The sequence below is a fragment of the Nicotiana tomentosiformis genome, chromosome 1 (assembly GCF_000390325.3).
Source record: "Nicotiana tomentosiformis chromosome 1, ASM39032v3, whole genome shotgun sequence".
NCBI lineage: Eukaryota > Viridiplantae > Streptophyta > Magnoliopsida > Solanales > Solanaceae > Nicotiana > Nicotiana tomentosiformis.
The window spans coordinates 59,345,539-59,417,627 of NC_090812.1; the positions used below are offsets into that span (position 1 = coordinate 59,345,539).

Here is a 72,089-nt window from a genome sequence, read left to right on the forward strand (position 1 = left end):
AGTTATGTACTCTCTATGTGTTGTGGAAACTTGACTATAAGTCATGCTAGAAATCATGTTTAGTCTATATGTTGATATTGTTGGGACTCACAAAGGTCGTGTACATGTGAATTATCTTCTTAAATTGTTGTTTTGTACTCATTCACAACTACTTGATTATTTTATCTCAGTCTCTATTGTTCATTATTGATGTATCATATCATTATTGTTTGGGCTGATTTTATGATTGTGGAGAGCCCGGGAGACTGGAGAGCTTTATGACTGAGTGAGGCCGAGGGCCTGATGGTGAGATATTATACTATAGCACGTGAGTTGACCATACATCACGTGAGTTATCCGTGCGGATCTTTATATTATACTATAGCACGTGAGTTGGCCGTGTGGATCCTTATATTGTACTATAGCACGTGAGTTGACCGCGCAGCAGGTGAGTTGGTCGTACGGATCCAGATATTTATATTATGGCACGTGAGTTGGTTGTGCGGATCCAGATATTTATATTATGGCACGTGAGTTGTCCATGCAGATTATAGCACTTAGGTTGTAGGAGCCCCTCCAGAGTCTGTACACTCCCAGTGAGCGCGGGTACCCATTGAGTGTGAGTGCTGAGGGCTGAAAGCCGAGTGGTTGAGCTGTTGTGATGAGTTGAGTGATTGTTGCCCTGAGAGGCTGTACTTGCTTTTCATTTATTGTTGCACTTAGTTGCTATCTGTCATTGTTGTGAAATTCTCTAAAAGATTTTATATCCGGATTACATGAACTTGAACTGTATAAAACTGATTTGACTTAAACTTATGGAATTGAAAGCATGTATACTCACTGCTGGAATTACTGAAATGAACTGTAACTGTGTAGCTCGTCACTATCTTCAGTTCCTTATTTATTATTGTTACTTGCTTAATTGGTTGTACTCATACTACACCCTGCACTTCGTGTGCAGATCTAGGTGTTCCCAGTTATAGCGGGTGTTGATTCTTTCGCACAGTTAATTTTTCGAAGATTCTGAGGTAGCTGCCGTATTTTGCAGACCTTGCCTCTCCTTCTCTATCTCCTTATTTGCTGTATTTGGTCTCAGACTGTTTTAGACCATATTTTCCAAACTCATATTCATATTAGATGCTCGTATACTTAGTGACACCAGGTTTTGGGGAGTGTTCGTATCAGTATTTTGTGGGATTTTATATTATATTTAAATATTATATTTCAAACTTAAAAGAAATTGTGGTTTATTGAGAGTATGGCTTGCCTAATAACGAGATAGGCGCCATCATAACAGGTTGGGATTTTGGTTTGTGACAGTTGTCAATAACAAATTGAAAATCAGTCGCTCTAGGTTTTGAATTTGTGATGGGAAAACCTAAGTATTTTCCAAACGTGTGACTTATATTGATATTAAGGACACTAGAAAGGTTGTTGCATATATTTTTTGGGCAGTGTTTGGAGACAATAATTTTTGATTTGACCCTATTAATGGATTGTCCTGACATTGAACAAAATAGATCAAGGCAATGTTTAATAGTCTTTATAAAAATATTATTAATCTTGGCCATTAAGGTAAGATGATCCGCAAAGAATAAATGCGATAGTAGGTAGTTATTTTTCCCTATGGTTATTGGATCCCAGCATCTCATATCTACTTTATGGTTGATGAGAGAAGACACCATCTTCGTACATAGAATAAAAAGGTATGGGCACATAAGATCCCCTTGCCTGTGTCACGACCCAAACCGATGGGCCGCGACGGGCACCTGGTACCTTACTCAACCAAGTACCAACATATCGTATCTTTTCGTATCATATTATCATAGATAACTGAGCCAGAAAGGCTGCCGTGAGATAGGTAGAATACAACATGTAATACCAACTTATACACATCTAAATCATACTGACCAAACAAGTAACTACGGAGCAAATAGAGTGCACCAACATCTTCCGCTGAACTGATCGCCTACTTTGAGGACTCTTGACCTATCTATCGAGACCTGCGGGCATGAAACGCAGTGTCCCGAGGCAAAAGGAACGTCGGTACAAATAATGTACCGAGTATGTAAGGAATGAAAATCAGTAAACAATAGACATGAGAGAAACATGGGGTAAAAGACTCGACATGTATGTCTGAATAACTCTGTGAATTATTTCATATTTATAATGTCATGCATATGCGTATAAATGTCATACCATGCATAGGTATATGCGTTCATAACATCATCAAGCCTCTAAGGGCATCCCATCATATCATCTCGGCCATTGTGGACAAATCATCAACATATACCAGCTGATCAGGTGGTGGTGCGTATATAACGCCATAACCTTTTTCCATATCCCATATACATATAATATACATGTATATAACACCATCTGGTTATGAGTCAATGTACATGTATAAATACATGAAATGCATAAGAAATACGTTAATAAGATTTTCTCGGAATGTCATAAAAATAATATGCATGTCGGATAAAATTTTATCGAATACGCATTTTTCTGAGACCCATGAACAGAAGATATAATAATAATTCACATGGGGAATCAAGAAAATAGACACCCCTAATATTTTTATGAATAGTCATTTATGGAAATTGTGCATTTGCTCGTTTCGTTCGTGTCGTATAGATCATGCCAAAAATAAAGAAGGGATAGCCTTAACATACTTGAGTTGATTCTCTTGAGAAAGATTATACCGTATTTCCTTAATATTGTAAAGTCTCATGTTAATTAAGGTGCTCTGAAATCTCGGATTTTTGAAGTGTTGAAGACGCTATGGAATATCATACTTTGAATTCCTCAAGAGCCTTGAAATCTCACGTTTTGAAGGAAATATTGAAGCAACCCACGTTGCTAAGATGATAAGGAATTATTTTGGTTGAATTCTTGGAGTCTCATCCGTAAGCTTTAGCATCCAAAAATGAAGCTTAGCACTTTAAAATGAATTCTTCGAAAATGTTAGTTGGTAGGCCCCACTAATTTTGATGACTTAGCCCCCTTAGTCTTCCAAATGTGCCATGTTGCTTCTTAATTCCCTTCCAAATATGCCATGTTGCTTCTTAATTCAAGAGCCATTCTTTTAGCTCTTATTGGCTGCCACGATAGGGGCTTCAACCTTATCCAATTTTTTTTTTAATTAATCTCCCACTAAAATTTATTAATTACCCAATTATTCATCTAATTAGGAATTATCTCAAATTACTCAAAATACTACTCACTTTCAATACACTTTGTACACCTTAATATTATGGTCATGTGGTACCTTGTATGGCACTAGTCCGTAAATATCGGGTATTTTAGCTCGGGCCGTATTTTATCCCAAAATATCAAACTTCAACGAAATTTATTTTTCTTCGATTTGCTTACCCTCTCACCTTCACGAATTCACTTATCACTTGTTTGAAATAGCATAATACTTATAATCTCAAAATAATCTCATTCCCGAATTTACGTCGATTAGCTTACGACGAAACATTAACGTACGAAAATGCGGAATGTAACATCTTATTTCCGAGCTTATATCAATTTACTTATGGCGTACTTTCACGTACAAAAATATGGGGTGTAACATCGTTCCCCCCCTTTGGATCATTCATCCTCGAATGTTGACTGATGCACTTATCATTTTCATGACTTATGTCTTCCGAATACTTTAGTACTGTCATTTCTATCTAGGCAATTATTCTGTGAATAATTCCAAAGGCCAGTGTATTCTCCCCTTTAGGCCTCTTTCTCATACCACAACTTATGGTCGGAATCCATCCTATCTCGTAACTGTTGCTACCTTCTATCATGCAGCATGTACGACTCTGACCTTGTAAGTGTGCCTATACGACTCTTCTCTCCTTTTTCCTCTGGCTTTTAGCCAATCTCTAGGCCTCACTTTGTAAACATATACAGAACTTGATAAGGTGTCCCTCTGGGCATCTATAGGTATACTGAATTTCTTCACTCGGTACTTTGTTGGACTTACGGATATTGCTATATCTTATTTCATAAACCCGGTTATCCATCTGTATGACTTTACTTCATCTAGGTAGATCATACTATACCATAACTCTTACTTCAATTTATTATTGCTGAGGTCTGCTACCGAACTCCAGGTTACTTTCGTTGCTTATCCCATATGTATAAATCTAAGTCCTTTAATGCTTCCTCATTACTGTTCATCTTAAGAATGACGGTCTAATCTCATCTCATACTTTGTGACTTTTGTCCATCCATTGTTGATTCACCTCAATATTGATCTACAATCTATCACTGATAACTTGAAACTTCTTACGTAATACATTGCCACTAGGGCTTACGTTGCATCGAGGAATATTTGAAGTGATTTTCTTGATCCACTTAGGGGCGATATTGTACTTCAATAATCGTATTTTATGGCATCCCAATGTGATTCACCTTACGTGGGTATTTTAATCTTGTACAATTCATGAAATCCTCTTCAAATCATAACTCAATCGAAGCCCAAATATCATCCTTTATCTACCACAATTATACCCTTATTCTACTACCAAGGCAGCATTCCATGTTTTCTAAATACTATTAGTCTTAGACTCCTTTGAGTTCATTAAGACTATACTGAACTTTCCATAACTTAGATAAACCATTAACTCTCTTGTTTTCATGGGCTTAATCCTGAGAACTTATCTATTCCCGTCACCTTCTCACTCGCCCTTTCTTATCCTTACTCCTGTCTTCCTAAAACCCTATCGCTTTACCCTTCTTTAGCTCGAGACTTACACATATCTATTTATACTACTCGCAACCTTCCTTTAACTTGCTTGCATCATAGATTTCCTTGTGTTATTCTGGAACATCAAGCGAGACATCATATCGTTTCTAACTCTTCTTTACTCTCTTAACTAGACTTCTCGATACCTAGAAACCATAGGTTGGAAGATATGTTGCTGAAAACACCGCTATCATCCCTGGATATTGAATCCCCACACTTCTAACCTTCTATCCGAAGTAAGGACTATTCATAACCTTCTGTATTTGAGTATCTCGTACGTTGTCCACCTTTACCTTACTTATCTTAAAGTCTCACATCATATCTTCTACCTCTTTCATAACCCCCCTTCCACATAGGTATAATTCACATCCACAACTTGAAGTACACAATTTGGTGGTAGCTTCATACTGACTTTTTTTTTAATGAGACTAGTACCCTTCTAACTGGCTTTCTTGTAAAGCCGTTGTAGAACATGGTTGTTGCACTATCTCTCTTGCACCTCTGATATTGCTATGTTCTCAATCATGATTTCTATAATTTTTTGGGTCCAATAATCAGACTCCTGATTTACTTCGTTGATGTAACTCTTTAGTTTCTTCTTCCTTCTGACCAGCCTTTATGTAGGCTTAAGATATCTTCCGATTTGTGGCTCTTGGTATCAGTTATTACTTTAGCCCTTCATGGACGCTATGGAATATCCATGATACAATCTTCTAACAATTCAATCCTTTATCTATGACCTGGGTTCAATTCTTTCTTTTAACTTATACCGGAATCTTCTACGGCTGTATGATTGTTAACATATATGCTGCATGGATAATACTCTGAACTCTTAAGTGTGTTCATAACGTAATTAACTCTGGATCATTGATTGTATAATTTCTTTTATTCCTTCTCAGCTTTCTTTAAACGTAAGCTATTTCATTTCCTGATCTTTCTGCCACTTGTTGCATGAACATTTGGCTTATCTTAGTGCCCACACATATTGGAATTCCATCCAACCCATATGATTTTGAATATCACCTTTTGATTTTTTTTCTTTTTCCCGTTCATTAGCCACAATAGGTGCCACTTTCTTATGGAGTGCGTACAATGTTATTGTAAGACTGTTGTTACAAGACCATTTCCTCTTTAGGTCACTGCGCATAGGTTGAAGCTTTCTTCCTTATTTCCTAAGCTAGTCTTTCATTGTAGTACTTAGGGAGGATCCTCTGACTCTTGTAAAGCTGTGAGCTTATTACATTGTATACTCGACGGACCTTTTGATGTTCTTCCTTGCCTATAATTATCCGTAGTTACTTACCTCTACGCCCTTGTGCTTGTAGGGTTGCTTCTGAACTGATATTTTGATGGTCTTCCCAGTGGCACTCTTTTTTATTCCCGTAATACTCATACGGTACCTTTAACTACCCCAACTCCTATCTGAATATTTCTCAAGTATTACAATGATATTACTGCGAGGCTGAATTCACTACATTGGGTTTTACTATGTTTATCTTGCACGATCTGCTGACTCGTCTGTAACCTCCTGTCTAGCCATAACTAGGCTCTTCCTGAATCAACTACCAACTACTCGTTGGCCCATTCTCATATCAATGTTCCGCGTAATCTTTCTTGGGTTATTTCCTTTGTCTTAACTTACGTCTCGCACTGGCTCCTTATTTATTAATAACATCCCGGGTAGGAACCCTTACTTCCTTTCCTTGACATTGTGTTTGCATAATGTTCTAGAATCATAGCATTTCTGTAGGCTTTGAATCAGTGCAATATCATCCCTTTTCTCATTTTTATCGCATTCTTTTACCATTCCATAGTTACTAGAACCGCTTAATTCTGACTTAATGTCATATCACTCCATATTCCCCCCTTTAGGGGAGTACTAAGATTTAGTGTTATGACGAGCTACTATAGATGTTTTATCTCTTCCTCTTTGGCGTCTTTTCAGATAATCGATGAACCTTAATCGCCTTGCGGTAACCCTTCTGTACCAAGGATAACAAAATTCCTTACTCACGAGGGAGACACCTAGTGTAACTGGTATATACAGTCCCTTAAGCTTGACTTTTCTCACATTGCTTGTGTTAGGGAGGCGTCTTCCTGAATGACCATTCTATGAATTTCTCATGAATCTTCTTCTGTTGTTCATTCTATTATCGCCAGAACACAATCTGAAATTCTCATGATATCGAACATTATCAAATCATTCAGTCCCTAATTCAATCATTCAGTCCCTAATTCATGTTTAGTTTATCTTGTTCACCAGCCCATACTGATTTCTATTACTCTGGGGTCTAACGGTTCCTTCTAGTAGTCGCGTTGGAGTCATAAACTTATTTCTCGAAATGAGGATACGACTTTATGGCCTATACTCTTTTGTCGTCTCAAGGCCTGTCACCTCTCATCTTTTCCTTCACTTGACAATAGACTCTGTAATACCATCATCTTTTTGATCTACCGTTGTCATCCATATATCACATCTTACTCATAATGCTTCATTAACTCTCTTCTTATTTTTCGCTAATATTTATGTCTATCGTTTTATTCTAAAACTCGAACAAGACATTCTTTTGCTTTTAGCTCCCCTTGCTGCATCTACCGGCTCATCGGGTTGCCTAACATTCTTTATCTACTAGGGGCGGGAACCACACTAAGCTAATATTTATCCCTTCAAGGCTTCCAGTGCCTATCTTTGTAATATTCAGATCTAGCTGTACTATTCTAGAGTGCACCATCTAGGTGTCTCACAAGGAGATCTATTAGCACATTTGCAATATCCTTCAAAAATGTCAACTAACACAAACAATCCATTCACCATTTTGGGTTACTCTAATCCTAGCCGGATCCTGATATTTTGTCTTTCTCTTAAACTACACTTGTTAGCCCCCATAGGACATAACTGAGATGGGTGTGGACAATTGTACATACATATATCACTGCTGAAGTTAACTCAAAATGCTTATATTTCTCTGCTTGAATTGTAAATACTGATAATCTTCAACTGGGCGTCTCGTACCCTTCTTCACCTTGCTTCTTTTTCTCATCATGAGCATCATGAAAAATTGAGTTCCTCTGACTTAACTCTTCCACATCTATGTCTCTTATCAATCGTCTTTCTAGATTTAGGCATCTTCGTATTATGAATAAGATAGGGTTTAGGAAATTGAGTTCTTACAACTGAGCTCTACCACACGATCTAGAGTAAGAAGAAAGAGTGACAGTCCTATATGCCCTGTAGCCTCCTGTTTATAAGTGTGGTGCACGACACACCCATAAATAAGACTCTACTACACACGGCTTGTAGACTCCCTAGGACATAACTGCTTTGATACCACTTTTGTCACGACCTAAACCGATGGGCTGCGACGGGCACCCGGTATCTTACTCAACCGAGTACCAACATAACATATCTCTTTGTATCATACTATCATAGATAACTGAGCCGGAGAGGCTACCGTGAGATAGGTAGAATACAACATGTAATACCAACTTATACACATCTAAATCATACTGACCAAACAAGTAACTCCTGAGCAAATGGAGTGCACCAACATCTTCCGTTGAGTTGATTGCCTACTTTTAGGACTCTCGACCTGTCTATTGAGACCTGCGGGCATGAAACGCAGCATCCCCGGGCAAAATAGACGCCAGCACAAATAATGTACCGAGTATGTAAGGAATGAAAATCAATAAACAATAGACATGAGAGAAACATGGAGTAAAAGACTCGACATGTATGTCTGAATAACTCTGTGAATCATTTCATATTTATAATGTCATGCATATGTGTATAAATGTCATACCAAGCATATGTATATGCTTCATAACATTATCAAGCCTCTAAGAGCATCCCATCATATCATCTCGGCCACTGTGGGAAAATCATCAACGTATACCAGCTGATCAGGTGGTGGTGCGTATATAACGCCATAACCTTTTCCCATATCCCATGTACATATAATATACGCGTATATAACGCCATCTGGTCATGGGTTAATGTACATGTATAAATACATGAAATGCATAAGAAATACGTTAATAAGATTTTCTCGGAATGTCATAAAAATAATATGCATGTCGGATAAAACTTTATCGAATATGTATTTTTCTGAGATCCATGAACAGAATATATAATAATAATTCACATGGGGAATCAAGAATATAGACACTCCTAATATTTCTATGAATAGTCATTTATGAAAATTGTGCATTTGCTCGTTTCGTTCGTGTCGTATAGATCATGCCAAAAATAAAGAAGGGATAGCCTTAACATACTTGAGTTGATTCTCTTGAGAAAGATTATACCGTATTTCCTTAATATTGTAAAGTCTCATGTTAATTAAGGTGCTCTGAAATCTCGAATTTTTGAAGTGTTGAAGATGCTATGGAATATCATACTTTGAATTCCTGAAAAGCCTTGAAATCTCACGTTTTGAAGGAAATATTGAAGCAACCCACGTTGCTAAGATGATAAGGAATTATTTTGGTTGAATTCTTGGAGTCTCATCCGTAAGCTTTAGCATCCAAAAATGAAGCTTAGCACTTTAAAATGAATTCTTCAAAAATGTTAGTTGGTAGGCCCCACTAACTTTGATGATTTAGCCCCCTTAGTCTTCCAAATGTGCCATGTTGCTTCTTAATTCAAGAGCCATTCTTTTAGCTCTTATTGGCTACCACGTTAGGGCTTCAACCTTATCCAAAGATTTTTTTAAATTAATATCCCACTAAAATTTATTAGTTACTCAATTATCCACCTAATTAGGAATTATCTCAAATTACTCATAATACTACTCACTTTTAATACACTTTGTACACCTTACTATTATGGTCATGTGGTATCTTGTATGGCACTAGTTCGTAAATGCCGGGTATTTTAGCTCGGACCGTATTTTATCCCAAAATATCAAAATTCGACGAAATTTATTTTCTTCGATTTGCTTACCCTCTCACCTTCACGAATTCACTTATCACTTGTTTGAAATAACATAATGCTTATAATCTCAAAATAACCTCATTCCCGAACTTACGTCGATTAGCTTACGACGAAACTTTAATATACGAAAATGCGGAATGTAACATCTCATTTCCGAACTTATATCAATTTACTTATGGCGTACTTCCACGTACAAAAATATGGGGTGTAACAGCCTGATACCTCTAGTAGGTGCAAAATAATCAGTTCTAGAGCCGTTAACTAGGATTGTAATTTTTGATGAGGAAATACAGTTCATAATGAGCTTCGTAATGTTTGGGGGGAAATTAAAGAAAGAGAGGGCTCTATAGATGAAGGACCATTCAAGACAATCAAAAGCCTTTTCTAGGTTGATTTTTAAGAACATATTGTGTGTTTTACCACGATACTTATTCATTTTGAGCATGAGTTCTTGAATAATGATAGCATTGTCACTAGCCTTCCTATTTTTTATGAAGCTTGATTGATAGGGGCTAATGAGGCTGTTTAGGAAGGGTTTTAATCGATCTGAGATGACCTTGGTAATGATTTTATAAATTGTGTTACAAAATCCTATAGGCCTAAAGTGTTTTAAGTTATTTGTATTGGGAAGTTTTGGAATAATACATAGAAGAGTGTCATTTATACCATCATAAATTTTTCCACTACTGAAGGCTTCTTTACAGAGATTAATCACAGAGTTGCTAATTATGTTCAAATAATTCTGGAAGAAAAAAGGGTGAAGTCCATCCGGACCTGGAGCTTTGTATGGCTTAAAGGAGAAGCAAACTTTAATAATCTCCCCGTTTGTGAGGGGATTATCTAGTGAGGATAGACCAGTCTTGTTATGACTTTTTGGATCATGTCTTATAGCATTCCAATCACTGGAGGTGTGTGTTGTTGTGAAAATGTTACTAAAATACTCTCTAGTATGGTTAAGGATGGACCCTGGATCATCGATCTAATTATTATTATCATTTTTAAAGAAAATAATTTTGTTTCTTCTTTTCCTATTAGTAGCCATAATATGGTAAAATTTCGTATTTGCATCTCCCTCATTGAGCCATTGAATTCTAGAGCGGAGTTTCCAGTAGTCTTCCTCAATTTTTAGGATGTTATTAAAATTAATTTTTAGGGCAGCTTCCAAATTTTGGAGAAAAGGGATGGAATGATAAGAAGTAGAAGTTTGAATACCTTTGAGCCTAGCCAAAATTCATTTTTTCTTCCTAAAGATATCACCAAAGGTTTTGTTTTTTCAGTTAGTGACATGGTCTTTAAAGGTCGATGAAGCCATTACATAGTGATTGTTAGACCAAGCGTTAGTAACTAATTCTTTGAATTGAGAGTGTTTGCACCAAAAAGGTTCAAGGCAGAAAGGTTTTGAAAAATTATGGTATTGTTTAAGTATGAGGTTTATGAGTACTGAATTATGGTCCAAATAATTTTTTGGGAGATGAGTTACAGTAGCATTTGGATAGATTTGGATCCATTGGTCATTTTCAAAGATTTTGTCAAGCCGTTCCATAATTAGACCGTTGTTACTAAATCTATTATTAGACCAAGTATATCTACTACCTTTATAACCAAGATCAAGTAGATTACAATAATTGAGAGAAGACCAAAGTTTAAAAATACGCATACGGTTCAATGGTCTCCCTCCTAATTTTTCATTTGTTTTAAAAACATTATTAAAGTCCCCTTCCACTAGCCATGACCCTTTATAGTTATCAGAAATATTTTAAATATTTTTTCACATTTCGTCTCTAGTAGTAGAATTAGTACTAGCATATATTGACGAAAATAACCAAATGAATTTAGTAGGACGTACCTCAATGGTTGCATGGATTTCATGATTTCTACGACAAAGTTGTGAACATTGACCTTAGCATGGTCTCATAGAACAACCATACCACCAGCTTGACCATCTGCTGGGACTTCAATCATATCGGAGAATTCAATTTCATTTAGAAGTGAAACATGGTATTGTATTCTGGTCTCAAGAAGTGTGATCACACAGGGGATATATTGCATCATTAACTCTCTAAAGTTCCTCCTAAAATCTTTATTATTTCCTCCCCTTATATTCCATATAATGATATTAATGGGACTAATCATATTAAAATCTTATGCATGTGCGTGACCATTTACCATCACATCCCTAGGGGTTATTGAGTTTCTCCTTAGAGAAGGAACTAGGATCATTGCCCTGTTGCCCACCATTGGATCCCGTGGAGGACTCCATTGAACATTTGAGAAAATTTTGAGGGCATGCAAGTATGTGCCTCTTCTCTTGTGTTTCCTTTAATAGGAACACTTCTACCTCGTCTAGGTTTGATAATTACACCATTGATTCTCCTACTAAGTCTATTTATTCGTTCATTTCGTCTTCCATTGGGTTGCCTACATTTGGAACTGTTGGAAGGTTGAGATTCATGTCCTCCATATGCATTTGCATGTTTGGGTTCTGTGCTTGTGGTTGTGGTTGGGGAGGTGGTGCTGGGTGTGGTGCCTCCCATTGCATTAGAATAGGATTGAGGGGAGTTAGGGCTTCCGGTGGAAAGAATGGAAGATCCAATCCTAGGTTTTGTGGAAGTATGGGAACTGGGTTGAAGTGGGGAGGGAGATTCCACTGTGTTCTCATTTCTTGCACTAGGTTTGGATTTAGTTGTGGAGCTAGTAGTTGTAGAATGTTGTTCACCCACACATGATTCCAGTAATTGCTCATTGTTAGGTGAAGACCCTCGGCCACAAGTTGTGCTAGGTATCATAGATTTTGAATGAGAATCACACTCTCTTGGCCATTGATCATAGCATTGAACACTATACCCCTCCACATTAGCCCTATTTCTATCCAAGACATTGGGTGGTGATCTTGTGGCAATGGAGGTTGGACGTATATTATCGGGGGATTTTGGAGTTGTTGTGGGAGTGGTGGAAGATTGTCCATGTTGGAGGGACGATGGTGACGGAGAATTTGGATGAGGCGGTATCTCCTCCGATTGTTTAGAGGAATTCTGGGCATTTTCAGTGGAGTTATCGTTAATTAAAATAGGAGGGATTTGGATGTAGGGAATGATTGCATGCAACTTGAGTGGCTTAGCGTAGGAGATATATTGCAAGATTTTGCATGCAATTGATTTGGCACGTGGTGTATGCCGTCTAACTTTTGGCTATTGAGGGGAGGTTTTGGAGACGTGTATTCTGTTATTGGAGGTGTATGCAATGGTAGTGGTGGGGTTTGTAGTATTAATCATGTCATTAATAGTAGGGGTATTAGGCAGAACTAAATCTCGGTTTGCTTTAGGGGGTGTATTAGTAGTACTATTAGTAGACATGACAATTGATTTAGTATTATCACTAGAGGGTTCCGCACTTGACGTGTCAAAAACTCCAATAATGTCATGCAACGTGTTCTTTTTTTTTATTAAGGAATTATTTTTATTAGTATTGTTTGGTGAAACCGTGGACTCATCATACAACTTAGAGAAGCGGTTTTCTAATTGGAAACCATTAGTTTTCCCATGTTTTGTGGTAATAGTGTCTTTGTTAACAAACTTTAGTTTCTGAGTATTGATATACTTACCCGTAGATGCATTAAATAACTTAACGTTTATACCTGCTTCCACTGGGGCATCTTTGTCCTCTATTGGTGTTTTCTTCTGCAATCTCCTTGGTCTTTGGAACGTCATTGTGTGCCAGCCACTATCAATTTGGAGCATGTGTGACTTTGGTTTTCATTGTGGCTTGAGGCAGCTTTGTCATTGATAGATTTTTCTGGCAGGGAATTTAATGAGCATGGACAATTAATATTTGTATGGCCTAGCATCCCACACATTTATGCAATGTATTTTTCCCCCCCTCATATTCTATGTATTGTTTATGATCCTCTATGTAGATGAATTTTGCAACCGGGTGATCCATTGGTAATTCAACACATAATCTGGCATAACGTCCCCTTAAGGTTGCTGATGTGCAAGCATCAATTTTTAACAACCTACCTATTGAGTTATCAATTTTTTGAAGGATAAAACCATCATAAAATTCAGTAGGAAGATTTGGTAATCGAAGCCATATTGCAGTAAACGATTGTTTGGCCTCCGATGCAACAAAATTTGGCTCCCGTCTTTGACATGATAGAAAATGTCCAAAGATGAACCATGGACCATTTTGAAGGACTGAATGCATACTGTCCTTGTTTTGTAGTTTTGCAATATAGTAATCAGCTCCTAGGTCGATTAATGGTAAATTTTCTTTCACTTTCCACAACTCCTGAGCCTTTTTTCTAAGGATCTGATGAAGTATTTGTTTGCCTTGGAGCTTAATAATTATAGAGTATTTCCAAGGCAGATACATGCGGACTCTGTCTTCTTGGGATAGGGGGATTCTTTTTTCTAAGGAAGTTAAAGGGTCCTTTGATGATTTGTTTAGGGTGGTAGATGGTAAGGTATTGGAGAAGGAATCAGTAGTGTCAATAGTAATATCCATATCTCCCTCTTCCCTAATTAATTTGTCCTTATACGAGATTGATGAGTTTCCTGGTAGTTGGTTTTCTTTCCCTTTATTGTGGATATCCGGTTGGTTTAGGAGGAATTATAGATATGTCCATCTCTATGGCAGTGTCATCAATTTCCATGAGGGTGGTGGCGGATGAAGTTAGATTAAGGATAGATAGAGTTTATTTTAATTGGTTAGAGAGAAGTTAGAGCTTCTCTTACTAAAATAATGAGCGCTTCTTCTTAAGGGATAGTCAAAATTATGCAACTTTATCTGTCTTGTTAATCCAAATATGGGAATACAAGTACCGCAACATCGTCTTTGTATACACATACACATACACATACACATACTCACACACTTTCTTTCTTCAATAATTCCACTATTGTGCCGGTTTTGTTATTCACCTGGCCTACATTGTGCTTAAACTGGTTGTTTGAGGCGGTGATACAAGTTACGATAGAGTGATGGTTTACAGAATCTTATGTAATTGTTCCTACTTCCCATATTTTTGTGAGCTATATTTGATTATGAAGTTAGTGTACCAGCTTTTGATTCCATGACATGCTAAACTTTTTGCATCTTGGCAATATGCAAATAACAGTGACGGATATCGGATAATTCCTACTGTTCCTTATAGTTATTTCATCAATTTTTTTTACTTTTTCCTACGAAGAAATGTTACGCTGGTCATATCTTCTGACTTATTGTAATGATCTAAATCGGTCATTTTGACTTTTAGAATCCTGTTCCCCTAACCAAGACTCCCCGAATGTGCTTTTACTAATTTATGACTTACGGAGATAGTTGGTTCGGGATTTGGAAGGGTGCAGGTTGAAATCGGAACACTTAGTTCTTTAAATTGTCTTTAAAATGCCAAGTTTGACTTCGGTCAACATTTTTAAAAAACGATCCCGGAATCGGGATTTGACGGTTCCAACAGGTTCGTATGATGATTTTGGACTTGGGCGTATGTTCGAATCGGGTTTTGGACAACCCGGGAGCGTTTCGACGCTTAATAGTGAAAATCAACTATTTAAAGGTTTAAGGTTATTTAAATTTGGTTTGGAGTAGGTTTTGGAGTAATTGAAATCCGTTTGGAATTCCGAGCCTGGGAATAGTTCCGTATAATGATTTAAGACTTGCACGCAAAATTCGGTATCATTGTGAGTAGTTTAAGTATGTTTCGGTGCGTTCGGAGTATGTTTGAAGAATTTGAAAATTCTAAGTTGAATTAATTTGGTTTGAGGTATGATTCTTAGTTGTGATATTATTTTACACGTTCCGAAGGTTCGAGCGAGTCCGTTTTATGATCTCAAACTTGTTGGTATGTTTGGGCGGGGCTCTGGGGGCCTCGAGTGTTAACCGGACGAGGCTCACACCAAGTTTGGACTTGGAAATGACTGCTGAAGCTCCCAGCTTCTGGTGTAACCGCACCTGCGCATGGGCAGCCGCAGGTGCAAAGAAGAGGAGGGGTCACTATGCACCGCAGATGCGAGAAAGGAACCATACCTGCAAAGGCGCAAGTGCGAAGGGGAGAAGCGCGGATGCGGAGGAAGGCGCAGGTGCGGCTTATCGACCGCAGAAGCGGTCTCGTAGAAGCATGCCACTGACCGCAGGTGCGAGCGAAGCCGGCTAAGGGGAAAGCTGCATCTGCGAGGGCATTTCCGCAGATGCGGAGCCGCAGGTGCGAAAGACTTGTTTGGCAGAACCCTTAAAGAACGGAAAAACCAACCATTTTTGCCCATTTCTCTCCATTCTTGGGCGATTTGGGAGCTTTTTGAGAGGGGATTTCAACTAGCAATTTGAAGGTAAGTTAATTCTACACACTTTGAGTTAAATACATAGATTATGGGTAGATTATAACCTGTAAATCTTGAAAATCAAGGGTTAGATGAAAAACCTAGATTTTTATAAAAATGAGATTTTAACCACGAAAATGGTTATGGAATTGGATGAAAATTATATATTTGAGTTCTTGAGATTATGGGTAATAATTTTCTCCAAAACTTTCTGAAATCCGGGCACGTGGACCCGGGAAGAATTTTAGGAATTTTACCATTTTGAGTTGGGTAATTAATTTTGATAGCATAATTTCGAATTACTGAACATGTATTAATTATTTTGTATAACATTTGGATAGTTTCGGATTTTTCGGCATCGAATTGAGAATTTAACGCGACGTGGTGATTGGGAAGTGGACTTTGAGACAAGGCAAGTCTCTTGTCTAACCTTGTAAGAGAAAATTTACCCCATAAGTGATTTAAATTAATGATTGTTGCTAACTATAGGGGCTATACGTACGCACGAGGTGACGAGGGTCAGTGCGTAGCTACTATTTATGCTAAGTTCGGGTAGTTTAGAACTCAAATCATGAAATTATTTGTGATAATTGCATTCTTTATTCAATTGAAATATTGAAATTATGTTGTAAATTGTTAGAGAAAATAGTAAAATACTTAAATTTCACATACTTGAATTTTTATTCGAAATATTTAATTGTTGTAGAAATTGTACATCCTCATGTGCTAATCCATATATATATATATATATATATATATATATATATATATATATATATATATATATATATATATATATGCTCATTCCGGAGGTACATAAGAAAATGTCTTCCTTTCTTGTGGAGCGGACCGAATGCTTCGGCAATATAGATGCATTTATGGATCGTGCCGCATGTCCCTCGGCAGTGTACACGACACTCTGGATCGGGCCGTATGACCTCGGTGAAAAATCGTGCCTAATAATAATAATTACACGATACCTTGATATTTTTATTGCAGGTTGCGAAGTTAATCGATAAATTAAAAATTTATGAAATTGAAAGAATTAATTAATTTTGCTTATTAAGGAATTTATTGTTGTCCATATAGATCATGTTTATTGAAATATTTCTATTGTAATATTATTGACCCTTAGTGAATGTCAAAGTCGACCTCTCGTCACTACTTCTTCGAGATTAGACTTGATACATACTGGGTACACGTTGTTTACGTACTCATGCTACGCTTGCGCACTTTTTGTGCAGGACCTGAGACAGGTGCTATGGGAGGACCTATCGGCACGCACCCACATTATTCAGAGGTTTAGTGGTGAGCTACCTTCTAAGTCGTTTCTTAGCAACTAGTGCCTCTTCTTGTATTTGTATTCTGTCTATTTTATTTCAGACAGTATTTATTGTGAGCACCTAAGTTTTGACTATATTTGAATTTTTACTACCTTCTAGTATGTAAATAATTTTAAAAGTTTAATATATATTTTTTTAGCTTTGTTATATTTTTTTTAATATAGGTTAAGAATTAAAAATAATTTAAAAGGTCAAATTATTACTATTAGTATTATTTTTATTTTTTATCTTTATTATAAAATAAAATAAATTAAAGAAAACCGAAAAAAATAAATATATATTTTTTAATTTTTGTATGGGAATAAAATAATAGGAAAATTAAAAGTATGGAATAAAAAATTAAAAGTAAAAATAGGTAAAAATTATTTTTTTAAAAAAGTAAAAGAAAGTGGAAAATTAACAAAATAAAAGTAAAAGAATGTGGAAATTTAAAAAAATAAAAAGTAAAAGAAAGATGAAATTAAAAAAATAAAAGTAAAGGTAACTGAATTTTGTTTTAAAAAAAGTAAAAGAAAGTGAAAAATTAAAAAAAGAAAAGTAAAATAAGTGAAAATTAAAAAAAGAAAAGTAAAATAAGTGAAAAATAAAAAAAAGTAAAGTAAAAAAGGTGAAAAATTTAAAAATAAAAGTAAAGGAAAGTGGGGAATTATTTTTTTAAAAAAAAGAAGAAAAATGGGAAGTGAGAATTCTTTTAAATTAAAAAATAATAAAATAATAAAACAATAAATCTGAAAAAATTCCGATTTTTTCCCCTATAAATAGAAGAGAAATGTGAGGAGAAAAGAGGAGAAGGAAGGAAAAAATAGAGGAGAGAATTGAGAGAAAACAAAATTTTTCTTCTGCGCTCAGTGAATTTCTACTCGTTTTATTATTTCTTTCGAAACATCAAGCAATTTATCACCTTGTTTAACACCCAAAAATGCCTCAAATTCAAGCCTGAAAATACCTTGTGAAGCTTTATTGATAGTCACCTCTCTCACGCCAAAAACCAACAGCCTCACGAGGTACAGTCGAGTTTCGGTCCGGGCTCGAATTTTAGAAGGTTCGTCGCTAGATTTTCTGCTCATCTGCCGATTTGACCTTGGTTTGGTATATTTGCTCGACTCAGAATTTTTTTTGCATTAATCAAGTTCTGAAGGAAATTTTTTGCTTAAAGGTTCATTGCTTATCCTCCCTTTGTTAATTATTTCATTCTTTTGTGTGATGTTCTTATAGAAGTTCATGTGATAATTTTTTGTGTTGTTTTATTTATACACATTATCATGTTGTAGTTTCTTTTTGCATGTTTCAAGTGATTTGTCAACAGATTATTTGAATAGGATTTCATCTTAATGGGATTTGCTATTTAGAATTAAGAATGAAGATCTTGTCATATTAATGGGCCATGCGTTGGAGTTCAAGAAAGTGAATCAGAAATGAGTTACCACATTTAATAGGAAAGAAAGAATTAGACATGGGTTGGATTGAGTATAAATCTGTCAGGCCCAATAATTTTGTCACTAGACTAATAATTAGCTTATTCTTCCATAATGGATAAATGTCTCCTAATTTCAAAGATAGAGTAATAAGTTATAAATATTTCTAAGTGTGGATGACTTTTCAATACTTTAAATAACTAATATATTTCCCGACTTCCAAATAATTTCCTATCCATAAACTCTTGGTCTTACAATAATTTCAAATTAGTTTAGGAAAATAATACAAGTGCGCGTTCACATGACTTGACCAATCAACTTCGAATAATAATAAATGTATTATTGATTATATACACGTACGCGTGACATGATTCTTGACGCCAAACAAAAATGAGTACACGTACGCGTGACTTATTTCAAGATAATTTTCATAAATCTAATCAAGCAACAAAAGCGGACATAGGTAAAACATGAGAACCAATAAAACACATGTTATCCAAAAATAATATAAGCCAAATGTAGTCAATAAAGCGACCGTGCTAGAACCACGGGACTCGAGGAATGCCTTACACATTCTCCCTGGTCAACAGAATTCCTTACCCGGACTTTATTTTCGCAGATCAATAATAATAGAGTCAAACCTTCCTTTGACTAGGGATTCAAATAAATGGTGACTTGGAACACCCAAAAAATCAATTCTAAGTGGCGACTCTGTAAATAAAATAATCCCTACTCAAATTTTTCACTTTAATTGGAAAAAAATCTTTAACCCACAACAATCCATAACACATATATCTTTTGTGGGGGGGGAGGGGGAGAAGGTGTGACAGCTCTGGCGACTCTGCTAGGGACAAGAACCCAGAACTTCTAGTTGAGGGTTCAGAATTCAAGCTTGTAATGTGATCTATACTTGGCATTCTTGATTGTTGATATTACTGTGTTTGTGTGCCTAATGTGCTAATTGTCGCTCATTTACCTCTTTGATATTATTTGAACTATATAAATTGCCTTCTTACGCCTCCCTTCTGAGTCTTCTGAATTTATGATGCATACGTGCGCGTGGTCCACTTTTCTGTTAGAGGTCATACCAAATAGAACGTGACTGGATCAACAATTAGGCCGAGTAGACTTTCGTGGTCCACGTACGTTGCCCCCACCTTGGTCTTACAGTAATCATCAAGTTGTTCATCACTTTCACAAAAGTGATTGGTCATGAAACAAACTACTATTGTGGCTACATTTATAATAATACAAATGTGGCTCCCACTTCTCTCCTGGCTCCCCAAAATCCCAACTATCTTTTTTTTTTCCTTCCTTTTTTCTTGTTAATAACTTATAATGGAAGAAGGGAATTGGAGCACCGATAAAGTTGTCTCCGTTTTACTTATAAATCATGGGTTTGAGTCGTGAAATTAACCACTGATATTTGTATCAGGATAAACTGCCTACATCAACTCCCTTAGGGTGCGGCCCTTCACCGAACCTTACGTGAATACGAGATGTTTTGTGTATTGATGCTACCTTTTTTTTTAAAAAAAAATTCTTGGTCTTACAATAATTTTAAATTAGTTTAGGAAAATAATACAAGTGCGCGTTCACATGACTTGACCAATCAACTTTGAATAATAATAAATGTGTTATTGATTGTATACACGTACGCGTGGCATGATTCTTGACGCCAAACAAAAATGAGTACACGTACGCGTGACTTATTTCAAGATAATTTTCATAAATTTAATCAAGCAATAAAAGCGGACATAGGTAAAATATGAGAATCAATAAAATATAGGTTATCCAAAAATAATATAAGCCAAATGTAGTCAATAAAGCGACCGTGCTAAAACTACGGGACTCGGAAAATGCGTTACACCTTCTCCCCGGTCAACAGAATTCCTTACCCGAACTTTATTTTTGCAGATCAATAATAATAGAGTCAAACCTTCCTTTGACTAGGGATTCAAATAAATAGTGACTTGGAATACCCAAAAAATTAATTCCAAGTGGCGATTCTGTAAATAAAATAATCCCTACTCAAATTTATCACTTTAATTGGAAAAAAATCTTTAACCCACAACAATCCATAACACATATATCTTTTGTGGGAGGAGGGGGAGGTGTGATAGCTCTGGCGACTCTGCTGGGGACAAGAACCCAGAACTTCTAGTTCAGGGTTCAGAATTCGAGCTTGTAATGTGATCTATACTTGGCATTCTCGATTATTGATATTACTGTGTTTGTGGGCCTATGCTAATTGTCGCTCATTTACCGCTTTGATATTATTTGAACTATATAAATTGCCTTCTTATGCCTCCCTTCCGAGTCTTCTGAATTTATGGTGCATACGTGCGCGTGGTCCACTTTTCTGTTAGAGGTCATACCAAATAGAATGTGACTGGATCAACAACTAGGCCGGGTAGACTTTCATGGTCCCCGTACGTTGCCCCCACCTCGGCTCGAACTGTCCGCTTGGGTAAACCACGTCTAAAACACTCCCCCCAGGTTTTTAAACTTAGAATAACATAGCCTCATGCCGGATCCCTAGTAGGAACGTTTGTTTGCATCATGGACATTTGACTTTGGTGACTCAATACACGAGTTGTGTCTGTCTAGGACAGGTGTACCCGATAATTACAAGACCATCGTGATGCATCTTATGTGCTACATGTATATTATGTTTGATTCGGTTTGTGCATGCTGACCCGTTTCTAAAACATAAAAATAAGAATTGAGAGAAAATCAGAAGGAAGAAAATAGGAGAGAGAAAATTTACCCGTTATTTTTTTAAAATTCTCGGTATTTGAAAATCCAAAAATCCTGTCAAAATTTTACCCCAAAATGATTATTACAAAATAAGATTGAATATTTTCCAAAAATAAAAGTGTGATCCCATTCCTGAAATATTGACCGAACTACGCGGGTCTGATTCTCACTGGATGTGAGATACGTAGGTAAACTTCATCGATTTCGGCCCCAATTTTCAAAAAACAAAAATCAAAAATATTTTCCCTTTCCTTGATTCCCTCTTTAGAATTCTTTCCTTAGAAAATAAAAAAAAATAATTAAATCCAAAAATATTTTCTTTTTTTTCCGAAGTTTTTCATTCGAAAAAAATCAATCAAAATCCAAAAAAAATATGTTTTTCCATTCTTTAGAAATCTTTCTCCTAGATATTCAAAATAATAATAATAATAATACAAATCAATATCCAAGAAATATTTTCTTGTTTCTTTAGAAGTCTTTCTTTCAAACATTTCAAAAAAAAATCTAAACAAAAAAAAGAGCCAAAAATATTTTCTTTCTTCTTTTAATGCCTTTCTTCTAAAAATTCAAAAAAAGAAAGAAAAGAAGAGTTAGCTTATTTACCCTATTCTGAATCTTTTCGAACTACGCAAGATCTTATTCATGTTCCCACATGATACGTAGGCAACCCACATCAGGTTCGATCGAATGGTTAAAAAAATAAGAAAAAAAAAGAAAAGAAAGAGAAAAAAAGAGTGTGTTGTTTTGAAATAAAAGCTAGTCAAAGATGGTCGGTTTGTTGGTTTGCAATGGCGAGTCACGAAAATAATCCAGGATCACTCTATCATCTTCTCAACCAAGAGAATAAGCACTGCTATTGTTGATCCAACTAAGGTCGTGAAAAGGCAAGTTGACAGTTTGGTGGTGAAAAATAGAGGCAAACATTGGTTAACTTTTACCAGGTTTGAGCGACAGGACATGCTTTGTGTGAGATGATCTGTGATGATAGGGAGATAAGAGAATTCTTTCAAGTCTTTTGGCAAATTTGTTGCTATGAAATTTCCCATGTCGTTAGTCCTGAAATCTGATAGCCAATATTGGGAATGGTTTGATCAAAAAGTCGAAATTTGAATGTTGATTCCAAAGCAATCAAAATTAGTGAATGCCATAGTAATGTTGATGTGCAAGTCCCAGGCTAAGATATCGCTTAGTAACTGAAAATCCACTCCTCTTTCAGCCGGGGAGGAGTCATGGTAGCTTATTTTGTCATCTTTTCTTCTTCTTTTATGTTATCGGACTCTGCTATCCTTTATTCAATAAAAAGCAGTTAGTCATTTTGTGTCCATTTTGTGCATAGTTCTTTTCACGCTAGTTCTAGCGACATGACATGTATGCAGAATTTTTGGCTAGATCTTAGAAAACTAATTTAGTCTTAAATTAGATAAGTGAGAAAGAGACACTTTTGAAGATGAATAAAGACATGAAACATTTGGAAAATAAGTATAAGCCAAGTATACGTGGAACCAAAGCAGTCATACCCATGGAAGTTAAGGATCTCTACCTATGAATTGTTGTGAAGATCGGGATTAAGGATGATCAGATGGGTTGAGGTATGTTTAGCACTAAAAGATAGAAAGTGTTTTTCAAAAGAAGGTACAATACATATAATTTGAAACGAATCAATCAGTCTCGAAATGCACACTTTCATATCAAGAAAGAAAAGTCACCCAAATTGACAAGGGTCATTCCTTACGAGGAAATTATTGCTATTATAACTTTACGCTGGACAAGACCCAAAAGACAACATGTTTATCAATGTCATGATTGTGAAGAGATAATATGTTTGGCGTTCTTGAGGCTAGAAGGCCCTTTTTTCTGCTACCCAAATACTTTATACCATTTGTTACCCCTTTTGAGCCTTGTTATAATCTTTGATCCCCCCCCCTTCTTGGAATCAAATCTAGAGTCAAAAGTCCAAAAACTCTCATTTCTTTCTAACCATATCCAAAAGCCTTCCAAACAAGACCTCATGATCAGTTTTGAGAATGCCAAGGGAAATCCACAATAATCAATGGTTGTCATATGGAGGACATGGTCATGGTTCTCACTCAAGGAATCAAGAAAAGAAAAGAAAAAAAAGAGAAAAAAATGAGAGAGTCTTACTAGTGAAAACCCTCACAGGCACTGTAAGACGACGAAAATTAGAGATAAATAAATGAGAGAGACTTGTTGGTAAAAATCTCTCGGGGAACCACTAATCGAAAGTAAGCCGTGAAACTGATGTATAGAATTAACACAAACAAGCCTGACTTTAAGGCCTGAAGGAATAACGAAATAAATGATTAGAACAGTTTGATAGATCAGGCCGTTGAGTCCAAAATGCATGTCATGATCATTATGGTTAGTTACCTCATTAAAAAAAAATAAAGCCTTTTCCTTCTTTATATATATATATATATATATATATAAAACTCTTCCTTCTTTCCTTCCCGATGAAGGCATCTCTTGTAAATATTATTTTTTCGCATTATTATATTCTTTGCTTTGAGTCACTCCTTGTCAAAACAAGTAAGAAAGGATTTCAAAATCTGCTACCAGCTTTTCAGTTTCACAAAGCAAATTCTGGCCAGAACATTTAAAATAACATTATCAGAGAAGTAACATGCACACAGTTGTTACATTCGACAAGTCTTGAGGATTCATGCAGTACAAAGGTTCCCCGAAAGATATTTTTGTCTGCCTACTTGTCAAAAAACAAGCAAAGAAAAGACCGCAAGATTGATTACATGTTCCCTGTAGCACTGAACAGAGACTATGAAGTGTGCACATCACGCAAAAGGCGCATACCCAGTTGCGATTCTCTCTGACAAACAAATTGCTCGAAAAGCAAGAAGTCATTCAAGATATCAAAAAATGCCACCTAAGCAAATATCTCTAGTTGGGATAAGGTTGATTGAGCCACAAACACAATCAGGGTTGGTACAGAGAGAAAAAGTCTCTTGAAAGAAACAACAGAGTCTACCAGCACTGTAGCCAATTACCAATACAGTCGGTCTTCCTGAAGTGAATGCGCACAAAGCCAAGCTGCCAAAGACATCAAGGCCTCAAACCGACCACCACTTTGAAAACTCATAATTTTTCTTTATTTGAAGCAGGAACAAAGCAGCGCATAATGGCGATTCTCAAAGGACGAACGTCATAAAAGGTAAGTTCCTCAAAATCTCCATTTTCTTTTATTTTTAGCATGAGTCACTACTATTCATACCTCCCATTTTTTGTAGATTAACTCAGGTAGAACCTTTTCGCCTAGGGGGATCGAGCTCATAGTTCCGGGTAGAAGTACTCTTCACTCAGGATGTTTTACGTAGCTTAACCTAGGTAGAACCTTTTCGCTTAGGGAGATCCAGCTCATAGTTCCGGGTAGAAGTACTCTTCGGTCAGGATGTTTTATGTAGCTTAACACAGGTAGGACCTTTTCGCCTAGGGGGATCCAGCTCATAGTTCCGGGTAGAAGTACTCTTCGCTCAGGTTGTTACGTAGCTTAACTCAGGTAGAACCTTTTCGCCTAGGGGGATCCAGCTCATAGTTCTGGGTAGAAGTACTCTTCGCTCAGGCTGTTTTTCGTAGCTTAACCCAGGTAGAATATTTCGCCTAGGGGGATCTAGCTCATAGTCCCGGGTAGAAGTACTCTTCGCTCAGGTTGTTTTACGTAGCTTAACCCAGGTAGAACCTTTTCGCCTAAGGGGATCCAGCTCATAGTTCCGGATAGAAGTACTCTTCGCTCAGGTTGTTTTATGTAGCTTAACCTAGGTAGAAACTTTTCGCCTAGGGGGATCCAGCTCATATTTCGGGTAGAAGTACTCTTCGCTCAGGTTGTTTTACGTAACTTAACCCGGGTAGAAACTTTTTGCCTAGGGGGATCCAGCTCATATTCTGGGTAGAAGTACTCTTCGCCCAAGCTCGCTTTTCGTAGTTTAACCTAGGTATAACCTTTTCGCCTAGGGGATTTATTTTTATTTCAGTAATATAGGGTACCAACCCCTGGTTACATTTCTTTTCTGTAATACAGGGTGACATCCCCTGGTTACATTTTCTTTCAGTAATATAGGACGCCATCCTATGACTATATTCTTTTCAGTAATATATGGTGCGAACCCCTGATTACATTCTTTTTCCGTAATACAGGGTACCAAACCCTAGTTATATTTCCTTATCAGTATCAGAGTACACCAATCCCTAGTCGATTTTCCAATATAGGGCCTCAACTCCCTAGTTTCTTTCATTTTAGACATAGGGTCTCCATTTCCTAGTCTCTGTATTTTTTTCGGGGTACACCATTCCCGACCTTTTATTGCTTTCAATAAAGAAGTAGTTTAGAATTTTGTTACAATAACTCACGAAATTTTCCTAGTGCAAATTGGGGCAGAAAAATTTCGTTCATTTATTTGTTTTGGTGTCTGAGTGGGTTTTACCTCGAGGCACAAGATTCGAGATGACCAAAAGAAGAAGTCTCACTTCAGAATAAAAGGAAAAAAAAGGTGAATCCAAAATGCAAAAGCAGTTGAAAAGATGTGGAATGCTCAAGACATGACTGAAGCCACGAGCATTGGATTCTCGTTTTGATTAGAAGAAGCTATAGAACAATGAACTAGCACCTACAGCTAGCGAGCATCAAGGTTTAGATTAGAGTCTGCATGAAGAACTAGTCAAGACTCAAGATCAAGTTTCAGAAGACTTATATATAGGAATCTTGTAACTCATAGCTGATAGGTTTGTTTAGTTTCTTTTTTTTTATAATAGCAGGATCGCGGACCGGAGCCTCGACGGAACCTCAATCGACTCCTCAACTCATCATTCCACCATTCTCCTTGAACTACATGTGACCTGATTCCCCTATAACCCGGGATATGTAGGCAGTCCAAAACCAGGACTCGGTTACACCCTATCTTTTATTTTTTTTTCCTTTTGAATAACGGTTTGATCAAATATTAGTCACATGGCTCACCTAGTCTTTGCCTGAAAACTCTTCATGTTTCCAAGCAAAGAGAGGCAGTTGTGAGCACCTAATTTTTGACCATATTTGAATTTTTACCACTTTCTACTATGTAAATATTTTTAAAAATTTAATATATATTCTTCTAGCTTTGTTATATTTTTTTAATATAGGGTAAGAATTAAAAATAATTTAAAAGGTCAAATTATTATTATTAGTATTATTTTTATTTTTTATCTTTATTGTAAAATAAAATAAATTAAAGAAAATCGAAAAAAATAAATATTTTTTTTAATTTTCAGATGGGAATACAATAATAGGAAAATTAACAGTATGGAATAAAAAATTAAAAGTAAAAGTAGGTAGAAATTATTTTTTTTTAAAAAGTAAAAGAAAGTAAAAAATTAAAAAAATTAAAGTAAAAGAATGTGAAAATTTAAAAAAAATGAAAAGTAAAAGAAAGATGAAATTTAAAAAATAAAATTAAAGGTAGCTGAATTATTTTAAAAAAAAATAAAAGAAAGTGAAAAATTAAAAAAAAAAAAAGAAAAGTAAAATAAGTGGAAATTAAAAATAGAAAAGTAAAATAAGTGAAAAATAAAAAAAGTAAAGTAAAAAAAGTGAGATGTTAAAAAATAAAAGTAAAGAAAAGTGCGGAATTATTTGTTTTTAAAAAGAAGAAAAATGGGAAGTGAAAATTCTTTTTAATAAAAAAATAATTAAAAAAATAAAATAATAAAAAAATAAATCTGAAAAAATTTCGAATTTTTTTCCTATAAATAGAAGAGAAATGTGAGGAGAAAAGAGGAGAAGGAAGGAAAACATAGAGGAGAGAATTGATATAAAATAAAAATTCTTCTTCTGCGCTAAGTGAATTTCTACTCGTTTCATTATTTCTTTCGAAAATTCAAGCAATTCATCACCCTGTTTAAGACTCAAAAATGCCTCAAATTCAAGCCTAAAAATACCTTGTGAAGCTTCATTGATAGTCACCTCTCTCACGCCAAAAATCAGCAGCCTCACGAGGTACAGTCGAGTTTCGGTCTGGGCTCGAATTTTAGAAGGTTCGTCGCTAGATTTTCTGCTCATCTGCACTTTGTTTGGTGTATTTGCTCGACTCAGAATTATTTTTGCATTAATCAAGTTCTGAAGGAAATTTTTGCTTAAAAGTTCATTGTTTATCCTCCCTTTGTTAATTATTTCATTGTTTTGTGTGATGTTCTTATAGAGGTTCATGTGATAATTTTTTGTGTTGTTTTATTTATACACATTATCATGTTGTAGTTTCTTTTTACATGTTTTAAGTGATTTGTCAACAGATTATTTGAATAGGATTTCATCTTAATGAGATTTGCTATTTAAAATTAAGAATAAAGATCTTGTCATATTAATGGGCCATGCGTTGGAGTTCAAGTAAGTGAACCAGAAATGAGTTACCACATTTAATAGGAAAGAAAGAATTTGACATGGGTTGGACTGAGTATAAATCTGTTAGGCCCAATAATTTTATCACTAGACTAATAATTAGCTTATTCTTCCATAATTGATAAATGTCTCCTAATTTTAAAGATATAGTAATAAGTTATAAATATTTCTAAGTGTGGATGACTTTTCAATACTTTAAATAACTAATATATTTTCCGACTTCCAAATAATTTCCTATCCATAAACTCTTGGTCTTACAATAATTTCAAATTAGTTTAGGAAAATAATACAAGTGCGCGTTCACATGACTTGACCAATCAACTTCGAATAATAATAAATGTGTTATTGATTGTATACACGTACGCGTGACATGATTCTTGACGCCAAACAAAAATGAGTACACGTACGCGTGACTTATTTGAAAATAATTTTCATAAATCTAATCAAGCAATAAAAGCGGACATAGGTAAAACATGAGAACCAATAAAACACATGTTATCCAAAAATAATATAAGCCAAATGTAGTCAATAAAGCGACCGTGCTAGAACCACGGGACTCGGGGAATGCCTTACACATTCTCCCTGGTCAACAGAATTTCTTACCCATACTTTGTTTTTGCAGATCAATAATAATAGAGTCAAACCTTCATTTGACTAGGGATTCAAATAAATGGTGACTTGAAACATCCAAAAAATCAATTCCAAGTGGCGACTCTGTAAATAAAATAATCCCTACTCAAATTTGTCACTTTAATTAGAAAAACTCTTTAACCCACAACAATCCATAACACATATATCTTTTGTGGGGGGGGGAAAAGGAGGTGTGACATTTATAATTTTGTATAATCTACTAGATGATCATGCACTTGTGACACCGGATCTTGGCACACACAATGGTAGAATTGGGGTTTGGATTATTTTTCTTGGTTTTAAATTAATGAGGATCTTTATCTATTTTCTTCTATATTGCTAGTAAAAAGAGTAAAATTACTTGAAAAAATATTAAAATGATTCATGTATGTTTAATTTACTAGTTGGCTGGCCTAGCTGTGACATTGGGCGTCATCACGACCTTTTAGGTGAAATTGGATCGTGACACTCATGATATGCTAACATGTGGTTTTTGAATTTTTTGTTGTTGTTGTAGCCATTGCTTGGGCTATATCTCCCCTGCAATATGATCTGTGGATGTTAATGGTACGTGTACTTGACTAATGTAATGAATCTGTTGCTTCTGTTTTACCAAATGCAAGAGGGCGGGTTTCTCATATGCAAAAGGATAAATATTTAACTGGGAGATAACCTAGTCCTCGTGCAGTCTAGCAATTTCCTATGACAATTTTGTTCTTGTTTGTGTCCATGCAACAAATCTTCAATTTCGTCACACATTTCCAATTACTAAGTTGTCTTTCCTGAACCTCTAATATAAACGATGCGCTTCTGTCCAAGACACCTGAATTAGAAACTGGTTCTCTCGTGGTAGAATGTTCAGTGCTAAAAAAGAATGAGATTCATACCTCTGTCATTCAATTTTTTGTGTGAGAATAGTTGAGTTTGAGTAAAATTAGACCAAAAATTACCTTGAAACACCATATTGAGCTACCACTACTATATTTCATATTAGCCTTTAATTTCCTTGAAGCTTTGTTTCTCCTGAAATACGTGAACTTATTTTACTGGAGAAAGTTGTCAGTGTGGACTCATGAACTTCTTTATTGCTTAGAACTCCTACCCTAATGGAGTCAAATGGAAGTTCAATTTTTATTCAGTCTAGCTCCTTAGTTCTTTCTTGTGGTAAACTAGGATTTGTTACCAACAGTAAAAACTCAAAACTTTGACGTGTCAATTTACTGAACCAGAGGAATCTGTCAGTGTGAACTCATGAACCTTTTTTAATGTTTAGAATTCTCAGCTAATTGGATTATAAAATAGAAATTCACTTTCTATAAAGTCAAACTAAAGTTTCTTATATGTAGGGCACGGGTTTCTTACAATGTCCACACCTACTGTCTATCACGGATATATTTACTTTTACTATTATTTAGAAATGAGAGTTGGGTGTACAAACAGGGTACGAACATGGTAAATTTGATATTTCAAAAATAAATTCTGTTTTTGTTTTCTCAATTTTGCCCCTACCTTTTATGACAAAAGCTTTACCAATTGGGGGTTTAAAGGTACTTACATTCGCTCCTTGGTTAATATCGAATCACTGCTCATATTCTAACAGTGTTCCTCATTAGCTCTTTCATAAACGAGCCTAGTTCTCAATCCTCCGTCTCTACTGATTTTGCCTGCAATTGCTCTTTCACTATTTTCATCGGAAACTGCTGAATCCGAGAGGAGACTTTTTTGTTACTTCGCTCAGCTCTCCGGTATTCTTCTTCTTCCTCTTTCATTTTTCCTTTTTTTGGGTGGATTTCATAGGGGAAATTTCCATTTCCTCTGTTTATTAGCCATGTCTATATTTCAATTTTCAATGTGAAATTTAGGGGTTTTATGTTCTGGTTTGATTTAATCTATGCATGTTTGGAAATTGATGCCTAGATGCATGATTTTGAACATATGATAAATACAAATCTGACATTTTAAATAAAACTTAACCTCAAAAGTTATTATTCCTAGGAGAACTCGACAAGATTATTCTCTTTTTCCACTTTTTGTCTCCTTTGGTTGCTTCAAAGTTCTAGCTACTAGTGGAGTTTTCCCTTCTTTTTTTTTGGGTTTCACCATATTCTGTGATTTGTTAGTTTTGGTCTTTCAATGATCTGTTTGAACAGTCTTCAAGACTTTTCTGGATGTTCTGCAATTTTTTTCTATTTTTTTATTATTCTTTTCTGGTGTGTGCATAGCCAAACATTTATACAAAGCCTTCACAACATTTTAAACAAGTATTTCAGTAATGAATATGGCTGAAAGTTCTTGATTGTTCTGCCCTAATCGACCCCTTCATTTAACGAGTATTTTCCGATTCATCAAGAAGTTGATAGAACCATAGTGAAAGCACCATTGGATAGAAATTGATGCATAGCAGCCGTTCTGATGGGTTCATTGTTTTTGCTGCTATTTTCTTTTTGATTCTTTTAGCGTTTGTACTATGGGCTTCCCTTTGCATTAGATTATTTGTTCTGTATCTTCAATAGCATTTTCTAATCTTGAATACGACCATTTTTTTTAAAGAATTCTCACGGGTTTAATGGTCATCATCTTCTTCTCTTTTTCCTTCTTTTTTTTTTCTAATTTATGCACTAAAACGACAGGGAGGTGCTGCTTTATATGTACTTGGCCGTGTGAATGTAGTTTAGTGTATGAAGAATATCCTATAATTCTTGCTAGGAGAATAGGAATATCTCCTTATTAGGGTATTAGTGTACTCAAATTTGTCCCCTCATGTATATCTTTTCAAAGTACAATATTACACCAAGATCGTGGTATATACTGGTTTATCGCTGCAAACTAGATTCAACTCAACAACAAAATAGATCTCGCTTATCCACTAGCGTTGGAGCTGATCAATTGGTATAGGTTCTTTAGTATTATTCTTTAAAGTTAATCTGCACATCATATTGATATTGAAATACCCTATATGTTGTGACGACAGGGCAAAAACAAAGATATACATGTTTGCAAGTTATGCATCACGCAGCTTCTTACGGTCTTCCGCTTCTCTCACAGTGTTTCCCGTTCAACAGCAAATTATACCCATTGCAAAAATTCTGTCAAAAACTTCTGTAAGTTTAGTAGATATCCAAATCTGTGTAAGTTTATTTATATAACATAGATAACCAACATGTGATTTTTTTTCGTTGAGAGTGGGATTTTTCATGTTGAGGCAGAAATATAAATATCCAATGACATGCAGAAGTTTTATGTAAGGAAAGAAGGGAATTTGACTGGACCCATTTTAAACAATGGACAAATAAGTTCCCCGATATTATGGTTTTGCCATACTTATAAGTTTCATTTTAAGAAAATAGATCACATATGTACAGATATTAAACTATCTTTTTGCAGGTGCACATTCCAAATTGATTTACTGATGGTAGTGGCTCGACAACTGCAATTATTTCTGGTAATCTAGCTGAAAAAATGCTCTACATTGGTTATTTATTTGTATTATTGTACTTTATAAATGTTCTCAGTTTGTTGTTTCTATTGAAGCTATGTGGGCCATGATTGAATCATTTTTAGAATGTAAAATATGATATATTATATTTTCATTTTAGCTTCATTTTACCGGGTAATTTAGATCTAAAATTTGGCTTCTTGCATTTTCAGAATTCATTTAGGAAAAATCATCCTGGAGAAGTTCTAACAATATGCGTGCAAGTCAATCGATTTTGGCCTACGTAGAAAAGGAACACATCTTTCCACCGGGTATTGGCGAGAGGAAACAAAAAAGAAACTCAAGCCTCTAAGTACCAAGAGGTCACGGGTTTGAGCCGTGGAAACAGCCTCTTGCAGAAATGCATGGTAAGGCTGCGTAGATAGACCCTTGTAGTCCGGCCCTTCACTGAACCCCGCGCATTGCGCGAGCTTAGTGCACCGTCTGCCCTTTTTAAGCCTCTAAGTACTAATGAGGTAGAAATGGAAGCAGCGGTTGTGATATCTGAATCTTCTAAGCACAAGGCTGAAGCTAGAAGATTGAGTCCCCCAAAGTATCTATAGTTGAGGATTGAGATTACTTCTATTCTCTGACTTCTAAATTGGTGTGATTATAATATTATGCAGCTTAGATTATGCTTCCTTCCTTACTATTCTGATTGTCTTCCTTTTGCACTAATTTATGTTTTCCAAAGTCAAGAAGTATCAACCTTTTTTTGGGGATCTTTTGCTACTGAAAAAGAAAACCTTTTTGGGTTCTCAATTGAATGCTAAAGTCTCATTCCCCCTACCCTTCACAATATTATTTCTAATGTAAGTTAATCGAGTGAACTTGTGAATGAAAAGGGAATGTATCACTGCCAACATGCGCTATTTTTAAGAATGAGTTGATGCAGGCTACAAAAGCATTATGTGGTGGTGGTGATCAATCATTAAAAACTAGGGAGGATGATTATGCTGGTTATGAAAATTTTTGGTTGCCTAAGTGTTCTACATTTACAGGTAAAGCAATGTGCCACTTTCTTTTACGTTAGTTCAAACAAGTGTTGCCTCTAATTACATGAGATTAGTTGATCTTAGTAGATATTTACATCTATTTTATCTTGGTTTAGTTGTCGAGAGACTTTGCAATAAACAATATGACATTACATATGCTAACTTTTCAAATTTCTTCTAGCTTAACCTTAAGCACTTTGAGGTAGAATTTTCCTGCAGCGATTTTTCAGGTCAAAGTTTCTTTTAATGTGTTCCAGCTACATTTATTTGGAACATTTAGGGAATTCATATTATATTTTAGTATATGCAAGGGTAGAGTAACTCACTAATGTTCAAAATACAATATGAGGCTTATGGGTTGTGTTCCATAAAAATTGGCTACTAAGGTTAGTACTACAGCTCCAGCTCAGAGGCAAAGCCAAGATTGAGGCTTATGGGTTATGTTGTACTGAAGATACAAACAGTTTATGTATTTTTTCCGATATTATGTATGTAATATTTATATGTTAATGGTTTCACTAGACACTGCACTTATGCCTTCTTCACATATGGTATATATAAAAGTACGCAATAGCAAATATTGCTGTGCTCTTGTGCAAAATTACCTTAGATGCTTAATTATTGGAAGTAAGATGACTCTGATAAGTACTGAATCATCACCAGTGCATCTTTGAAGCCTACCACTCAAATTTTATAAATAACTTCATATATTATGTGAACAAAATTCCATATTCAAGGATGCTACTTCACGAGTATAAAATAGCGAAGGTAAGAAGCATTGCCTTTTACTCCGTTGTTTTCACTCTCTTTTTTGTCTACTTTGTCGTGGAAATATGATCTGATGCTAATATTGATGTTATTGAAGTTGAAATCAATACATCACGTGTTTCATCCAAATAGATATTCAGATTTCTTTTGAAAGTATACAGTTCTTTTTTTTTTGTAGGCCAGAAAGGCAAAACCATTAGATCCCTCATGACAACAACGCACCACGGCACTAGTAGTAGTTTAGCAGTTACCCAACTTGGTTTCTACCCTAAAATCAGAATGTAAATAAAACAAATAGACCTCTTACGTGTTTAGTTTGCTTCTGTCAGCTCCCATTGTTAGACGTTAGTGCATGCTTGCTTCTTTCCTCTTAATTCTATCTATAATTCATCCATAAATTGCAGCAGTTACGTCCATTTAATGAAGGATATAGGCAGTATAGACTTCAAGGATTAAAAAAACAAATGTGGACTCCTGATTTACTGCAACACTTCCTTTTCCTTGTAGAAGCTTATTGTTGGGTTTGGGCACCGGCATTCCCTGCTTATATATATATATATATATATATATATATATATATATAGAGAGAGGTCTTGCTAATATAAAGTTAGTATGTTAGCAAAATACCCATTTTCTCTTTGCCTAAAATATCCCTAGTAGCCTATTGGAACACATTAATATAGGAGGCTTTTTGTTTTTTCATGAATAACACTAAACCCAACACATCTCATACCCATTTTCCCGTCCCTCTCATTCAGATTTGTCCTCTCTCTTCTCCTTCTCTTTTCCCCATTTTCTCTATTCCCATATTCATCTTCAATATCAAGTAAAGGATACCATTGCCATAATCTCTAATATATAACAAAAAATGTCTTTCAATTTTGATACCCCGATCTATTAGATTAAACTTAATTATTTCTTGTCTTGCATTTTGTTTTAGATATTCCAAGGCAGTCTTGGGAAGAAGAGATCATTAATGGAGTTACACATATAATCAACTCTTTTGCTTTGAGGAGTTTATCATGTGTGTGTTTTGGAACTTGTCCACTGGCGAGATTATCAAGCTCCTTTTTCTTATTGAAAAAATTATGTTTTTTTTCTTACTGAAAGTGGGTTTAGTTTTTATTTTTAGTTTCAGCAGAGCTTCTTGTGGAGGAGTTAAAAGATTATATATTGCGTGCATAGTTATTTACCAAGATATTTATGCTCTTGAGTTGAAATAATACTATTGGTTTAATGGTTGGAAGAATTTCAGTTTAAAGACACAATTTACAATCCATCAAGAAGGAATTGAAGCTAAGAAAATGGGTTGAAATCTGCAAAGGGAGAGCTTGCAGACAAAGGAAATTAAAGTTGGATCCTTTTACTCGGAGAAACACCGAGTGTAAAAGGCAAAAAACAAAATTGGATGACCGAAAAGACAAAAGAACTCTTTTAACTCAGTTGTTGTTAGTATGTTATTAAGGATATTTTAGGTATAGAGGAAATGGGTATCTTGCTAACATACTACCATATTATATATATATGAGAAATTGTACTACCAAATTATTGTGCAAAACTCAATTCAGGTGTCTCGATAAGGCTGCAATTACTTTGCCTGATCAGACTCTAGAGTAGCAACTGTGGAATATATAGATGGAAGCCGAGATTTGCAAAGTTGTTATATTTATTACTATTCAATTTGAAGTACCATTTCTTAATGAATTTGAGCATCATCTGTTTGTATTGCAGATTGGAATTGATTCACATATGGGTGCTGACTGGCCTGGGACATAAAAAATTTAGTATATGTAATTTATAATTACAATTTTTTGTTCTCCGGGGATGCCGTGTTTAACAACTAGAAAAACTCTCATCATCTATACCAAAGTTACAAACAATATTTAAAAACTCATTATTTCCGTTTTATTCATTATCTAACCTTTTCAATTAATAAAAGAAAATCTTCATTAATTATTCGATGGTGACATTAAGAATGTAGTATATCTCCTATCCAAGTTTTCACTTCTTTTTTAAAATAAAAAGAAATTCTAAGTTTTTAATGGTAGAAATACTCTAGAATTATGAATTAAACTATTCAAGTCTTCATATTGCTAAATAATATTTATACATAAGATCTAATGTAATGTATTGTAAACACTATGGCTAACACTTTATTAACTTATCAAAATCTGATACGTCCAAATTACACCTTTTTGGATTGATTTAAACTAGAAAGTACCGTATAAATGTGAAAACAATATAATTTAATTTTTTGAAGACCAAAAAAATTCTTAGCTTAATTTTGAGTTCATATGTCAATTTAATTTAGTGAGTCCAGAATGAGCAGGGAACACATGCAAAACATAGGCTTGTCTTATATAACACTTTTCCAGGATGGCCAATCATACGGAAGGATGAACTGCCGAAGTAGAATATCCATGTTAGGGTTGAATTGATGCGTTGGGCTTGACGAGCTCAAGGCATGTATCGCGTAATGTGATAGAATAAGAACTCGTCTTGTAACTTCCAAAACATTGTCATCGCAACTCAAAAAGAATTGATCAACACGCCAAGATGGTACCAATATTGGTGTTTATTGATCAAATTTGTCTGCCATAAATTAAATTTTACATTCAAACACCATTAAGAAAAATGAAAAATAGAAAAGTAAAGACCTTAACACCCTTGATAGAGGCATGAAGAGCAAATCAACAATGTTCGAGTCAAGTATTCTAAAGGAGTTGTTTCTCATATTAGGAAAAAAGTGCTATTGCATAGTATGCATACTATCGGGAGGGAGGAGTGTCACTCTCTTGGAGTTACATAAAAATCTTGAAATTATCTTTCAAGTTCTTGTAACTTCCTTGGTATTCCTCATTATACAGGGAACTAGTAATTACTTTCTCCTATTTTAAAACATATAAAAATGAAGAAATTATTTACCACTAAGAGAAACAAAAAATCAAGAAGAAAGAAAAAAGGGTTAATAGGAATGAGAGACTATTATCTTTGCGAAGACCAAATAAAGTGGATCAAAAATTCGATGAAGAGGTAAAGGATAACATGTTTGCAAAGCTACTAGGATTAAGAATATACTCGAAGAGTACATCTCTGGACTCTGAGCACCTCAAATGTAAAGAAATAACAGTAATGTTGTTCTCCTACCAAGATGCAAGCAATTTCTCCCCATCATGGGATTGCGAACATGGTTAATATTGGAAAAATCAATTCTTTCGTTTGAGAGGAAGATGGAAGAATGAAATTCTAAAATGAACCCGTTTTATTTTAAACAACAGTGGGTGTAACGGTTGGTGGGTGTGACGGTTAAGGGCATTCAGGTTTGTTATGCATCTTCGAAATACCCATATTCAATTTAACAAGTAGGCTTTTTTTTTTTATAGGTTTCATTGCTACGCGGCGTCTTCTCCTTTCATTCAAAAATAAGTTTTTTTGTGTGTAGTCATTTTTATTTCTTTATTTATTTATCTTCCTTTTATAATAGTTATCAATATGCACGTGTTTTTATGCACTACAGAAGTTAGTAATATGTGAATATGCTTGGTGCTTTGAAATGATTTAGTGTGTTTTTGTACATGTGAAATGGTAAGTTTGCTATATTATACTTTTTATATTTTTATTTGTAATACACATTTTCTTGATTATTGTTTTTGCTATATGATGATTTGTTCTCTCAATTATTTTTTTTTTGTTCTTGCATTTTTAATTAAAAGAATTACATCAAAATTATGACTTAAGGTCATGTTATGATTAGGCCTCATTTGTTTTTATTAAGATTAAAACGACATCTAAAGATTAAGATGTTAATTAAGATTAAGACCTATGAAGCTAAATAGTAAGATGCGTATTAGAATACTAAATTATTAAGACCATTTGGTTTTTAGCCTTTAAATGTGTTAATTTTTTATTTAAAATGAATAAATATAAAATCCAAATAAAATTATAATTAAAATATTTTAAACGATAATTATTGTAGTTGGTGATGATAATGGCTATCGGTGGTGGTTGTGTGTGATGGTGGTTACTGGTGACTTCGGTTGCTGATGATGACTGTGGGTAGTGACGGTAGTTAGCAATAGTGATTAACGATTATGGTTAATGGTGATATTTCACAATGGCGGAGTCACTTTTTCAGGTACCGGAGGTATAACATTCACATTACCACTCTACACTGAAGAGGAATATCATTGTGCAGAAAGTTACAAAACATTTCCCAAAATAAAGGCATACTATACACAAGTGATGATACTTCCTATAATCGCGTTGATAAAAGTGAAAGCAAATGAAGGATTGAACACAAAAATTGATGGCTAAATACACTTGCCAATTATCATACCAAAGGTAACAAAACTAGCCTCATCCTATGAACAAGAAAACTCCCTATCTATTTTTTTGTATAGCTTTCTCAAACAATTGTTTATAGTTAACTAAGGAAATAGAAAATGTGTCGGTGAGCTAATAGTGGTCAGCTTAGCAAACATCACAAAGAATAGTAGCTCTCCACTGCACCAGAAGCAAAGAGGCTTGCGATGATGGCGGAGAGATCAAATGAGTACTCTCACGAATGGTCACCCCCTGCATTTCTCGAATCTTCTATACACCTACTGACGATAAAGGCCAAAATTATGCCCACCGCCGTTAGAATCTGCACCACCATACATTGGTAACCGTAGCTCACCTGAATGGGATGCATAGCGCGATCTAGAGTTGGGAGAAGTGGTGTATGAATCAGTTGAGCCACTGCTTGTATTGTACATTGATGATGTTGGAAGCCCGTGAATCCTTGGAAGGCCCGTTTGATCAGTACCCAAGCTGTAGCCCCTTTCAACTGTCTCAGTATCAAGTGGTAACTCCTCCAATGTCTGAAAACCAGAAGTAAAGTCATAAGTAAAATCATAATAACCCAAGCAAACCTAGAGAATGATGACAAACTGAACATCTTAAAGAATCTACACCGCTAGGATCCACTTACAGATGGTTTCACAAGGAGTAGTACAGTGACAAATAGAATACCCGATAGAGCTGATTTCATAAGGAGTATAATGACAATGAGAAAAAGGCAAAATGCAGTTACGACTTAATGTTGTCATACATCTTCCCAACTTAAACAAGCTTTTCTGCGGTAGTTCCTAAGTAAAGCCTAAAATGAGATGCAACTTATCAAAACCATAAACAATCTATCAAAAAGCTTAGTGAGCCTTGAAATGTAACATATGCAAAAATATACTTCAAGTGAAGATGGTGAAGATTTGACCTTGGAAGCTTGCTGAAGAACACGAAGTGTCTCTCGTGTACGCTTTCTCTTTGTGGCTATCTCATCAGGTTCTTGCAACATTTCTTCGAGGAGGTTGTCTCTGCAACACATAGTAAGCACCATCGATAAGAACCACGAGTACATTCAAAATATGTAGCATTGACTTGGCTAAACTGCCAGGTGCTAGAAACAACATACAAGTAGAACATAAGCACATATAATGTCATGCAGCTACGAAGCATAATGAAGGATCAATGAGCCACTATCCGGCAATTCCAGTTATATAAGTTTAGTCATCAAGAATGCAAAGAAGAAAAAAAGAAATTCCACTCCCAATACCTGTAAAGTTTCTCGATAAACACATTGTGGAGATCTCTTTTGGTCTGATTTACCTGGAGCATGGATGAACACCATTTTTGTCAACAAAAGAGAAATGTGAATCAAACTTGAAAATCGTATAAGCCTTCTTACTAGAAATTGAAAAAACACCTTGAGTCTAATAATGCTACATCAAGAAGAGACACCAGACACTTTTTCCCTCCAATTGGATATTTAGAAAAATTGTACCAACAAAAGGTAGTCAACAATTCCAGCTATACAGAAATTTCCACCACAGAGAATGAAGAAGTTTACATTTTTCACAGAATAGGAACTTGACCGATCAGTACTATGAGAAAATAAGAAGTCGGTTGCAAGTTAAAAAAAAAATTACTTTTCCCAGGAAAAAATAAGCCTCTTAACTGTTGGCAGAAAACCAAACAATAACACCAGTTCCCTGCGCCTTTAGAATATGACAAAAGCAGATTAGCATGTTTATTTCTCCATTTTGTCCCCAGGTTGACTAAAATCCCTTGTTTGCATATCACTACTTATTCTATGTCAGTGGCTTGTAGTGCTGAAAAATTCTGCCCGAAAGAGTACATCCTTTAGTAGGAGATAAGAGAATGAGACGAGATGGAAGAACTTATATTATGGTTTAATCAGAACAAAGAAACTGCGAGAATAGCATATTTAGGAATCCTCAAGACTACCAGTAGATAGAACTCTACTCACATAGATGTCAAAAATATTTCAGTAAAGGACCAAGTAATTGCTATTCATAATTACCAGAAAATGCATGATTGCTTTAGGTATTGAGTCTTCAATATTCTTCCGGACAATGTCATAGTATGACCTCAATAACAGTTTTGTGACGGCAATTTCAATAGTCTCCTGGTCTGAATGAGTTTCCAAAGGCCTCAAGACACTTGGGGGCTTCAAACAAAACATATAGAGATGTCATGTTTGATTTTATCACCAACTTAATCCATAAAGTAATTATACAGCAGAGAGGGCCTTCAAAACACATACCTCTCTCAAGTAGATCATTGAGAAATCATGATCCATGCTCTGTACAGGATCACCGAACGGCTTGCTAATGAAATTGTCTTTCACAGATGGACGATTGTCCGAGCCACCAAATATTGATGATATCCCCCAACTTGAACCAACATTTGATCCTAATAAAAAAATGTCAGCAATGGCTTTGAAAATAAGAACCACCAAAATATTACTTTCTAGATAATAAGGAGTCCAGAAAAAGGAAATGAATTCATAATAAGCAGCAACAGAAAAGTTCATGTTGCTTTTCGAACTAAAGAGTACCAAAAGATACAAAGGGGAGGATTTTTTCATAAAGTCACATTAGCAAACGGCTAGAATCCTTGTATAAAATATTCATTCCCTTCTTGTCAATCAAAATAGCTATAACTAATAACTCATGTAGCGAACACGTATCAATGAATGCGTCATGTATTACTAGATGGAAACACACCTGATGTTGTGGTTTTCTCGACTTCTTGAGCAGGCCGAACAACCTGTTTCCAGTCCAGAAGGAACACTAATCAATGCAAATAACTTAAGTTTCTTACTACTTGAAATTTGAAAGCTATGTGCGATGTCCATCAGGGAGACAATGAAGAACGCAAGCTTGGAGATGATGAAGCAGAAAAGGCCAACCTGATCAGGGACAAAACCACCAACTGATCTGGCTAGGATAGCACGTGATTTTAGACTTCTTTCAGAGTTTGGAGCTTTTTCTAAATCTACTCCTTCCTGAGTATCAATAAGCAAACAAAAAATGATCATCAGTATGATATAATATGCAAGACCAATTGCTAAAGTCTACGAAACAGCAAATGAAGCATTTACTTTCAGCCTGGGGACAGGTGCCGCAATCCTAGATGACTTGACCTGCTGTAATGCAATCTCCACAGCTTTACTCCCACCAATAAAATTTGGATGTGAAGTATTTATGTAATCCATCTGCAACAGAAAATATATTTAAGCTGAAGCAATATACAAATTTTAACAGCAACAGATTCATCAAAAATTTGATGATTTGCTAAAGCCATTCACAAACTTTAAGATGCTTTGGCAACTTTGAAATGAGTTGGTTCTTTATCTGAGATATCAGATGAGCATAGAACTAGACTCTTAAACCATTAGTTCACTAGAACTGCAGAGCAATCAATCGCAAAATTCGATTATGATCTGTAAGAACAGAACGGCTTCAAATTGATGCTAAATATTTCAAAATAGTTGACACTCATCAATCAAGTCAATGAACTTGATCACAGATGTGAATGTCGACGTGTGTCTGTGTGTGTGTTGTATTAGGTATAAGCAAAACCAAATAAAACACCCAACTTCTTTTGACATACCTCCATGTCAATAATGTGTCCAATCATTATTTCTGAAGGTTCCAGTCCTTGACGCAAAAAATGTCCTATAACCTCATCCATGCGCTTTCTCAAAATTGGAAACCGCTGCAACTCATTGACCATACAACGATGGCTCATCTACGAAGGAATCATTCGGGTTAAAACAGTGATTACAAGAATGCATTACCCAAAAAAAAGGTACTCAACATCGGCCTACTTTTATCAGCTCATCATATATAAATCTTGCACACTGAAAACTCGGTTCCATTAGACGTGCTATTTGCCTTCGGATAAGAACTTCAAATGGGACCTACATATTTACAAAATAATTAAAATGCAACCAACCAAATGACATAAATACTAGAGAAAATATTCGATAAAGTGTTGAACTATTGGCTCAAAAGCAAAAGCAATTTGCAAAGAACAGGTTAATCCTTTGGACTTACTTCTGGCACAAATAAAGCAGATTTGGGACCTGTAGCATTTTGAATGGCAGTTCGGATGTCATCATCGGTTAAATCTTCACAAGGATCAACTTCCTGCAGAAGATAAAGAAATCTGATGAAATTTGATAAGCAACTGAACCTAGGGCAAAAACTCCAATTATGCGCATCAACACACCAATTTTGCAAAGTTACTGAAACGTTCTTGCGTCTATCATTCACCTTTTTTACCACCTTGAAGATTTAGAATTCTTGTATAGCAGAGGAGGAAACAATTTTTGACATAAGGAGTTGTCAATAAAAGAGTATTCAAAATGGAACACAGGTTTTGGTAATGCGACTATGTTCGTGGACAAAAACCAACTTATGTGGACATATGATGAATATTATTTACGGATGGTATATGTGCCCACACCCTTGGCAACAATTTATGACCATCCTGAGAAAAAATTTAATGCCCAAGAAAAGCATTATAAGCCCATACCGAGTTGGCTATACCAACAAAAGCATACATATTAAGCTATCTATTTGACAAAAATGACATCAATGTCATTTATGTGCAAACATTAGCAAGTCTTTAGATGAATTTCAATTCTCTGAGCAAGAAAGGAATGAAATAGGCATTTCAAAAGTTAATATGAAAGATGTGGACCTCCAAACTCTTCACAAATATGTTCTGAAAAATGTAATGAATTCTTGCTCCACCAGAAAGCTCAGAAGTTGACATTTCTTCATTTTTTCCTTCTATCATGGAAGAGAATGCTGTTCTCGAACCAATGAAAAAAGCAAAAGAAAAAAGGCAGACACTGTTAATGAGGCTAGGAGGTGTAAATGGTCAATAAATAGGATATTTTATACTAGAAAGCAACATTAGAGATAGCAGATAGAATACAATACAGGACTATTATTGAATATTGCAAGGTTTAGGCCACATTACCTTCACTATACTTGGAAAGAATGTTCAGAAGGAGAGCACTCATACCAGCCTAGGTTCAGGGGATTAGCACAAAGATGTTAATAAATAGCTTGGAAATACTAGCTGAACAAACTACAGTAAACCTAGCAGATAGAAACCTTCCAGGACACAATAATTGGTAGTAATATGACAACAAACTCCCCAAAAATATAGGCCAGTGCATGGTAAAGCTTAGGGAAGACCAAAGCAGTTACCTGTGACTCCGTGATCTCCCCATAGCTAGCATGCTCCTTTGCGACAGACAAAAGTGCAGCACTAATGCGTGATTTCAATCCTGGAAGAAGTGTTTTGATGTGTTGCACCAAAATCTGCATTAAATAAGAGTGTTCAAGTTGCTTTGTGACATAATCCTGTTATCCACACAAAGCTAAACCTACCCAAGTTATATTTGATTTTAAAGCAATAAGATGTCCCATACCAGAACTGGAAAGCAAACAGCAGGCATGGGAAATTTACATTTCCTATGGGACAGGATGGCTGGGATTGTGGTGAATGTGGGTGGTAGCCAATCATCTAACTGATGTAGAAAACAATAAAAAGACAACAGGTATCTGTTGCACAAATGCAAGTAAAAAGGTGCAGCCATAAATAGGAAAGACAGCCTTAACATGTCTTTAGAGAAAATAACCCCAGAAAAAAAGTAAATATCACTAGGAAGACATGACTCCTATCCAATATACACAAAGGCAAGTATTAGGAGACCACATGACACATAAGCAACATGCAACTAGAATTGTTCATACAGAGAGTGCGTCCAGATTATGATGTTTGTTTTCAAGACGAAATAAGCTGCTTGGTAAAACCCCAATCACATATGCAGGGAACCCAAAAAGAAAGGTAACACAGACCACTACGCAGACACATGTATAGATGTGTATGCTGTGCTTCTCGTGTGCCAAAACAGACATGGTTACTGTGTAAAAAACTTATTTTTTACAACAGCTAGTGACAAGACAAGCATGTCTAAGTATTTCAAGGTGAAGGTATTTCTCAACACATGACTTTTTGCCTTCCTTTTTTTTTAATTCAACATGTTAATTACATTTTAAAACTCAAAAAAATTAGAGGATGTAACTTATAAGTTTTTAATTGATTTGGAGATATTTTGAAAATGTAACTGAAAAATATAATGTGTGACCTTACTGTGGTTTCATGTTTTTGATAAATACCGGTCCTACAAAGATGTAATGCATGCAATGTCACAATCCAATAAGAAGAAGGATCACTGTTACTTTTACCAGCAGAGATTACCTGGTTCAACTTTTTTGCCAATTGAGGTACACCACAGCGATCAGCAAGATCACTATATACCTTCAGGAAAGAATCAATAAAACAGGAGATTATTAATGGATATCGACATGAAATCAACTAATAAGAGATGGTAGAAAACATACAGGACGGCTGCGGAAGAACTTCTCCTCAGCTACAAGAGCATCCTTAATACTCCGGTTCGTCATAATATCCTGTTTTAAATAATTCAGCTATAATATTATAATCTTATAAAGCAAGTATATACAAATATCTATGCACATATATGCACACAGACACACTTATAAACATAGACTGCTGTCGGCTAAAGCTACTAAAAAGTGTATAAGGTACTGTCATATGTAGCAAACTGTTACCTTGTTACCATTTACTTTTTTCTCTGATAAACAATATCTTTACCTTGTACTTATAAATAGACTAGTACAGGCAGTACGCAAAGTAGATTTGTTGTATATTATGCACTGGCTGCTAAGCTCTTCCGTATTTGAACACAACTTTTAAGATTTTCAAGTTTTTTCACTACTGCAAAGGTGCTCTGGATCTTAAACTCATTCTGGTCCCTTTTGGTGCTCAATGGCTATAAGTTTCTCTACTTATTTATCTGTCCTTTAGGCCTATTATAGGGTGGTATAATGTGTCATACTTCTTCTCTTTTGGCACAAAAGGAAAGAGTGAAGAGAGGAATCATGGAGGTTGCGCAGTTTATTGCCTCTATCATGGGTTTAATTATATATGCTTCAAAAGTACTGTGTCTTTTTTCCTTGAATGGTTTGGTTGTGTCGCTTTAGAGTGCTTTTAATAATCCTTAAAATTAATTGTACTAATCCATGACTCAAAATAAAGCATTGGCTAGGGGTATTCAAAAAAGATTACTTTGCATTCAAAAAGAAAATCACACACAAACAAATGAAAAGCTAGTTGCCCAAAACCGATTTAGCAGCCAAGAGACTATAAAAGAAAAAAAGACCTGAATTGCACCCCATGCTTCAGACATGAAGATAAATATGCAATCTACCGCACAGTATTTGAAAAATAAGTATTGGCAGCATTACAGAATTTCCTATGAAGAATGATAGATTAATTGCAAAGAATTAAAAAACCCATTACTTTACTCATCTTCTTCATTTTGCACCTCTTTTGATTAGGCTAGAACATCAGGGTCAAATTAAAAAGGCTTAAGTGTGAAATTCTTGAATCACAGAAGAACTCCAAAACTGTACTTCTTGTCCTAAAGTTGAAGCATTTGTTGCGCAAAGATGACCACGAAATGATCAAAACAACATATCTCAAAAGGTGTCAGGTAAAATTTAGTAAGAACGTCGAACACATGCACTTAGATAACCACGCCCAGGAAAAGAAAAATTGCTAGAGGTGCCTCTCAGAGACTATAAAGACTCTACATATCCATGAAGAATGTGGACAATTTTTTCGTTTTTGGTTCTACGCCGATCACAACATGACTATAAGAATAAAAAGGTTTTAAAAGAAAAATGATAACCGCAGATGCAACTCCAAAACATAAATATGAAAGCTCAAAAGCGAAAAATCAAGAGAAAACAAAACTACATGAGATAAACTATGTTCTCCACCAAAAGTGTAACTGGATGTATTACCTCCTGACAACGATTCACTACACCAACATAACCAAGGCGAAGGGGAATCACTTTTCCAAGTAAAAAGTTACGAGCATCAGTACCCCTATCCATGATGTCCAACTGCAGAAACAGTGAAAATACAACCAAGTAAAAACAACTACCAATGAAGAGATATAATCAACACAAGGATGAAATTCATTTCCTTTCACTCTGACCTTTGTGATGACTCCAATGGTTCGATAACCTGCAAGAAGAAACTCTTCATATAAGAAAGCACCTGAACAACCAAACTCCCTAGCAGAGAATATATTGTTGCAACATACCATCAGGGTCAGCGTTCCCAGCAATCTGAAGCGCATCCGAGTTGGCTAAGTCAGAATTAGCCGGTGTTACAGCCAAAATTAAGCAGCTTGGGAGCTTAATATATGACATTATCATTGTTCTGATCCGAGCTTCAATATCAGAAGGCTGATCTCCAACAGGCACCTTTGTTATGCCAGGCAAATCCACTAGAGTAATATCAAGGACATTTGGTGAGAAAATTTTCAACCGTATCTGCTTGTCTGAGATACCTTTATTTGCTCCTACTTCGCGTTCTGTCTCCGCCTAAAGCCCATGATGAAGGATTGGCAGTTAGAAAAGAGAAAGAATTGCTGAAATATCAAGGAAAAGAAATCACACGAACAATATTATGTTGGGCGTCCTTCCCTCATGAAATCCTTGCTACTGGATGTTACCATGCATATATTTCTACACCACGATAGTCAGTCTATTAACAATCTTCTTTAACCATAACTAATGCACAGACAAGAAGATAATCTTAACAATCACAACTAAACTGTTTCTCCTTGCCCATGTTGGAGAGACACTATCTTTAGAATACGGCTTACCATATAGATCTGTTATATATTACGGGTAGAGTTGTCCTTTTGAAAGATAACTACATTAGCCTCAGTTCTTCAACTACATAATGTCATGACCAAAGTGAATTCTATGCAAGAAAAAGAGAGTCCACATTGTCTACAAATTAAGAGGAGCGGTTCTTGGGACGCGGACAATAACATCTACCCAGGAACATCACGCCCATAAGATAAAGGAGTGAACAGATCACCCAATTAATAAACTACGCTTTGGTCACATGCCCTCTATATCCTTTCCACTTTATTCACGCCCACTTCATTGCAATACTTAATATTTTACATCTTTCAAGATAAATCAGGTGCTTTCTACAATTGAATAGATAAATGAACTTGCATAAAAGAATTAAGAAGTGTGATAACTAAATCAATGCACATCATAACAGCAAAAGTATCTAAACCTATAATAGCACTCAAGAAGGTCAGGGGTCAATAAAAACTTGTGTCTTATGAATAAATCCCTCAGCTTCCAATGATCACTGTAATAAAAATCCCGCAAAACATAATAATTCATAAGAGCAAAGAAGATTCGGTAAACAAGTACGGGTAATGATAGGCAGGGATACGAACATCACTTTCATTAACATAGTTACTTTCTTGATAGTTATAACCTACTATATTGGTTGATTCGGAATATGAGGCCAGTTAGGATTTAGGACTTGCACTAGAATATTTGATATTCAATGGAACTAACTACTTTCCTCTTGGACCATATGCATACTAAGAAGATTAAAAATTTACATACATTCCACAGAGCACCCAATCTAATCAGTAAAGACTTATCCGCACCCTGTGTTTCACTTAATCAAAAATAAAAAAAATACTTTCCCAACCAGGTGTCCACTTCGGAGTTTGGGGCCCGACTAATCCGGAATCGAACCAAAGTCCCACTTTGGGGTAAACCGCTCCCGGGCACGAACCCGAGACCTTTAGTTTAAGGATGGAGAGGTACTTACCATCCTACCACAACCTTTGGTGGTATATCAAAGTTAACTTAGCAGAAGAATAACTACAATAACCTAAAGCTCCCACCTTTACTACAATACCACAACCGAATAAACTGAATAAAAAGTTCACATAATTTTAGACTTTAGAGTCATGATCAAAACTTTCAAATTTCAATCCAACAGAATGGAGTCAAGATTGTCATTGACTTTAAATTCTAAGTTTAACATACAAGTCTTGTATACCTGAATCTCCCTACGAATTTCATTGAAATCAAAGAAACGCTTGCCAGGATGGTGCAAGAACTCTCCCCATTCCTGATCACCAGCAGCATCATTAGGATTATTAGGCTTGGTTTGAAGGAGTTGTAGAACAAGAGGGCGCCTCGTACATATATCAGAACCTCTAGGCAAGAAATCGCGACCTACGAGCGCCTCAAGCACACTTGATTTCCCACTACTTTGACTCCCTACTACAGCAACCTGCGGCAGCTCAATTGTGGATTGACTTCCAAGCTGTGCGAATATGTCTTGGAGTTTGTTCACTATCGGTATCACTGAATGACCCAATGATGCCGCCTCCGCCGCCGCCGCATTGCTAGTGCTTGATTCTTCCGCCATGGCAAATTTTGATTTAGAGCTAAAACCCTACAAAGTTTGATGTTTGATGATTTAAAAGAAATTTTTCTTACTGGCCAAGAAACCGCACAAACCGAAAATTATTGTACAAGCAATTTTCCAACCCACATACAATACAAACTCCTCACTTAAATATGAGGAAACCTAGAATAATTCCTATTGGCAATAATAAAACTCCATGAAGATTGGGATATAATGGAACATTATTTTAGATGAAGATTGGCATACAAATTCCTATTTGCAAAGTAATTTCGACTTGTAACGAACATTACTTAATTAGTATGGTTTCATTTCATTTGATGTAATTTCGTAATCATTAATATACAATACTAGTACTTTTCCTTACACTATCTCCTTAATTAGAGTTGTAAAAGATCTATGAAATATGTATTTGATTTATACTTACTAGTCTAAGAACTCGCGCGATGCACGCATAATTTGACAGAATGTTAGATCTTATAAAATTATGATTTAATATATCATATTAACTTAATAAATATTACTAGTTGTATTTTATTATTTAATATAATGTGCAGAAATATAACACAATCTATATAAAATTAAAGGATACAATCATATAGCAATCAAATAAGTTGTTTGATCCTTTTTATTTTTACTATTGAATTAGCAAGTACTTAGTACTATTGATAATTTTCTTGAGTGTTATTTATTTATCTTTTATTTTTTAATTAATTTAAAATATAAATATCATAAAATTATCTCTATCCCCCTCTTTTCGTACATTCCTTTCTACTGATACTTATTTGATTAGTTTTCAAATTTTGTAATTTATTAAAAATTGAAATAAAGTAATAATTTTTACTAAATTATAATTTTGAATTCATCAAAAGTTTAAAGAGATAAGTGTGTATATATATATATATATATATATATATATATATATATATATTATATTTTTGAGTTTTTCATTTGAATTGAATGTTTTTTTACTTTTTATTTTATTTTTTACTTTAAAATAATTTTAAAACTCCAACTTGAAACTACTCCCAAATTTGAATGGATAATTTTTATTATATATTTTCATTTTTCTATTATAGCTAATTTTATATTTTTTTTAAATATTTGTAAAACTCCAACTTGAAACTACTTCCTAATTTGAATGGGTAATTTTTTTCCCTTTTTATTATATATATTTTCACTTTTTTATTATAGCTAATTTTCTTTTTTCTTTTTTTTTATATTTAAAACTCCAACTTGAAACTACTCCCCAGTTTGAATGAGTACTTTTTTTTTCCTTTTTTTATTATAGCTAATTAAGATATCTGTATTTATAATTTAAATAGAGTAACCAATTAATTAAAAATTTAAAATTCAAAGTTTTTTTAGTCAGGAAGGGAGTAACAAAAACTACTCCCCAACTTGAATAGGTTGTTTTTTTATTGTTTTTATTTTTTAATATTTTTGTTTTTTTACTATAGCTAATTTAAGTTTTTCTTATTTTTTGTTTTTTAATTTTAAAATAATTTTAAAACTCCAACTTGAAACTACACCCCAGTTTGATCTTAACAATGCCAATTGACTTCTTGTATTTTTTATTTGAATTGAAAGTTATTTTATTTCTTTATTTTCATTTTTTTATTTTAAAATAATTTTAAACTCCAACTTGAAACTACTCTTCAATTTGAATGGGATTTTCTTTTATTTATATATTTCCGTTTTTTATTATGGCTAATTTTAGTTTTTCTTTTATTTTTTTATTTTAATATATTTTTAAAACTCTAACTTGAAACTACTCCCAATTTGAATGGGTAATTTCTTTTCGTTATTTTTATAGCTAATTATAAGATGTCTATATTTATTAATTCAAATAGAGTAACCAATTAATTAAAAATTTAAAATTCAAAAGATTGTATAGCTAGACAGGTAATTTATTTTGTCTTAAAACTCCAACTTAAAACTACTCCCAAATTTGATTTGGCAATTATTATTATTTTTAATTTCATTTTTTATTTGAAATAATTTTAAAACGCCAACTTTGTTGGAGCTTTGTCCTAAAAATCTATACTTGGTGTCTTATGGTTATATATATATATATATATATATATATAAGAAAGAAACTACTCTCCAACTTAAATTGGTAATTTTTTATTTCTTTTATTTCCGTTTTTTTATTTTAAAATAATTTAAAAACTCCAAATTTAAACCACACCCCAATTTGAATTGGCAATTTTTTATTTCTTTATTTTTATTTTTTATTATAAAATAATTTTAAAATTCCAACTTGAAACTATTCCCCAACTTGAATAGGTAATTTTTTTTTTATTATTAATATTTTCGTTTCTTATTGTAGCTAATTTAATTTTTTTCTTATTTTTAATTTTTTAATTTTGAAATAACTTTAAAACTCCAACTTGAAACTACTCCCCAATTTGAATGAGTAGTTATTTTTTTTATATTTTCGTTTTTTTAATATAGCTAATTATAAGACATCTATATTTATTAATTTAAATAGAGTAACCAATTAATTCAAATTTTAAGAAGGTTTTTTTAGTTAAAAGGTAATTTATTTTGTCTTAATAATGCCACTTGACTTTTTGTAGTTATGCCACTTGTCTTAATAATGTACTTTTACCTCTCCTTTTATTATATTTGTCGTCATGTAATTCTGTTGATATTTTATTTTACTTTATTTTATATTTTACTTAATACAGTCAGACCTCTCTATAACAGTATCTCTATATAACAACCATATTTTTCTTGGAGCTAATTTTTATATTATGTTATAATATATATCCTCTATAACAACACTTCATTATAGCAACCAAAAAATTTCGGAACAAACGAGACTGTTATAGAGAGGTTTGACTGTAATAAGTAGATGTGATGTATATGTAGTTTCGATAATTACTTATCTTAATAACTAACAATATCATAATTTTTTTAAATCAAGAGTTCATATAGCTAAGAAATTGCTATTGCAAACGTATTAGAGTCAGCTGCTATATTTTCATTAATTCATTCTTTCTTTATTTTACAGTGAACTATGCATCTGAATAGTTCTTTTTTATGAAAATATATTTAAAAAGGACTGTTAATCTATGAGCAAAAATATAGTGTTTATCTATACTATATTAAAAGTACGAAGTCCCTTAGTTAAATGTTGTTCGTCTTTTTAACCCTTTAAACATAGAGTTTACATCGGATAAAATAGTCATTTAATAATTTTTTCCTAATATTTAGGAATAGTCATTTAATTTTTTTCTTAATATTTAGAAATAATTATTTAATTATTGTCCTAATATTTAGGACTTTAATTTTCAATTCTAGAATTCATACACTTTCAACTCCATTTAAATTTAGGAATATTAGATAAGCACGTTCAATTACAAACTAGGATAGTTTCGACAACTTTCGATTTAAGAGTATTTTTTTCTTTCTTTTTCTTCTAACTTTTGTAGACCGCTTGCCTTTTATTTTATTAGAATATTTTTGAGGTTAGTTCACAATCTTTTCAAATATACAATTTTAAAAGTAAAAATCATCTCACTAAGTAATATTAAAGTTTTTACCATTCTATACGTGAAAACAAAATAGTAAAAAAAAAATTGAGGTTACAATTCGCCGAAAATCATTTATATTTGTTTATGAAAGTAAAAAATAAATACAACAAAATAAGAAATCATAACAAATTAAAAAATTTAAAAGCAAAAATGTTTTTGTAGATTTTATCATAAAAATATTTTTAGAAAATATAAACAATTAAAATATTTTTTTAATCAAATTGGATTTACTTTTAAAAAGTCTTTATTTAAATGAGAACTGATTATAAGTACACAAAGAAAAATAAAACGTTATATATGTGGGAATTGATGAAAAGAATAAATTCTAATTTTGATCTTAACATGAATTTCATATTCTAAGTCCTTCCACGATAGTATGAACATAGCCCTTTCATAATCAAATAATTGCAAGTAATACTACTACAATCATATACTCTTGCTTTCTATGAAAAACAACATCCGGATGCATCCGAATGAAGAATCTTAGATGTATGATTATGTGTTCTGACAAAAAACGAATTGTAGATTAATCATACTATAGCGGTTGAATTAATCCATTTTTTCAATAATAATTTACTTTTGCAATTATATTTTATTCTTTTCAAATATGTTGGAAACAATTCCTATATAGTATTTTTTTTAAACAATCGAACAATCTACATTTTTATCATGAGAAAAAAAGATGTCTTTTGAAAGTTAGTCGACCATACTTTTGTATTTTTAGAATGAATTTCAAAACATGGGATACACGCACAATGCGCGTACTCTAATACTAGTATGTAATAAAATGCTAATCTTGACACGAATTATTAGTTACACCCTAACATATTCGTGGTCTTAGATACTCACTTGAACTTTGATATATGATAACTGATATCCCCTAGATGTTGACATGGCAAAGAGCATAGACACACTTTTCTTAAGGCAATTGAAAGTGAAAAAAATAAAAAATCTGCTTCCAAATAGGGTATTTCACGTCGCATGTTAAATAGTCATATACAATAGTTTATTTGTTAGAATTGTATATTTCTTCTTGCTTCATATTAATATATAATGCATATTTTACCTTGATTTTGTATTTTTTAATTTTTATTTAGATATAATGGCTAGTTGTTTTAATTGTGTATTTCTTCTTTTTTTAAGATTTCGCTGGAACTCCATCATTTTAGCTAAATAATTTTTTTAATCTAAATACTAGAGTACCAATGATATATTTCTTATTACTTTTCATTAGATGCAAATGGATATTTATTTCAATTGTGTATTTTTATTTTTTAGTTAAATTAGTAAAAAGAAGTTGCTAGAGCTCTATTATTTTGCCTAATTAAAAAGGTATAGCCTAAATAATAGAGTTGCAATTATATACTGCTTTATTTATTTATTTAGATATTATAACTATTTACTTCAACTGTATATTTTTCTTTTTTGAGAAAATATGTAAATATACTTGCTTAAAGTTGTATGGGTCAAAATCTGCCTAAGGGCACTCGACGTGAAGTGGTGTTACCAAAAGTAATTTGACCGAAGTCGACTAGTAACTAATAGGACTCACCGCTGTGCAGCCAATCATGGCCGAGGTCAAGTATCAGAAGAGGCAGTAACGGCTAGTTTAGTAATAGGATCTTTAAGAGAATATTTCGTTGGATATTCTTTGTACTTGTACTTTTAGGATTAACAGGGGGCATGTACCTATAAATAGAAAGAGAGACAAGGTAAAAAGCATGTAATATTCTTGGATAAGAATATTCTTGATAAAGTAGACTCTCTCTCTAGATAAATACAAATACTACCTTTCTAAAGAGATTCGATTGTTGATTATTCTACACCTTTCCCATCAGATCCGAGAAAGGCCCCGATATTCTTATATTTGTCTGTCATTCACCATTGTGAGAAGGAGGAATCATCCACCTCATTCAATATTGGATGAATAATTCTCCTTATTTACTTTAGTGCCATTTATTGTTATTTAATGCTTGATATTCCTCTTCCATTATTGATATTGAAACATTAAATACACATTCCATTTAACTCTCTTTCAACGTTGTTCAACATTATCCACATAGATTGATTATAGATCTAAAGTTATTATTATTAACTAGGCTTAACCCCTCGTTACATAAAATTAATTAGTCTAACCAAAGGTTTATAGTTTTTGGTCAAATAATTTGGCGCTGTCTGTAGGGATTTCCTAGTTAAATTTTAGTTTCTTATAGATCTATAATTAGCACAAAAAAGAAAGGGGCAACCCCCCCACTTTCTTGTACACACAGATCTAACACGACAGATAACGGTGAAGAAAGAATGAAGGCAGTGGCCGATCTCACCACCAACCTCTTAAACACCATCAACAAGGTTTCTGAAACGGAGGGTGAAGATGTAACGCCAAATGCCTCTCTCATGCGAAGTGGCTCACCCCTTCCTCATGGTAGTATCACAACGTCCTACGGTAAAGGAGCTTCCACGTCCACAATAGAAGAGGCACCACCATCAATGAAGAAACTGCTCGAGGCTTGGCTGACAAATACCTTGACCAGCATCCTCGACAAACCCGCCCAAAAGGCGATCAGAGAAAATGCAAGGACTTGCGTTGCACCAATAACGACCGAGCAACACGACCCTCCTCCCCCATAACAGGTATCACTCATAATGTTAATAATGCATATGACGACACCCTCACAACCATTTTGAGGAATATGGAAGAAATGAAAAACGAGAACAAAATGCTTCGAGAACAAATGAAAGAGCATCAAGAAAGGGTAGACAAAATACCGGGCGCCCCAAAACTCTTACCAAAAAGAGATGATGGTCGGTTCGCTGAACAACCTTACAGTGATGAAGCCGCTCCATATGCCATACCCAAAACCTTTAAAATGCCGCCATACCCAAAAGTATGTGATGGTACGTCTGACCCTGAGGATCATGTGACTCACTATATCACCGTAATAAAAGGCAACAACCTCGCCAAAGAACAAGTATCCTTCATCCTGTTGAAAAGGTTTGGCGAAACCCTCACTGGGGGCGCATTAACTTGGTATTCACAACTGCCCACGCGCTCCATTGAAACATTCGAAGAGATGGTCGACAAGTTCGTAACGGCTCATGACGTAGCTAAAAAGGCGAATGCAAGAGTGAATGTTATATTTGCCATCAAACAATCACCCTGAGAAGGACTAAGGGACTTTCTCGCTCGATTCAACCGCGTAAGGATGACCTTACCAAATATATCAGAAGGCATGGATGTAGAAGCTTTCCAAAATGGGTTGAACAGAAACGGTTCGAGGGCGACCAGAAAGTTGCTGAGCCGGCTTATGAAATATCCCCCAACCACTTGGGATGAAATACACAATGCTTATTGCACCGAAGTCTGTGCTGACAAAGACGACCTAAATGGACTAACCCGACGGTTGACCTCAGTACAGGCCGAGTCTAGAAAAGATCGAAGAAACGACACCAGAAAGGATCTAGCAGTTCCATGACCCAACCGAGAAAGGCATCAACCATATATCAGAGGCGCCATCATGACGCCCTCCCGTCACAATGAGGGCCCATCTAGACCCAGGACAAAGACTCACCAGAGCGAGAGAGGTATGCCCCATTTACTATCTGCTCACAATTTTTGTGTCGCCCCTTCAGAAATAGTCTACGCATTGGAGAAGCTCGACCCAAAAGTGAAGTGGCCATAGAAGATAAGGTCCGACCCAAGCACCAGGAAGTCAAACGCCCTCTACCGATTCCACCAGGAACAAGGTCATAAAACCGAGGATTGCATCGCCCTAAGATAGGAGGTCGTGAACATGCTTCACAAAGGGCACTTGAAAGAGTTGCTGAGCGACCGAGGAAGGGCCAACTTTGCTCGAGGATGTGAACAACACTAGGGGCCGCCAAAACCACCTTCGCCAACTAGCACCATTCAAATGATCATCGGAGATGGCGATGACGCATCAATCAATAGCGTAAAATTCACCACAACCTACAAACTCAAACGGCTGATCACTCATGAACGGTACGATGAACTTGAAGAAAGTATCATCTTCGATAAGTCAGACACCCACGGTTTGGTTTTCCCTCACTATGATGCTCTTGTTATCACTTTATGAATATTAGATACAAATATGGGATGTATTATGGTGGACGATGGGAGCGACATGTGCATTATCCACCTTCGAGTGCTTGCACAGATGAAACTTGAGGATAAGATAGTGCCACACTGCATCACGCTAACCGGTTTTAACAATGCAGTTGAACGAACATCTGGAGAAATCACACTCCCCGTCCTGCCAGGTGGCGTCACCCTGGAAATCACATTCCATATCATGGATCAGGACACGACGTATAACGCCATAATAGGTCGACCTTGGATACACGCCATGAAGGTTATCCCCTCCAGCTTGTACCATGTTATCAAATTTCCCACCCCATGGGGAGTGTTCAGCATATGAGGCGAACAACGCACGTCCCGAGAATGCTATCGCATCGCCCAGGACTGCACATACACCCAACAAATAAAGGGCAAAGCAAAAGAGGCATAGCAATTAACAGGGTCGAGGTCGAGTAATGATGAAAGAACAAACGTCGTCAAAGACCCCGAAATAATAGAAGCCACGTGATCAACCGTCGAAGTCCTCGACCCCGTCCAACTTGATGATAACGACCACAACAAGAAAGCCTATATCGGTTGCCAGCTGCAAGAACCAGTTAAATTCCGTCATTTCTTAATTAATAATGTAGACTTGTTTGCTTTTCCCATGCAGACATGCTAGGTATCCCGAAGGAGGTCGCGACGCACAAGTTGAACGTCGACCCATTCTACCCCCCGGTAAGGCAAGTCATGCAAAAATTCAATTTCGCAATAAATGATACGGTACGCGAGGAGGTTGAAAAGTTGCTGAAAAATGGCTCCATCAGAAAATCAAAATACCCCCAATGGGTCGCCAACGTGGTCATGGTAAAAAAGAAAAATGGGAAATGACGGATGTGCGTAGACTTTACATATTTGAACAAAGCATGCCCGAAGGACTCATTCCCACTACCCCTATCGACTAGCTCATCGACGCAACAACCGGGCATGAATTGTTGAGCTTCTTAGATCCATACTCGGGCTATAACCAGATCCTCATGGAAGAGAAGGACCAAGAAAATACCACCTTCACCACCCACCAAGGAATGTATTGCTACAGGGTGATGCCTTTCGGACTGAAAAACACGGGGGCAACATACCAAAGGTTGGTAACAAGAATGTTCAAGGACCAGCTCGGCAAGACCATGGAGACTACATAGACGATATGTTGGTCAAGTCCAAAAGGAAAGAAGATCACATCGACCACCTGAAAGAGGCCTTCGACATACTCAGGCGATATGGGATGAAACTGAATCCTGAGAAGTGTGCGCTCGGCATAACCTCAGGAAGGTTCCTGGGCTTCCTGGCATCACAAAGAGGCATCGAGGTCAATACCGACCAAATCAAAGCCATATAAGGAATACCAAAACATTTAAGCAGCAAAAAACAGGTTCAGAAGCTGATCCGCCGCATCGCCGCCTTGTCGAGATTCATCTCACGATTATCTGATAGATGTCACAAGTTTTTCAGCGTGCTCAAGAAGAACAACGGCCTCCTATGGACATCCGAGTGTGTTCAAGCCCTGAAGGAGTTAAAAGCCTCTCTATCATCGTCGTCGTTGCTTGCCAAAGCAGAACCTGGGGAACATCTACTCGTCTACCTCGTCGTATCCGAAGTAGCGGTGAGTGCAGTTCTTGTCCGAGTAAACAAAGGTACGTAATCCCCCATCTATTACAATAGAAAAACCCTAGTCGACGCTGAGACGAGGTACCCCCACCTCAAAAAATTGGCCTTGGCCTTGGTCATAGCTTCATGAAAGCTTAGACCCTACTTTCAGTGCCATCCGATCTCGGTAGTCACAACTTTCCCCTTGAGAAGTATCTTGCATAAGCCTGAGCTATCGAGAAGATTAGCTAAGTGGGCCATAGAATTAAGCGAGCATGATATCACATATCAACCATGGACGACGATAAAATCACAAGTCCTCACCGACTTCAGCACAAAAATAATGCCTGAAGTCGAAAAAGAAGCCTCCCACGCTTCTTCGCAAGCACAAGATCTATGGATTTTGTACACTGACGACGCTTCCAATGCATAGGGGTCCAGACTGGGACTCGTGCTCGAAGTCCCGACAGGCAAAGTGATTCGACAGTCCATAAGGTGCCCAGACATGATTAACAATGAGGCCGAGTATGAGGCCGTGATTGCAGGATTAAGGATAGCACTCAAGTACGGAGCGAGGCGAGTCATGCTACGCTGTGATTCTCATCTCATCGTTAACCAAGTCACCGTGGATTTCTAGATCAAACAACAAAGGTTGCAAAAATACCATGCCGAAATCTTCAAGTTATTGCCTGAGTTTGATGAATCCCTCGGGCACAAAACACCGAAGCCGATGGCCTTGCCAAATTAGCGGCAGCCACTAAAAGCATAACCGGAGAAGGAAATTTGGTCACCCTCCTCCACTCATTGATAAATCAAATCGAGGTAAGGACTATAAATTTAACTTGGGACTGGCGCAACCGTATTATTACATGCTTGCAGGACGACGTACTCCCAGATGATAAAAAATAAGCCAAGAAACTTCGGATGCAAGCAGCCAGGTGCAACATTATCCAAAACGATCTGTACAAGATGATGTACGGCGGCCCTTAGCGAAATGCTTGGGCCCGAATCAAACTCGGCGTGTCCTAGAAAAAGTCCATGAGGGCCACTGCGGGGTTTATTCCGGTAACCGAGCTCTGGTCAGATGTCTCATACGAGCAGGTTACTACTGGCCTACTATGAAAAAAGAGGCCATAGATTTCGTAAAAAGATGCGAGCAATGCAAAAAAATACGCCCCAATGATCCACAAAGTAGGTGAGCAACTCCACTCGGTCACTTCCCCTTGGCCTTTCATCAAGTGGGGAATGGACATCATCGGCCCCCTCCCCGCAGGACGAGGTAATGTACGTTTCCTTTGGGTTTTAACTGACTATTTTTCTAAATGGGCAGAAGCAGGAGCATTCGCTCAGATACGCGAGCAGGAAGTGATCGCCTTCATATGGAAGAACATTGTGTGCCGCTTTGGCCTCTCCAAAGAGATCAGCTGCGACAACGGACCCCAATTCACTAGAAAAAAGGTTGCCGAATTTTTCAAAAAATGGCATATCAAAAGAATACTCTCCACCCCATACCACCCCGCGGGCAACGGGCAATCAGTGTCCTCCAATAAATCAATACTGAACATCATGAAGAAAAAGCTCGAGGACGCCAAGGGACTTTGGACAGAACTAATGCCAGAAGTGTTATGGGCCTACCGCACAACACCAAAGACGAGCACATGAGAAATGCCCTAATCGTTAGTCTATAGGACTGACACAGTAATAGCAGTCGAAGTTGGAGAACCCAGTTTGAGATACTCACATGAGAGCGGGCCGAGGAATGACGAAAATAGAAGTCAAGACTTCGACGAAGCTGAAAAACGGAGAGACATGGACTACATAAGGATGATCGCCCAAAAACAATAGGCTTGACATTACTACAACAAAAAGGCCAAGATCAGACCACTCAAAGTCGGGGACTACATGCTAAAGGCCAAAACACAAGCAAGCCAAGACCCGCGGGAGGGCAAACTGGGAACAAATTGGGACGGCCCATACAAAATCACAGCAACAGCAAGCAAATGGTCATTTTAACTAGAAACAATGGAAGAAAAACAGCTACCAAACAACTAGAACGTCGCCCACCTCAAGTACTTCAACTTTTAAGAACAAGTGTCCTCCATGTCATACTCTTTTTCCCTCACTTGAGTTTTGTCCCAATTGGGTTTTATCAAGGAGGTTTTTAATGAGGCGATAAGGGGGACACTTCAAGTCGAAGTGCAGACAAAAAGATATAGTTCATTGCTCAACCTCTCGACATATTTCTAGGCCGCCCAATGAAGGGACTAGATAGACCGGGACTGGAATGCCAACACAAAAAATATGTAAATTTCTCCAAGTATGAGCAAAACACAAATGTACGTTCGCCAGAATATTATCTCAGCATCTACCCGGCCCACGACCGCAATTGAATAAACTACATTCGACCTCGTTCGAATTAAAAGACATTTGACCTCGGTCGAATTAAAAAACATTCGACCTCGCTCGAATTAAAAAAAAATATTTGACCTCGTTCGAATTAAAAGACATTCGACCTCGCTCGAATTAAAAGAACTTTCAACCTTGTTAGAATTAAAAGACATTCGACCTCGTTCGAATTATAAAATATTCAACCTCTCTCAAATTAAAAAAAAAACATCCGACCTCGTTCGAATTAAAACACATTCGACCTCGCTCGAATTAAAAGGCATTTGACCTCACTCGAAATAAAAGACATTCGACACCGCTCTAATTAAAAAAACATTCGACCCCGTTCGAATTAAAAGACATTCGACCTCGTTCGAATTAAAAGACATTCAACCTCGTTCGAAATAAAAAACATTCGACCTCGTTCAAATTAAAAGACATTCGACCTCACTCGAATTAAAAAGCATTCGACCTTGCTCGAATTAAAAGACATTCGACCTCGCTCGAATTAAAAACATTCGACCTTGTTCGAATCAAATAATATCGACCTCGCTCGAATTCACATTCAGCTTCGTTCAGGTCAACTGCGGTTTATATTTTACTTCGTTCGAATTAAGCGTATACGGCCCTCGGCCATTGTTGGGTTTAGGTTACGTTCGACCTCGCTTATATTAACTAAGTTACGTTTCAAACTAAGCTCAGGCTATGTCTGACTTCGTTCGACAACACTTATTGGCCCCAGGTCACGACTACCAAGTTCGGCATTTGAACTCGTTCAATATACAAACCGAGATTCTACAACTAAAAGCAGCCAAATGGCAGAATTAAGGAAAAGAACATACAAGCTCCAACAGAACAAAATAATATTTGATACATTCAAAATTCATTACAAAGGGCTAATACAAATGCCCATAAAAAGTGTACACAAAATTCACAACAAAAAAAACAACAATCACTCGCCACTTGATCCAATAACATCATCCCCACCATCGCCATCGCCATCGCCATCAGGATACTCGTCATTGTACCAAGTGTCCTGCTCAATCCCGTCCACATCATCCTCGTCGTCACCGGCCACGGGAGTAGCAGAGTCATAGCCACAAGCAATCCGAGTTGCACCCACCTTCGTACGAGCATCCTTAAAGTCAGCTTTAAGAGCTTTCCCAACCATCATCAAACTTTTAAATATATCTAATTGAGCCTCGGCGTGGATCCACTTCTCATATAAATCCTGTGGGACATCAGGAAAAGCAGAAGCATGGGAGGAAGACGGTTGAGTAATAATTGTGATTTCTCGGCCTCGAGAATAAATACTTGGTTGCCAAGGCTAGAAACCTCTTTTTCTAGCTCCCTTATCCGTTCATCAAGCCGAGATTCTCTAAGTTTAGCCGTCTCTAAATTGTTTTCCCGCTCGGACCGAAGAACACGGATTACAGTCTCCAAAGCCTCTACTTTTACTGAAGCTACCAGCCTAGCCAACTCGGCCTTATCCCAGTTAGCTGTCCTCTTAACTATCTCGGCCACTTTTTAGGCAACCTCGCCACCAAAAGCCTTCGCCCTTACCGAACATTGTTCAAGCTCAGCCCTGCAGAGAAAGCACTTGAGCCTGAAGGTCCGCGCATTGAGCCTCCACTCCCCTGCTCACCTCAAGCTCCTCTTCTTTGTCCCTGAGCGCCCCTTCAAGGATGTTGCATTTGCTTATGACCTTCATTAGCTTATTGTCTTTGTGCTTCATCTCGTCCCGGATAGCGTGGAAGTTGCCACTCTCGCTGAACAGCCTATAGATCTCACGATACTCACTGCGGTATTCACGGTACTTCTTATCCATCCTCTTGAAAATAGTTTTATGCCTCTCCTCTCGATGAGCACTCTCAATCTCCAAGATAATGGTCTAAAAAAAAGAGAAGAAAAAGAGGAAGAAAATCAGTCTACCAAAAATAGTGTGTTAAGATACGGAGACTAAAAAGGTTGGAAAACTTACTCTAAGGGCGAGGCAGGCTATGCCCGATGATAGGGCGACATCGTTCAGCAACTCGAGGGTCTTACCCTCCACATCGGAGCAAAGGGGACCCAAGGAATGGACCACATCTTCAGTGTTCACCAGCAGGTCACGGTCCATGGGGACCACGGTGGTACGAGTGGCCCCTTCCAACCTCACTTCCACCCAAATGAACCCCTCACTCAGTATCCACACCTCATTGGGGTCAATATCAGAGCCGGTTTCATAGCCGTCCTCGGCAATACCTTTGCGTCTCACCTCTGCCGATGAGGGAACATCAACCGGTATCGAGGATGACGACTCACTTTTCAGTATGCTATCGCCGACCTCCACAGATGGCCCTCCAACTTCAACCTCAACTTCAAGAAAGGGTGCACCTTCCACCACTCCCATTGACAACGGAACTCCAGATGACAGATTCACGTCACTTTCAGTTGCAGCAATGGTCGGCTCATAGTCATCCCTTGTAGAGTCCACTGCTCGAACTGTACCGTCGCCAACATCCACCGATCTCCTTTTTCGTAGATTCAAGTCTTTCCCACTTGGCGATGACTCATCTACTAAATGTAGTACATTAAAAGCCAATGTCCTAGATGCTGAGGCCGCTGATGGCTGAGCTGATCTCGCCAACACCGAAGATCGAACGGAGGCAGATGACCGGGCAGGCTTGGTCGTGGTTACAGCTGAGACAAATTCCATTGTAGCGGTCGCCTGGAAATATGCATGAGTAGGAGCTCCCGACTTCCTTGGACCTCCCCGTGCTGACAACAAAAGGGAGAAAAAAGGTTGGGATCAACCCCCACAAAGATAAAAGGTGATCTATCAGAAAAACTCAACGACGAAGACATAAGCAAACTTACCAGGAAGCTTGGGCCTGAACTTATTGCGGAAGGCCGACCATTCATGAATCCCCACTGTATGAGGAAGGACTCGGCTAACCTCACTCGTGAATATCCTCAACCAAAGGAGGGGGTTCACCCTCCATGTAACGACCCACCGATCATTTTGAGCCTTAGCGCATCATTCAGTAGTATGAGGCCGTGAGTAGCTTCACTTCAGGTATTATGACTTGTACGCGTGGTCGGAATTTAATTTCGGGAAGTTCGGAGTTGATTTGGAAAGAAAATTCTAATTTCGAGAGCCTTAAGTTGGAGGAATTGACTAAGGTGTGAATTTTGAGTAAATGACCTCGAAATCAGGATTTGAAGGTCCCAACAGGTTCGTATGATGATTTTGGACTTGGGCGTATGTCCAAATCAGGTTTTGGATGACACAGGAGCGTTTCGTCACCTGTTGTGGAAAGCTGGTATTTTGGAAGGATTTCATAAATTTGGGTTGAAGTGTATTTTAATGTTATTAATGTCCATTTGAGATTGTGAGTCTGGGAATAGCTCCGTATAGTGATTCTGGTATTGGGAGCGTGTCCAGATGTGGACTTGGAGGTCCGTAGGTCATTTTGAGGTCATTTGGCTAAAGCTGGAATTTGAAGGTTTTTTGAGAAGTTTAACCGGGAGTGGACTTTTAGATATCGGAGTCGGATTCTAATTCCGGAATTTGGAGTAGGTCCGTAATGTCAATTATGTCTTGTGTGCAGAATTTGAGGTCAATCGGACGTGATTTGATAGGTTTCGGCATCGATTGTAGAAGTTTGGAATTTCAAAGTTCATTAAGCTTTAGTTGGGGCGTGATTCATGATTTTGATATTTTTTGATGTGATTTGAAGGCCCGACAAAGTTCGTAATGTGTTTTGGAATGTGTTGGTATAATTAGTTGAGGCCCCGAGAGCCTCGGGTGGATTCCGGGTGGCCAACGGATTGAGTTTTGACTTAGAAGATGTGTTGAAGCAGTTGTCACCTTGTGTAACCGCACCTGCGAGGTTTGGGCTGCAGGTGCGGAGCCGCAAAAGCGGCCATGGGGGTCGCAAAAGCGATTTTGGCTGGGGAAGGCTCAGACCGCAGATGCGGTCGAGTTCCGCAGAAGCGGGACCACACCTACGCAAGTGGAGCCGCAGAAGCTTGGGCGCAGATGCACAACATGGGCCGCAGAAGCGGATTTCGCCTAGCTTGGATGGAACTGCACCTGCGATGGATTTTCTGCAGGTGCGGCTGTAAGCGAAAATCGCTTGGGCAGTGAGGATTTTAAAAGACGGGATTTGGCTATTTTTCCTCTATTTTTCATTTGGTTGGGCAATTTTTGGAGCTCTTGGAAGGGAGATTTTCGTCATTTATATCAAGGTAAGTGGTTCCCACCTATTGCAAGTTAAATACTTGGATTATATATGGATTTAGACATGAAAATTTGTAGAAATTTGAGATTTTAAGAAGAAAACCTAAAAATTGGTATTTTTGGATTTGGACCACGAATTGGGCATGAAATTTGGAATAAATTATATATTTAAGTTTGTGGTGTTATTGATAAAAGTTTATCTTCAAAAATTTTCAGAATCCGGACTCGTGGCCCAGAGGGTTGATTTATCGACATTTCGAGCGGAGTTGGGAATTTGCTTAAATTGATTTGTTGTGAGTATTAGAGTATATTTTTATGGGTTTGCACATTGTTTGGCTAGTTTTGGAGCGATGGGCATCGGTTTGAAGTGATAGGGTGGCGTTGGAGCCGGTTATGGAACTTCGGAGCGAGGTAAGTCTCTTGTCTAACCCTGTGAGGGGAAAATTACCCCTAGGTGTTGTAATTGAAGTGTGCTACTTGTTGTGGGGGCTACATACGCGTGAGGTGACAAGAGTCCGTACGTAGCTACATTCATGTTATTGTCCGGGTAGACTTAGGCTCACATCATGCTATAGATATACTATTTGAGCAGTCTCTTGTCTATTAAATTCCTATATTTGACATTACTACACGATACTAGACTTGCTATTGTCTGTCTTCACAATTTTTATGATTAGTCACGAAATAATTGTACTCCTCTTGCGAAATGCTTTCCGCGATATATATAAGTTTCATTGAAGAGTTTTCGTTAAATAAATTATAACTCACACGTTTATTCGTGAGTGGGGTCAAGAAACCGTCAAAACTTCTTATTCTAATGGGATCGGGCTGTTCTCCTCGGCAGGACTTTGTATTTCACTCTTATGGGATCGGGTCATTCGCCGCGGTAGGATTTATGTACCACATTCTCATGGGAGCGGGCCGTTAGCTTCGACAGTTTAATAGATGCATCTATGGTTCGTGCCGTTCGACCCTCAGTAGTGCACATTTTTGAATATTTATGTTGGATCGGGCCGTACGCTTCGGCATTTCCTATATCATATCCTCAGGGAATCGTGCGTAATATTTGGCAAGAAGCCAATGTGTCTGTGAGTTTTCCCGATTTGAGTTATGACAATCTATCTGATGAGATCCACTATATATATATATATAAATGCTCCGGTTAAGGAGAAAATTTCTAATGGAGAGCTTGAGTTCCTCGTAAAGAGGGGGGATTTGTACCACGTGATTTATACTTATTTATCTCATTTAGTTACTCTGCCTCATATTTACTTATCTCTTTATTGTACCTGATGTTATTGGACCACTAGTGAGTGTAGATGCGACCCCTCGTCACTACTCCTCCGGAGTTAGGCTAGATACTTACTGGGTACACGTTGATTACGTACTCATACTACACTTGCTGCACATTTTTGTGCTGGCACATCTATGACTAGTGGTCTAGTGAGAGCAGAGGCGTGTATGCATGCAGGGAATTACGTGAGCTGTATTCCATATTATGACCCGCAGCCGGCAGAGTCTCCTTCAGAGTATTTATATTTCTCCTATCCAAATTTGTATTCTGGACAGATAATGTATTTTATTTTACATTCCTAGTTAATACTCATGCACTTGTGACACTGAGTTTTGGGGTGATTATGGGTTCTCCTGTATTGAAATTGTTAAAAATATTATTATTTACTCTGTAAATTCCATTTTTACTATTTAATTGAAGGTAATATGATTTCAAAAATATTAAAATGAGAACCGTATTAAATATTTATTTTTGGCTTGCCTGACAACGGTATCCGACACCATCACGACCTTTAATGATTTTGGGCCGTGACACTCCGCTGCGTAAAAAGAGAAAAATAAGATACAGTAGAACCAAAGTCGACCAGCGGGAAGTGCAATGGAGGAAAAAGGAAGAAAGCCACTTACGAGTATAGTTCCAAAGCTCAGGAAACCCGTTTGCATTTGCTACCACGTCCTTAGTTTTTGACGTAGAAGTAGTTGAGCCAAAACAGGCGGTTGGCCTGGTCGTCCATTTTTACCACAAGACATTTGCTGCCCCCGTGGCGAAGATGTAGCATCGTTCCCATGTGAAAACTAGGGTCGAAGAGATGCATCAAATGGCGGATGGTCACCTCGACCCCAGCCAACTTCGCGAACTTTGAAATCATACGAATGAGCTTGTAAATATAGGATGAGAGTTGAGCCAGGTACACCCGATAGTAGCGGCAAAACTCTTCGGCCAGGGGAAGGATAGGGAAAGAATAACCTACATAGAAGGGGCATGCATAGAGGGCGCAGTACCCAAGGCGATGTATTTGCACCACGTCGTGCCCCGCAGGGATGAGGTCCATGTGGGCGGGAATTTTGAATTTGGCCCTAAACTCGACGATGGCCGCCTTTTTCATCAACGACTCCGAGATTTCGGCGTCATCTTCGGACAACTTTGAGAAGTCAGACCTAACCTTCTCCCTACGGGAAATTATTTCCTCTACCGTAGGAAAGTTGTCATCTTCAGCAACCATGGCCACCCCATCATCATGGGGAGGCATGCGCACTGCCAAGGGGACAGGATCAGGTACTCCCCCTGAATTAGAAGTTTTATTAACCATTTTTGCTCGTTTTTATATGGAGAAGATGCAAGCAGATATGAGGTATAAGTAGCAGAAGTTATCAGAATCGGTGAAAACGGGGATGCAAGGATGAAGGTAACAAAATCAAGAACAATGAAAGAAGAAGGAAGGAAGGAAGAGATGAAGATTCAGTATTTGAAAAGCACAAAGGATCAGGCAAAGGGTTTTTTGTCCCTATTTATAGAAACCCAGGCACCATAATCGAGAATACAAACTGTCTGTCACGCCCCAAACCTGGGGAGGCGTGGCTGGTACCCGGTGCCGTGCTGGCCCGAGCGAACCACTCTGTAACTCATGATCGTTCGACCAAAACTAGAACATACATAGGTCGAGTTGGCTGAACGCATTCCTTTTTGTAACTATCATGGGCCAACATGGCCACAACTCATAATATACAAGCGTAAGTGGGAAAACACTGTATCACATAAATATTTTTTTCTTAAAACATAAATACATATGGGCCATCAAGGCCTCTGACATACTGTACAAAATGAACCTCTGTCTACAAAGCCTCTAAGATTATTTGACATCAAATGGGATAGGGTACCGGCGTACCCATAAGTCTGTAGAAAAACTCTGACACGATGACTCATAGACTCGGCTGCACTGCGAATGAGGTGGAGTCTTATTGATCCTTCGCTGAATGCCAATTTCGTCTACTATGAGGGCTCGTCAAACTGATTCTACCCGTCTATCAGGACCTGCAGCACAACATGCAGCGTCCACAAATAAAACGGATATCAGTACGAATAATGTACTGAGTATGTAAGGCAGGAAAGCATAAGTAAGAACAGTAATGTAACCAGGGATAGAGAATATACAACCTGTGACATCTGGGTACCTCTGAGGACTACTGACATGAAATACATGATACATACATATATATACATAAACTTTTAAAACATACGCCTTTATGGGCATCACCATCATCATATCGTACCCGGCCGTAATAGGCTCGGTAAAACGTACCCGGCCATCATAGGGCTCGGTAGAATCGTACCCGACCACGTGGAGCTCGGTAAAACCCAACTGATCAGTGGTTGCACAATAGGTGCCGTACCCGGCCGACTATAGCGCGGCTCGGTAGAGTAAAATAGATACATATGTATGATGCATGCTGGACTCATTGGAATCACATTTTGAACCTTTCGGAGTGACGTAAGGTCGGTATCCTTCGTACACGTTATTAGGATTAACTCTTCATCAAGAATATTATAAGAATCAGAAACTACCAACAACATTGATAATATAAGAATAAAAGAAGTAACATCAATATCAATCGTTTCATAAGAAGGGCAGCAATATAAGTACTGCTAGCTTCTAAGAGTAGAGTATCTTTTGGAGTTCGTTCATTACATTATGTACAATCGGAGTCGTGCAAAAGAATGAAGGGGATAGCCTCACATACCTGAGCCGATTCTCTGGACAATCCCGCAAACACACAACGATTGCGACAAAACATGTAACGGCAAGAACAACGACAAAGGAAGGCGACCCAAACAACTTTCCCACCATCATTGAACAAAGCTATGCAGACACATCCAACATGGTAGGAAAAGATTACATGTCTAACACCTCAAATTGCTACTTCAGAACAGCTCAAAAATTAACCGGTTTGATTATAACACAAGAACAATTAACATTTATATCCACATGCATATAATCTCTTTCCACACCATGAACATATCCCAACTAAAGAAACCATTATAGCTATACAAGACTTGAAACAGATATTGGTGCAACCTAACTGAGCACCACGTTTTGCATTGCCACAGCTTACCTACATCTAAATGTGAAGTGTATAAGCTTCACATTAAGTCGGTCATCAGTCATAGAACAAGAGAACTGAGGCAAGTCTACATTATTCTTTTAATGGGTCAGTAGAGTATCCAAATGTTCACACATATGATTCACCGAGAAAGGTTGCTTCTATTCTTTAGAAATAGAGGTGTGGACCCCACTTGATAAGAATGAGTTTTTGTTTTGACCAATTCTCCTAATTATGCCACCTTGTTTCATGACTTAATAGTCATTATCACCAAAGTGACTTGCTGCCACGTTGGGGATGGTGTCCCCCTTAAACATTATCCACAATTCAATTATAAGTTAATTTCTCACTTAAAAATTAATAATTAACCAATTATTCACATAATTAAAAATTATCTCAAATTACTTAAAATACTACTCACTTTTAATACACATTATACATCTTACTATCATGATCATGTGGTATAAAATAAATACATACACTATTATTTAATTAAAACATCCATATAAAAATACACATATTTTCTCAACTTTATAATTTTCCTAATCTCATATAAAGAGTAAAAATTCTCGTACTCTTAATTCTTAAATTGGTAAAAAGATAACTTTCTTTTTCTTGTGAGAAAATAATTTCTATATTTACAATAAAGAAAATCTCATAAACTTTCTCATATTATGTGTATAATTTAAAACATATTCGAAAGTAGTAATACTAATAACTATATACACTCATATATTTTTTTCAAACTATTTTACAAAAATATTCCACTCAAAATACCATATCAAATGTATATATATCGGTATCAAGAATGTTAAACTTAAGGGGTGTAACACTGTCGATGCCCAGCACGAATATCAAAATGGCAAAGGCACCGAAAACGATGCAATACATCGGAAAAATACGTAATAATGACGCATGGTGTCATGACGTCATTCTGAATCGACGTAGCGGTAAGTTATGGCTCACGAAGCGCCACATTACCATCTCACCAAGAGCGTTACTACTCAACCTGCTCGCCTAAATCTCTCAACTATGACTAGCGAAGTCCGCTCATCGAGGTTGTATGAGAGACGACCCTGATAAGCAGAGGGACTAACTGTATGGGTCAAAATCTGCTTAAGGGCACTCGGTGCGAAGTACTTTTAGCCGAGGTCGACTAGTAACTAATAGGACTCATCGCCGAGAAGCCAATCATGGCCGCGGTCAAGTATCAGAAGAGGCAGTAACGGCTAGTTTAGTAATATGATCTTTAAGAGAATATTCCGTTGGATATTCTTTGTACTTGTACTTTTAGGGTTAATTGGAGGCATGTCCCTATAAACAGAAAGAGAGACAAGGTAAAAGCCATGTAATATTCTCGGATAAGAACAATCTTGATAAAGTAGACTCTCTCTCTCGATAAATACAAATACTACCTTTCTAAAGAGATTCGATTGTTTATTATTCTATACCTTTTCCATCAGATCCGAGAAAGGCCCCGATATTCTTATATTTGTCTGTCATTCATCATTGTCAGAAGGAGGAATCATCCACCTCATTCAATATTGGGTGAATCATTTTCCTTATTTACTGTAGTGTCATTTATTGTTATTTAATGCTTGATATTCCTCTTCCATTATTGATACTGAAAAATTAAACACACATTCCATTTAACTCCCTTTCAACGCTGTTCAACATTATCCACGTAGATCGATTATAGATCTGAAGTTATTATTATTAACTAGGCTTAACCCCTCATTACATAAAAATAATTAGTCTAACCAAAGGTTTATATTTTTTGGTCAAACAAAAGCTCTATTATTTTTAGTCAAATAAAAAAGTCTTAAGCAAAATAGTAATGAATTTCAAACAATGTATTTTTTATATTTTTTCTAGCTATTTATTTTACAGTGTATTTCTTCTTTTTCAAATAAATTTGTAAATTGTTTAACTGAAATTTCATTATTTTAAACAATAAAATAGATATATTAATGACCAAGTTTTTAAATGAGTTATCGATTGAAATTTTAAGAATATCAAATAGTTTCACTTTGAAAGGAAAGTAAAGAGGCAAAATTGGTGAGAAGATAAAAATTACACAATGTTTTATCGATAGTTTTTTTAGAGGAAACAAAAACTTATCTTCTATGTTTGTATTTTTTCTAATATTTTTGGTTCTTATTAGGAAAAAGATATTTAACATAAATTTATAATTTTTAGTTTATTTAGAAATTATAAATATTAGAAATGAGGAAAGATTTAATTACTAAACCTTTACTTGATAAAATTTTAAATATTAGAAAAATAATTAATGTAATGATCCAACCGGTCATTTTGACTTTTAGAATCCTGTTTTCCTAAATAAAAATCTCTGTATGTATTTTTATTAATTTATAACTTATGGGGAAGGTTGGTTCGGGATTTGGAAGTGTTCGGATTGAAATCGGAACACTTGGTTCCTTAAGTTGGCCTTAAAATGCTAAGTTTGACTTCGGTCAATATTTTAACAAAAATGACATCGGAATCGGGATTTGACGGTTCCAATAGCTTCGTATGGTGATTTTGGACTTAGAAGCGTTTTCAGAATTTTATTTGGAAGTCTGTAGTTATATTAGGTTTGAAATGGCTAAAACAAGAATTTAAGTTTAGAAGTTTGACCGGGGAGTTGACTTTTTGATATCGGGGTCGGAATCCAGTTCCGAAAATTTTCATAGCTATGCTATGTCATTTATGACTTGTGTGCATAATTTGAGGTCAATCGCACTTGATTTAATAGGTTTCGACACCAAATGTAGAAGTTGGAAATTTTATGTTTCATTAAGCTTTAATTGGAGTATGATTTGTGATTTTAGCGTTGTTTGATGTGATTTGAGGGTTCGACTAAGTTCGTATGATATTTTAGGACTTATTGGTATATTTGGTTGGGGTCCTGAGGGGCTCGGGTGAGTTTTGGACATCTAACGGAGCATTTTTGGCCTTTGGGAGACTGCTGACAGCTGCTGGTATTTTTCTTTTGATCTCCTTATACGCGACCGCGTAAGTTTGTCTGCGATCGCGTAGGGTAATTTGGGCAGAGGTGATTTTGTTCTAAGCGATCGCGTGAATGGGGTTGCGATCGCGTAGGCTTAATTTGGGTAGCTGGAAATTTATTCTATGCGATCGCGTGGGCACGCCCGCGATCGTGTAGGTTGGGCGAGCTGCGTTATGCGAAAGTGTGGCTAAGGCCGCGTTCGCGAAGAGGAACAGAATGAGGAGTTGGGCCACGCGCTTAATGCATCGCGATCGCGTGAGATGGTTCGTGATCGCGTAGGTTTGCGGAGTCAGTGCTTCGCGATCACGTGGGACTTTCTGCGATCGCGTAGAGTTAATTTTGGGA

The 72,089-nt window shown here is 36.4% G+C and overlaps 2 protein-coding genes and 2 long non-coding RNA genes across 5 annotated transcripts; 1 reads left to right on the forward strand and 3 right to left on the reverse strand.

Annotated features, from left to right (window-relative positions):
• Positions 1-13,490: 13,490 nt before the first annotated feature.
• On the reverse strand, positions 13,491-14,156 carry LOC138906619 (uncharacterized). The gene has a single exon (XM_070195842.1). It carries the CDS (start codon positions 14,154-14,156, stop codon positions 13,491-13,493), a length of 666 nt encoding a protein of 221 aa, XP_070051943.1.
• A 15,924-nt stretch (positions 14,157-30,080) lies between these two features.
• On the forward strand, positions 30,081-32,637 carry LOC104087911 (uncharacterized). The gene is made up of 4 exons (XR_684407.4): positions 30,081-30,257; positions 31,484-31,613; positions 31,897-31,954; positions 32,161-32,637. It is a non-coding gene; the product is annotated as an uncharacterized lncRNA (long non-coding RNA).
• A 5,322-nt stretch (positions 32,638-37,959) lies between these two features.
• LOC104087910 (dynamin-related protein 3B-like) lies at positions 37,960-48,755 on the reverse strand. Of its 2 annotated transcripts, XM_009592489.4 has the most exons (21): positions 48,097-48,755; positions 46,313-46,595; positions 46,205-46,233; positions 46,008-46,109; positions 44,520-44,588; positions 44,377-44,436; positions 43,320-43,433; positions 43,087-43,135; positions 42,802-42,911; positions 42,153-42,245; positions 41,924-42,016; positions 41,707-41,844; positions 41,195-41,308; positions 41,003-41,098; positions 40,818-40,860; positions 40,355-40,503; positions 40,112-40,258; positions 39,344-39,396; positions 39,005-39,104; positions 38,429-38,612; positions 37,960-38,351 (listed from the first exon to the last, which is right to left on the reverse strand). In XM_009592489.4, the coding sequence occupies exons 1-21, from the start codon at positions 48,469-48,471 to the stop codon at positions 38,344-38,346; spliced, it is 2,409 nt and encodes an 802-aa protein (XP_009590784.1). In that variant the 5' UTR covers positions 48,472-48,755; the 3' UTR covers positions 37,960-38,343. The 2 variants fall into 2 exon arrangements, with proteins under 2 accessions (XP_009590784.1, XP_009590783.1); XM_009592488.4 differs by having other exon boundaries at positions 37,960-38,612; positions 48,097-48,754.
• Positions 48,756-67,371: 18,616 nt separating this feature from the next.
• On the reverse strand, positions 67,372-68,740 carry LOC138908670 (uncharacterized). The gene is made up of 2 exons (XR_011415100.1): positions 68,375-68,740; positions 67,372-67,667 (listed from the first exon to the last, which is right to left on the reverse strand). It is a non-coding gene; the product is annotated as an uncharacterized lncRNA (long non-coding RNA).
• Positions 68,741-72,089: the final 3,349 nt, after the last annotated feature.

Bases quoted from the DNA above. Each gene is read 5' to 3' on its own strand.
- LOC138906619 (XM_070195842.1), bottom strand. From the start codon at position 14,156: ATGGATATTACTATTGACACTACTGATTCCTTCTCCAATACCTTACCA.
- LOC104087910 (XM_009592488.4), bottom strand. From the start codon at position 48,471: ATGGCGGAAGAATCAAGCACTAGCAATGCGGCGGCGGCGGAGGCGGCA. The intron at 46,234-46,312 runs GTATGTTGCAAC...TTCTTCTTGCAG, and splicing joins TGGGAACGCTGACCCTGATG to GTTATCGAACCATTGGAGTC. The intron at 38,613-39,004 runs GTCAAATCTTCA...TCTGGTTTTCAG, and splicing joins TTCTTCAGCAAGCTTCCAAG to ACATTGGAGGAGTTACCACT.